Here is a 72,089-nt window from a genome sequence, read left to right as displayed (position 1 = left end):
TCTGTTCCTCTACTCATTCAATATCAAACTCGTGCCCTCTCAACCTTTTATGCTATAATCCAATACATATTTTAATAAATTTGCTAGGAGTTCATAATTAAACAAGACAGTCTTACATCATCATGGAGCATCCAACCTAATGAAAAGAAAACATATTAATGTTAAAAAATAAGTAATATATAGTATAATGATAAGTAAAATTAAAAAAATTAATAAAACGTGATGATTAGGGAGGGGGGGTGTTGGAGAGATTTAAAGAGATGTTCAGGAAGGATTTTCTGAGAGCTGAAACATGAATGATGACAGGGAATAACTATGCAAAATGTGGGTTAAAGAGAATGAGTAGAGACAGGAAACACAGGTGAGAACTGGTTTACCTTAGGGGTCACGAAGAAGCTAATGTGTTGTATTCAGAATGAGGAAAACAGATGGTGTTAAAGGCAGATTTTGCACTGTAGTGGGGGTTTCTGGATGGTCTGAGGCAGAAAGGATGAGTCGGTATCAACTTTTTTGCGTTATATAAAAATGGATCCTATCAGGTCAAATATGTTATCAAGGGGCAGTTCACACACATATTCATGATGAGGTAGCCTTTGACTGGAGTGACAGTTGTGGATATCAAGGGAAGTGATCCAATATAGGCCAGATTTTGGAAGTAGGAAAGAAAGAACTTTCTGTAAGTTTAAATACATCAAGTTAGGAAATAAAGAGCCACAAATTCAACCCCCTTCCTAGATACCTGGGTAGCTTCACCTCCGTCAGGTTCTATAAAGCGCTATGAAGATAGAGGTGCTGATACACAACGTTACTAAGTAGGTGGCTGATCTAATGTTTAGCTCTTGAGCAGTTGGCACCCAAGCTTAGAATGTCCCCATCATATATGGCAGGTCATTAGAATGCTAGCAAAATTCACCATAGTCACATATCTGTTATGAAAAATGTAGAATATCAATGCGACAGGAGGAAGGCTTTAGGGGAGAACAGTCTGACTGTGCCCATGTGGTAAGAACCTTCTTTGTGCTTCTGTCCTATTATTCCATTGGAGACCAGATAAAGGAATGAAATGAAAATGTTTCCTGCCTTGATACTGTCCAACTGTCCAAGTGGGTTGATGAACTGAGATGGGGACACTAGGGGGATCGTGATCTTTGTAGGAAGGATTCTATCATTAAGTTTACTTTTTAAAAATTATTTTAAAGCTTGAAATAACTCTACAGATTATCTAGTCACCTCACTCGTGATGAAAGTAAGAAATATGACTCAGAAACATGAAATGACAACTTGTCCAAGGTTGTGTGACAAGTTACGACTGCAGCGGAGACTAGGATGCAGAATAGCCATCCGTTCAGCTTCTTTCCACTGACAGCACAATGCATTTCAGTTTACCACTTATCTGCCAAGAAAATATATTAGTTAATAAGTGCTTAGAATCCAACTTCCTGGAAAATATCATGGTATGCCTTTCTTGTGTACACTTATGTTTAATTCAAATCGCAAAATGCCCTTGGAATGTAAATGAGTGTGTGCTTCTCGGGTTAAGTGGTAACATTGTGACAAAGAATAATTTAAAATGTAAGCAGTTTTATTAGTTATGCACAGTGTAGAACAGAGATACCATCTTGTGGGTATAAACGTTTTATCTTTTCTCTAAGTGGAAAAATGCCTTGGCATTCTAGGGATCAGCACAATGAAACATACCTAGAGTTTGGAGACAATTAATTATACCTTGGCTCAGCCTATGAAAACCCACACAATGCCTTCCACTCCACTGAGCCTCAGTTTCCTTTTTGTGAGTTACGAATAGGATAAAAGAGTGTTATTATAAAAATTAAACAAGATAGCTCCTAAGAGAATGTCTAGAGCATAATATGCATTGGTTAAATGTTAGATTTAACCAATATTAGAATATAAGGTGGCTTATCACTGTTTTCATTCAAAAACAGTTGCTCCTTGAAGGAATCTTAAAATGCTACCTGTCTCTTCCCAGGCATAACTACTCATATGGTCTCTCTTACAGATATCATTGCATGCCTTTTCAGAAATGTGATTATTCACATTTGAATCACTGGGAGGAACTATTAAAAAATGTAAGAGATGCTAGGGAATACTTTTAATGATTGTTCAGCAGAAGTTTTCCTTGGGGAAAGTGTAATCATTAAAACTCCCAGGTATTTTATTATCATCTCATGCAGTTCCCTGAATAACCATATCCCTTGTTAATCCACTAATTTATTCTGAGGCTTGTCCTACTGACTAATGTCCCCAGATGTCTTTTGACTGAGGAGAAATACTGTCAATTATGGAGTTTCTTTTGACCTTTGACCTTTCTATTTTCTACCTAGTGTTGATTATTAATATTGAGATGATATTTATTATGCAGAAGGTATTTTTATCTGAGTGAACCACTAGATAAAAATTAGTGTGGAAGAAATACTTTCCTACACTCAGTATGTGGTTTCATGAAGGAGTAGTAGTTCTGGACAAATCTAGAATATTATTTTATTATCTGGAGATCTAACTACAAACACAGAGCTTCCAACTTTATGTCCCCAAGATTCCTATAGAGTTGGCATGGGTAGTGCTCAGGACTAAATATTATTGAGAAATAGGAATTTCTGACAAAAGTTTTATTTTCCAAAATGCAAAGCCACTTCACACTGCATACAAATGTAATGAAAATGCTTATGTCTGAATATCATGTAGCAGTAAAACCTTGGATTGTGAGTAACTTGTTCTGTGAGTGTTCCTCAAGAGGAGCAAACATGTAATAAATTTTAACTTGATAAACGAGTGATGTCTTGCAATACAAGTAGCACGTGATGCTGAATGTCACATGATCACAACTAAGCCAATGCTGCTTCTCTCTCTCTCCCTGTGGGATTGTGGGTGATCATCTCCCATGCTCGGATGCTCAGTCTCAGGCTGCACTATTTAGCAGAAATCAGTGATTTTCAGAACGTTGGAAGGTGCCCACAACTGGCATCCAACTGTTGCATCATGAGCGACAGCAAGAGGTTATGGAAGAGATCTCATCTGCAGAGGAGGAGGAGAAAAAGGTGCGGAATCCCTCACTTCAAATGAGATTAGGGAGATGTGTAAAATGTTGGAAACAGCACAAAATTTTGCAGAAAAACACCACCCGGATAAGGCTGTAGCAGTGCGAGCAATGAATCTGTTAAACCACAATGCAATGTCACATCTCCATGAAATCCTCAAAAGGAGGCAAAAGCAAGTGTGATTGGATAAGTTCCTTGTTAATGTTGCATGAAAAGAAAGAGATTCCATTGATTAATAGAATGCAGTGATTCTGTTAGTGATCATGAAAGTTGTCCTGCACAGTAACCCTCCTCTCTCTTGTCTCCCTCACACCAGTCATGAAGTGTTTCAAAGTCAAGTGCAAGTTAGTTTGTTTTTCTTTATAGTTTGTATTTTCTTTATTATTTTATATTATATTACAAAGTTCTAATCATTTTTACATGAATATTTTCAGGTTGTGGAACAAATTATTTGAGTTTCCATTTCTTATGGGGAAATGTGCTTTGATATACAAGTGCTTTCGATTACAAGCATATTTCCAGAAAGAATTTTGCTTGCAAACTAACCAAGGTTTTACTGTCTATGTGAATTATAAGAAATTTAGTGACTACATGGACCTTATTTTATTTATCTGTCTCTTCATTTAATATATTTTACAAATATTTATGGACACCTTTCACCTTTCAGGTTATTTCTAGATACTGGGAAAAATGAAAGAAAAAAGAAAAGACAGTTGCTGATAAAACATAGCATAAGATCTAGTAAGGAATGTATATTAATCAAAGAATCACACAAATAAATAGAAAATTAAAAGTCATTTATAAAGTGCTAAATAGAAAGACCCTTGGTGTTATGAACTGCATTATGAAGCAAATTATAGTTAGGTCAGCAAAAGATCACCTAATGAAATAATGGAGGTGAGATTTAAGACAGAAGGGGTGCCTGGGTAGCTCAGTTGGCTAAGTGTCCAACTCTTCATTTTGGCTCAGGTCATGATCTCATGGTTCTTGAGCCCACATCAGGCTCTGGGCTGACAGTGTGCAACCTTCTTGGGATTCTCTCTTTCTCTCTTTCTCTGCCCCTCCCCCACTCGTGGATTCATTCTCTCTCAAAATAAATAAATAAAGTTTAAACAATAAAATAAAATTGACAAAACAGAAGTAACATGGTAAATGGAGGAATGAATGAGAAATTGCTAGTCTGAGAGACGAGTGTTTTGGAAAAGCCCTGTGCTAGAATGAACATGAAGTATACAAGGTAATAATAAAATCAATGTAGTATATCTGGGGCACCAAGGTCAAGATGGGAATATGTTTACATGAAGTTAGATAGGTAGGGAGGATTAGAATACCTAATCTTGTTTTCTATTTTAATACATTTTGCTTTTTATCTAAGGACAAAAAGATACTAAGATATTTTAAGCAGAGGGCAGTGTGACCAGACCTGAATTTTGATGAGTGGATTCTATTTGACAGAGGAAATAGCTTAGTTTGGGCCAACCTTGTATATACTGGGATAGACTGATTTATCCCACTACATAGGTGCAATATTTCATACCAAGATTTATGGTAGCTGGAAATTGCCAGATAGGAGAGGAAGAAAAGCTAATAGATTCAATGGATATAAATGACCAAGAAATGTTGATAGCTTGAATAAAAATGGAAGAGACAGGGAAATGTTGAATTTGGTTCCTGGGTTCTCAAGTTTAAATATTTATGATGATGCCATGTATCAAGATAGGGGACCCCCACAAGAGTACAAAAACATGGAAAGGGGAGTTAAAGAGTTTTATTTCAAACTTGTTAGTTTTAAGGTGAATTGAGACTTCAAAGGAAGGTGCCATAGAAAAATAGAGATACATAGGTATAAAGCTCAGATGACAGAGTTTGCTGGAAACATTAAAGTAAAATAAATCTGATAAAAGTGATAATTGAATTCACTGACATACTGTTGTTTATTGTGGAAAAAAATGACATAAGGAGAATCATGTTCTACACACAAGATTTGATGGAACCCAAAAAGGATAAGAAAAAAAAGAGGGCACTAGAGAGAGGTAGTCAGTGACGTAAGAAAAGAGAGTGAACTCAAAGAATCCAAGAAAGGTGAAGGTTTCAAGAACAGAGTGGCCAGGAGTACAAACCGCTGTAGGATTCACTGTCACATGAGTCACCATTGATCTGAGCAAAATATATTTTGGGGGAGTAGGAGGAGGCAGTCCCAATTATAGTGAAGTAATTAGTGAGTGATAAAAAATAGATACAACTTTCATCAAGGGTTTGAAGAACGTGGCTGCATAGTTGAATATAGGGACATATGATTGCTGCCTAAGATGGAAGTTTAAATTATGTTTGCTTGGGTTTTTTCCCCCCTTTGGAAAAAGAAAAATAAATCTTGAGCGTCTACTAAAATATACAAAGAGAAAAAGAAATACATTAATTTGGTTTGAGAAATAGAGGTACAAAAAAAAAAACAGCCAAAGTGCAGCCTTGCAACAAAAATAGAAGATGTTAACATTACATGAAAAACAAAATGCCCATCAAGAAAGAGTCCTAGTAAATGCAGGTAAACCGGGAGAGCTGTTGCAGTAAAATAATGGGTGTGGAAATGATTAGATTACAATAAGAAAATGATAAGAAATAGACATGGGTTTTTTTTTCTTTACTATATTTCCTTATTTTCTTTACTATATTTCAGCAAGTTTACAAATTAGAGAGTTACATATTCAGCCTGAAAAAGGGGAAGGGAGACTACTTGGAAGTCCATGCCGCATAGCCAGATTACTTTGTATTTTTCCTTATGTCAGCAAGTTAACCACCTCCAGGTCCTCTTCCCCATAAATACTTGAAGACAATTCAATTGACTTACTCTCCTCTTTCAAGCCCAATTCTCTCCTCCTGGAGGAGAAAAGGTTTTACTCATCTTATGGTAGTATTTTTAATTGTAATAAACAAGTCTCCCTTATGAAAGAAACACAATTTTAACCTTTAAAATTGTAAAAAAACCAAACCAAAACAAACAACAACAACAACAACAACAACAAACCTTTCAGATTCTCTGGAAGGTAAAGGTTCAGAAATTATGAATCTATCACTTCTTTACTTGATATAGAAAAGAACTTTCAAAGTATCACAATGTAATTTCATTCCACAAAGTAACTATTTTTTTCTTTAATTTTCTTTTCTTCTTATTCCGCATATTTTTTGCGTTTTCATTTTCCTAATCTCATTTCCCCTCTGCTCTAACCTGCTTTCTCAAATCATCTTATAGTTTATATAATACTGGTAAACTTTTAGGAACTACTTTTATGAGTTACTGATTATTATAAAAAATAATCATGGGGAGCCTGGGTGGCTTAGTTGGTTAAGCATTGGAGTTTTGATTTCGCCTCAGGTCTGATCTTACTGTTTGTGGGTTCGAGCCCTGCATTGGTTCTGCGCTGACAGTGCGGAGCCTGCTTGGGATCCTCTCTACCTGCCTTTCTCTCTGCCCCTCACCTACTCATGCTCTCTCACTCTCACTTTCTCAAAATAAATAAGTAAACTTAAAAAGATGTCCTCTTGCTATTAAAAAAACCCTAATTACTATTTTTAAAGTAATGCATGATTAGATGAGTTAAAATCAGGTACTACACAAGATATGAATTGAATATTAAAAAGACTACTTTTCTTCTGTTATGAGATTTAACAAGGTGCTCATTTTACTACTCATGTTCTAGAAAAGTACAATTTACACATACAAATATATATATATGTACATTCACATACATAAATATTTTTATATATAAATATATAAATAGTTTTTATATAAAGTGTTCAATTTACGGGCTTACAATTCACAAACAGTACTGTAGTGGATATTTTATTGAATGTTTTACTGAAGGATTACAGGTATTCTATTATATTTTATTCGTGATAACATTCTTGAAGTGTGCTCTGCCTGAAAGTAGCATAGGCACTGCTACTTCTTTTGATTATCATGAGTAGGGCATACTTTCTTCATGTATTTACTTTTAACCTTTATGTGTTTTTATATTTAAAGTAGGTTCCTTGTAGAAATACATAGAATTGGGTCATGTTTTCTGATTCATTTTGACAGTCTCTTTTAATTGATATATTAAGACATTGACGCTAAAAGTGAGTATTCATGTGAGTATTGATGGGTTTAATATCAACCACATTTGTTAGGGTTTAATATCAACCATATTTGTTACTGTTTTCTATTTGTTGCCATTATTCTTTCTTCCTAGTTTTTTATCTCACCTTTTTTCTATTTATTGTGCTTTAGAATGAGTGTTTTCATATGATGCTATATTCTTTCCTTTTTCACGATATCAGTTATATATTCTTAAACTTTTCTTTAATGGCTCCCCTAGAATTTTCAATATACATTTACAGCTAATCCAAGTGCACTTTTAAATTGCACTCTATTACTTCACACAGAGTGTACCTTATAATAACAAAACGTTCTAATTCCTTCCTCCCATCACTTTCATTACTTTTGTGATTCATTTCACTTATAAATAAGCATGTGTTTGTATATGTATGTATATATATGTACATACAAATATTTTGTTGGTATTATTTTTAACAATTTAAAATACATGCTGGAAAATATGCAATATATATCTCCAACCCAGATTTCTCTTTTGAGGGCCAAATGTTGCTATATTTTGAACAAACTGCTATTAGATCAATTCAGATAAAGAGTATGAAAAGTTTTTATTTTACCTGTACTTAAATTTTTTGATGCCCTTCTTTTCTTCATGTAGATCTTAGTTCCAAACTATTATTTTCCTTCTCTCTAAAGAACTTCTAACATTTTTTGTAAGGCAGGTCCACTGACAAGATTTCCTTCAATTTTTGTTTGTCTAATAGTCTTTTTCTTTACTTTAGATGGTAATTTTACACACTGCAGAATTCTGGGTTGGAGTTCTTTTTCTTTCAGCACATTAAATATTTCACTTCACTCTCTTCTTGCTTTCATGGTTTTGGGGAGAAATAGATACAACTCTTTTTCCTCTGTAAGTAAGGTGCTTTTTCCCCCCTCTAGTTTTCCTTCAGGATTTTTTTTTATCTTTGATATTTTGAAATTTGAAAATGATGCTCCTATGTGTAGTTTTTTTTTCTTTGTTTGTTTTGAATTTATCCTGTTTGGTATTCTCTGAGCTTGGTGGATCTGTGGTTTGGTGTGTGACATTAGTTTGGAGATATTCTCAGTCACTGTTTTTTTGAAAATACTTCTCTTCATTTTCTCTCTTTCTTCTGTTTTTGGTCTCCCCACTGTACAAATGCTACATTTGTTGTTGCCACACAATCCTTGGATACTGTGTTCAGTTTTTATTTTTCATTATGTTCTCTTTACTTTTTGGTACTGAAGGATTCTATTGATATATTCTCCAGGTCAGAGATTCTTTCCAGAGCTGTGTTCAGTCTAGTGAAGAAAAACCAACAAACAAAAAACAAAAAACAAAAAAACCTATCGAAGGCATTCTTTATTTCTGTTATAATGTTTTTGATCTCTAGCATATCTTTGTGCCTTTTTTTTTATTTTTAGCATTTCCATCACTCTGCTTACATTGTCCATCTGTTCTTTCAGTGCTGTCCCTTTTAGAGCCCTTAGCACATAAATCATAGCTGCTTTAAGTAGCCTGTCCGATAACCTAACATCCTGCCACGTTGGTTCTGATGCTTGCTCTGTGTCTTCAAGTTGAATTTTTTGCCTTTTAGTAATATTTGTATTTTTTTCTTGATAACCAGACCTGATGCACCATGTAAAAGGAACTGCTTTAAGTAAGCCTTTGGGAATTTGCAGTGAGGCATGGTGGGAGGGGAAGCATTCTGTAGTCCTGTGATTAGGGCTCACTTTTTCAGTGAGCCTGTGCCTCTGGACTGTGAACTTTATAAGTGTTTTTAATTTTTTTCCACCTTAGGTTATACATGATGGCTAGCATGGGCTGAAGTTAGGTGGTTCCCTTTTATGTGGAAGACCACAGGTGACTAGTCTCAATTATTTCCTTTCTCCAAGGTAAATTAGGCTCTGATAATACCCCAGCAGCTTAGAGTTCTGGTTAACTAGTTTCTCCTGAGAGCAGGCTTGTGTAAGAACAGAGTACTCTGATATACTTCAAAATCCTTAGTAATCAAGTGGCGACATTTCGCCGATATTTTCCCTGGGAATATGGTTGAGCCTTTGGAAATTAATCTCAGGAAAGTGTGTGACCACCTATGACTGGATCCTTCTGGAGTTCTTAACTCTCAGACTTGTCCACCCTGAATCTTTAGCAATTCATTAATTACAGTTAAGGTTTTCCTACTCTGGCACTGCTAAACATGAGTTTATACCACTGTCTGCAACTCTAAATCATCATCCACCACCTGGATCATTCTAGCATCTCTCCTTGCTTATCTGTAAATTCCCAGCATAACAGAAAGAAACTGAGCTCCTAATTATTCAGTTATCAGCATACATGTGTAGTAGTATCAGAAATATTAGCCCCTACTCCATGGGAAGCAACCAGAATGCCATATTGATGGGTAGTTTTTTTTGTCTTTAGTCCTCAAAACTCCATTCATTTCCAAAATTAGTTATATCAGCACCTTTTTCTTTTTCAGACATTTGTCATACAGGTAGATTCACTGGTCAAAGTCTATTTTTCCTCATATCTTTCAAGTTCCTAAATTATTTTTTTAGAAAATTCTTGTCCATTAAGTTTCTTTCTTTATGCTGTGTTTGACGTATCCGTAATGCCATATAGGCACCATTAAATAATAATAATAGTTCACCACCATCAAAATCCCCTGTGCTTTCTGTTGAGACCTTCCTTTTTAACCCTCAAACCACTGGCAGCCACTGAACTTTTTACTCTTGCACTAATTTTCCTTTTCCAAATGACATTTAATTGGAAACATACAGTATGTAGCCTTTTAAAACTGGCTTATTTTACTTAGAAGATTTTTCCAAGTCTTTCCATGAGTTGATAGCTCATTTCCTTTTACCATTAAAAATATCCTGCTGTATGGATATGCTGTATTTTTATTTATCCATTATATGTTGAAGGACATCTTAGTTGCTTTGAATGAATCTGCTAGAAACATTTATGTGCGTTGTTTTTGTAGAAATAAATTTGCAATTCACTTGGGTAAATACCTAGAAGCATAATTGCCGATTGCATTGTAAGACTATTTTCATAAGAAACTGCCGAGTTGTCTTCTAAAATGGCTAAAGATTCTGCAGTTTTGCATTCTCACAGTGTTCATGCCATTTGATATCTTTGCCAGCATTTGGTGGTGTCAGATTTACTGAGTTTTCTTTTTAGTATTGCAGATATTCTAATAGATATACAACAACATCTCGTTTTATTTTGCAATTCCCTACTGATAAATTACTTTGAGTACTGTTTTGTTTGTATATGTTCTTTGTTCGGATCTTTTGCCCATTTTTTTTTAATTAGACTTTTACTCTTTTCGCGGTGAGTTTAAAAGTCCTTACATGTTTTGGATACAAATCACTTATCAGATATATTTTTTTCAAATTTTCTCCTATGTGTGGTTTGCTTTTCATTCTGTTGATAGTGTTTTTCACAGAGTGAAAGATTTTAAATTACTAAAGTCCAGGTTTTTTTTTATTTTAAATAAATCATGATGATCAAAACTCACTGGGAAACCTAAGAGCAATTAGGTTTTCTCCTATGTTTTGTTCCAGAAGTTTGGTCAATTTTGCATTTTGCATTTAGGTCTGTGATCCATTTTGAGTTAATTTTTGTGAGATTTGTGAATTCCTTGTCAAGATTAACTGTTTTGCATTTGCATGTCCAGTTTTTTTCCTAACAGTTTGATGAATAGACTGTTTTTTTCCATTGAATTGTCTTTGTGCTTTGGCCAAAAACTGGTAGACTGTATCTGTATGAATTTATTTGTAGGCACTCTAGAAAATGGTTATTTTCCATTCATATAGCTGGTGTTTTGTTTTGTTTTGTTTTTGCCAATACCACAGCATCTTCGTTATTGTTGTTTTGCAGTAAATCTTGATATTAGATGGTGTCAGTCCTCCAAATTTGTTGTTTTTTTTTTTGTCATTGTCATGGTGACTGTTCAGTGTCTTTTGCCTTTCCATACAAACTTTAGAATAAGTTTCTATCATGAACCTCAAAACACTTTGAGACTCATTACCTGGTTCTAAATTCAAAAATTTTAAGTATTTTTTACAGCAGCACCTCACTCTCATTATCAAGATCTTTATTAATATTCTAGGTCTGCCATTAACAAAACACCACAATCTGAGTGATGTTAAACAGAAATTTATTTATTCTTTCATAGTTTAGTAACCTAGAAGTCCAAAATAAAGTTGTTGGAAGGTCCCATTCTCTCTCTGAAGGTTGTTATTCTTCCATGCATTTTTCTAGCTTCTTATTGTTACTAGAAACCATTGGCATTTTTTGGTTTGTAGATGCATCTCTCCAGTGTCTTCCTCCACTGTCACGTGGCATTATCTCCAAGTGTGTCTGTGTTCAACTTTTCCTCTTCTTGTAAAGATACCAAGCGTTGGATTAGGATTGACCCACCATAATCTAGTATGACCTCAGATTAACATAATTATACCCACAAAGACCCTATTTACAAAGGAGGTCATACTCAAGTACCACAGTTAGAAATTCAACATATCTTTTTAGCTATACAATTCAACTTATAACATTGCATAATAGGAACTGATGTAAATAAGTCTTTCATGTGAGATTTTATGTCATAGGGTTAACATTGGGCAGTTTTTAAGATTTACTGTAGCATTAAATGGAAGAGGCCTCATGATTCTCAGGTGTTCTTGTTTTTTGTCTTCTCAGGTGTCTCTTGTTTTCCCTAAGCCCACCTTCCCCCGCCCCCTATTTAAAGAGTATTTATTATGTTTTTAATTTTTATTTAAATTCCAGTTAGTTAACATACAGTAAACATTAGTTTCAGGTGTACTATATATACACGTGTGTGTGTGTGTGTGTGTGTGTGTGTGTGTGTGTGTGTGTGTGTGTGATCCTTCCTCTTAAAAAAAGGTTGAGCTTTGTTGCTCTTTCAGCTGTAATCCTCTGTTCGCATACTTGAGCCTTGGATGCAGGGGTAAAGAGTTGGAGAGAAAAATGATTTGGTTTCAGCATCTAAGTGAGCCTCTGTTTCTGGACTGCAACCTTTAAAAGTGTTTCCTTATTCTCTCTGTTCCCACAGGTTAAAAAGGAAGGCTAGAAGGAGCTGGAGTCAAGGAAATGCCCTTCCACCAAGTGAAATGTCTTTTTCACTGGAAGAAGGCATTTGCTAAGGAGAACACTCTCAGCATACTTCAGAATGGTTACTTTCCTCTCTTCCTGCCAGAGATATGAGGTGAGGTTTCTTTTTAATATACCTTTATTTTTGAGGAACTAGTGGGGTTCTTAGAGGTAAACCCCACAAAAATAATGGGGTTCTCCTAAGACCAAAAACTCTAGGAGATTCACACTCACTGTGTTTCACACACATTCTCCAGCAATTTGTCAAAATTACCTTTTATATGTTTCTACCAGCTTATGACCCCAGGAACTTCGACTCCAGGTAAGCTTTCTCTGTGATGTTGTGAATTTGCCAGTCTCTCCAGATTTCAAAGTGTCAGTTTGGTCTGTGATCTCTTTTCTCTGATGGATCCAAGAAAATTTATTGATTCTTAGTTTGGAAATCTTCCTTGTGGTAAGGATGGTATTGAAGACTTCCAAACTTTTTCATGTCAGTGTTGAAACTAGAATCCCGTTGCTTTCAATGTTTGAAAGATAGTTTCATCATTTTTAAGATTCTTGTTTGGTTCTTTACTCACTGTGACCCTGCCTTTTGACCACCATTGTTTCCACTGAGCAGTCAGATATTTGGGTTTCTTTTGTATGAGTAGCTTTACTGTGGCTTCTTTTAAAATTTGTTGTCTTTGGTTCTTCACCATCCTTACTATTAATGTATCTGGATGATATGTTGACTTAAGATTTTTCTGCTTCTATCACTGTTACATTGATTGAGTTTTAATATTGTTCTACATAGATATGTTTGGTATGAAAATAATTTGGCTTTGATTTATCTTTTTATATATTATTGGATTTGATTTTCATATATGTTTTACATGTGTGCATCTATGTTCAGGAAATAACATTCCCTTCTTGTATTGTCCTCATTAGGGTTTTGTACTGAGGTTGGTTACCCTGGCCTCGTGAAAGATCAGGAAATGTTTTCTCTATTCCTATTAAGAATTAATGTAAATTTGTTATTCATTAAATGTTTCACATGTTTTGCCAATGAAGCTATAAATTTGTGCAGGTTGTTTTGGGGTTGGGATGATCTTTAACAATAGATTAATTAGTGTGAATCAGACTAAATCTATAATCTTCAGTCTTATTTAGTTATGCTATTGAGGAATTTGTTTTTTATTTGATCCAATTTTATATGTATTAGGGTAAAGCTCTCCTTACATACCAAGTTATTTTTTAATGCATCTCTGTTCTCTAGAATATAGCATTTTATCCTGCTATGTGACTATATGATTTGTATTTTCTCACTTATTTCTTTATTAATCTTTCCTGGGATGTTATTAAAAAAACATTTTCCTTTGTTGATTTTCTCCATTGTAATGATACCAGTCCATTAATTTTGTGTTGCCTTTTATTATTTTGTTCCTAATACATTTTGTGTTAGTTTGATTTGGCTTTCCCATAAAGTCTCGATGTGAAGAATAAATCATATAACTTCTGACATCACTTTTCTTATATAGAGATTTAACTATCAACTTCCGTCTGAGCTTTTAGGTTCAGGTACATGTTTTGATTATTGTCTTTTTTTCTTACTTATTTTATGGATTTTCTTGACTCATGTATTATTAAGAATTCTGTGTTTTAGTTACAAGTGGTGTGGAGCAGGTATTTTCAGACTTGGCTCTTTCTAAAATAATGGCCAAAACTCCACAGGTCACAGAACCAGTGTGAGTGTTTTGCCTGCTGCTATTTCTATCTCAATTATGCAGTTCAGTGTGGGAAATAACCATCAGCTGTATGTATGAAATCACCATGTGCTGCACTTGAGCTGTAGTTTCATTATTTCTCCTAGCCTAATTACAGCTAGATTCCATTCAGATGCCACTGCTCCCACATATATCCATGTTCCATGTTGTCCCTCATGAGAAAATATCAATAATTCGCCTATAGTCCAAAGGTTTTATCACTGTACATACTAGCAACAATTGAGTCCTTATCGTCACTTAAAGAGGGAGAGAGAGAGAGAGAGAGAGAGAGAGAGAGAGAGAGAGAGAGAGAGAGAGAGAGGTCCTATTCTAAAATACCATTCTGAAGGTCTTTCTAGGGCCACCCTTGGTACCAGGTGCATTAGTTTTGATTTCTTCAACAACACAGAGCTTGACATAGAACTTGAGTGCATATATTTTAATGCAAAAAATTATCTGAGGAAGAAGACAAGTAAGCTGGGGAAGAGTAAGAAAATAGAGAAATAAAATAAACAAAAAAGCTATTGACCTCATTTCTTCTTTAGTTAACTGGGGCATGATTCTGCTGAGATCATTTGGGGAGTTGTATGAGAATACCTAAAAATTATTAACATTATAGATAGAGGGAAGCATATCTCTATTGGTTCATTTTCCTCATTGGTCAGGGGTCTTAGTATGGAGCACAATTTCCTTATAAAGTTGGATTTTTAAATGTTCAAGAACCCAGTGTGTTGCTATAAATTCAGATTCCACAGTGTTACAGAAGGTGTGGCATAGAAATCTAAAATCACATGATGGCATTGAAGCAAGGTTCTGCCAGTGTCTATCTGCAAGATTAGTTACCACAGCATAGTTAAGATCAAATGTGGGCTAAGAGAATTTCAGGTGATACACAAGACAGGTCTGATACAATAGTGTATTCTAACTCTTAAAGTTGTAAGTACCCAAAGAATGTTTCAAAAATAGAAGAAAGAGGTAAGTATGCCAAGTAGATAAATTCTCTTCTCTAGTTTATGTTTAATATTTATTACATTTTCTAGATAGAAATACTAAAATGTAATAGTTTTGGTCACCTTTTGTGTCAGTATAACTAAACTATAGTTTCCAGTTTTTCAATCAAACACAAATATGTGTTTGGTATTATAATGTGTTAAGGTAGTTTGTAGATGTGACTAAATCATATTAGCTGACTTTAAAGGAAACTTAATCCTTGATAATGTGGACCTGATTCAATCAGTTGAAAGCCCTTGTTAGCAGAGCTGAGACTTCTTTGAAGAGGCATAACTTCTGCCTCTTGATAGCAGCTTTAGTTCCAACCTAAGAATTCTAGCTAGCGTTTCTATATGCCTTGCCCTAGGGACTTCATACTTGTATAGCTAGGACACACAATTGTGTTAACCAGGTATTTATAAGATTCCCTTAATATATATCTTCCGCTGGTTCTCTTTCTCTGAACATTCTCTGTTACTGACTTTGTTACCAAAAGTGGTTCTAGAGAAAAGAATTTTAAGAATGTGACTTTTGGATTGGTTCTGTGTCTTCTAAAATTTGTTCTCTAGTCAGATTACATACAAAGCCACTAAAGACTTTATTTTCAAGAGTGAAGAGAGCACTGGTGTTTCACAACATGATATGGCAATATCCATGAGAAAAATACATCATATATTATTTTTTTAATGCTTATCTATTTATTTATTCTGAGAGACTGTGTACTCCTGTGCGCATGAGTGAGGGAAAGGGGCAGAGAGAAAAAGGGAGAAAGAGAATCCCAGTAGGCTCCATACTGTCAGCACTAAGCCTGACATAGGTCTTGATCTCATGGTCAAGACATGGGTGCTTAACCAACTTAGTCACCCAGTATCCCTCATTGTATGTTCTTTAAAAATATCCATATAGTTGTTGAGATTCTGTTCACTAAATAGAACATTCAAACTAATAGCTTATGGGATTTGCTAGTTGCTCATAACTGAGCTGTAAAAATAATGAGGAAAGGATGGGACAATCTCACAGCTTCAGATTACCAGTTTAAGTTCCACATAAATGATCTTAAGTCTTCTATATCTGCTCCCAAATAAAGTCTATGCCCTGGAGACTCAGGGCCAAACTTTCTGAAAGTCATTTTTTGTGAGTGGTTAAATTACAACTCAAATTGAGTTCCAAATTAGTAAAATTTCTGTTAAAGCTATGACATGTATGGGGAGGGTGTAAAAATGGCATCCTGAAAATGGGAATGGGAACATATAGATAGATGTTGATATATCTAGGGACTTTGACACTTAGATTCTACCAACTCTTCTTTGCCTGTAGAATTAACTCTTCTGGGGGCATCTGGGTGGTCAGTCGGTCAAGGGTCCAACTTCAGCTCAGGTCACAATCTCACAGTTCATGGGTTCCAGCACTGCGTGGGACTCTGCACTGACCGCTCAGAGCCTGGAGTCTGCTTCAGATTCTGTGTCTCTCCCTTTCTCTGCCGTCCGCCCACTTGTGCTCTCTGTCTCTCAAAAATAAATAAGCACTTAAAAAAAAAGAAATAGCTGACTATGAAGTTTAGCACTTCTTTGCCTAAATAAGTGGTCTCCACTGAATTAGTTGCCATGCATGGAACTGCTCATCCTCTTTAGGTCCTACCTCCATTACCTTTCTTGTTTCTAGACCAATAACATGCCCCATATGGCCACAAAGGGTAAAAAACAAAGCTTGACCCACAGAGAATTCTTCAGTACACCAACAGAATTACATATTTTTCCCTAATTTATCCTAAAAGAAATCTGAGGAATATGTATGGAAAATGATCAAAAGGGTTTCGGATCATAGTAGAAGGAATATAAACTTGGGTCAAGATGAACTTATTGATTTGTGCCCACTAAACAGATTCCAGATTCAATGTTCTAGCTTGAAGATTTAGGAAAGGCTGTAAGCCGTTTGCGTGGTTTCCTGAAACATGGACCCAAAATAAGTATATTGAAATACCAGAAATTTCCTAGCCTATAGAGAAAAATAGCAAAGCTTAGGGAGGTTGGATTATTAGAGTATAATTACCTTATAAGAATTTTTCATCTACCCCAGTGAGATCCAGAGGACATACCTTTCACCACACTGTGAGGGAAGCCCCACCATACTTGAGGAGCTCTGGGGTTTCACTCTTCTTTGTAGGTCAGAAGTTACAGTAAGAATTGCTACCCTTGAACTAGAATCCCTAAATTCACTGGATGTAATTGGATCCTGGAGCAAAAGGACAAACTGGTGACATTTAATCACCAAAGACAAGGAAGGTGGGTTTACCATAATGGACAACTGAGGCAATGCATTGACTAGTTAATCATAATATCCCCAGAAGAGAAATAGGACAGTCTATCAAATATTTATTTGATCTGTGTAAGCTAAGGAGTTCAAGATTGAATGAGCAGAATTCTTATTTTAATTGCCTAAACAGAGTCATGGCTCTTACATTAGTTCTCAAACTGGAGGCAATTTACAAGATATAGAACCCTTTGAAGGAAAAAGAGTCTGGGTCCCCTTGAACAAGAACCCTGCTAAACTCTCAATTAGTACTGCTAATGTATCTCTGACTTTTCCGTAGGCACTATACAAAGTTAGTGTGACTGTGCAATAGGGAGAGAGAAATAATCATAATCCTCTGAGATTGCTAGACATTGGCTGTGAACTGGTAATAATTCCTAGAAATCAAAACATCTGTTGGAGCCCATGAGTCCCTGTAATGATTTTTGGAAGTTAGGTGATCAATTTAACTTAAGTCTGTCTCACAGTGGGCCCAGTGGAACTCTGAACCCATTCTGTCTTTATTTTTCCAGTTCTAAAATGTATAATTGGGGAGAAAAACATGTTCAGCAACTATCAAAATATCCACATTGGTACCCTGACCTGTGGAGTGAGGACTTTTATATTACAAAAGACCAAATAGGAGCCACTACAACACCTCAACTGACAGAAATATTAAACCAAAGGCAAGGTGACATTCCTGGAGTGATTGCAGAGGTTAGAGGCACCACTGAGGACTTAGAAGATGCAGGGGTTGGGACTCCCTCCATATGCCATTCAGTTGCCTGTTTGGCTTGTGAAGAAAGTAGATGTGGACGATGACCATACTCCTAAAATTAATTGGTTGGTGACTCCAATTGCAACTGCTATTTCAGATGAAGTTTTATCACTTTATCACATCAGCAGATACCTTGGTACCTGGTATGCATCTATAATCAGTCAAATGTTTTTGTCAGTGTTACCATTGTTTGTTCATTTCTTTCACTTGGCACGGCCACTAATCCTCCTTCACTGTACTACCTCACAGGTATATCAACTCCATGGCTTCATGGCATAATTTAGTCTTCAGAGAACTTGATCATCTTTCCCTTCCATAGGATATCATATTGATTCATTACATTGATGAACTTATGCTGATTATACCTCAGGTGCAAGAATAACAACTATACTAGACATACCGATAGGAAATTTGCATGTCAGAGGTTAGATAATCTAAAAACAGAAGAGCCTTATACCTCAGGGGAATTTCTAATGCTCTAGTGGTATGAATATACTTTCTAAGGTAAAAGATAAATTGTCACATCTGTCTGCTTCTAAACAAAACAAGGTACAATGTCCAGTGGGATTATTTGAGTTTTAGAGGCAACATATTTCTCATTTTGGTGTTAATTTGGTCCAAGAAGCCCCCAAACTTCTATTTTTAAGTAGGACTCCAAACAAGAGAAGGCTTCACAACAGGTCTAGAATGTTGTATAAGATACTTTCCGACTTGAGCCTCATGATCCACCAGATCCAGTGCTATTTAAACTACCAATGAGAGATAGTCATACTGTTCGGAACCCTTGGAAGGTCCCTGTAGGTGAATCACTGTGCTGACTCTTAGGAGCGCTAAGAGTGCTTCTCCTTTTGAGAAACAGCTTGGGCTTGCTACTGGAACTTAGTAAGGGCTGAAGGCTTACCCATGGGCCATTACTCACCAAACTTTAGCTGCTCATTATCAACTGGGTGTCATTTGACTCGACCATAATGTTGAGTGTTCCCAGCAGCACTCCATTATCAAATAAAAGTGATATGAGATCAGCCTCTTGCTTTCATGGTCAGCTTAAGAATAAGATAGGGACACAAATTTTTATGGCCCTCACTCCTACATTACTTTCTCTCTCCTAATCTTTATCTGTGAACTCATGGGGATTCCATTATAACTAGTGGACTGAGAAAGGGAAAGCTTTAGCCTGGCTTATAAATGCTTCTGCAAAACATACAGGCACCACCCAAAGTAGACAACTGGAGCACCATGGCTCCTTTCTAGGATAGCTCTGAAGGACAGAGATAAAATCCTCTCAGTAAGCAAAACTTCAAATGGTAAATCTGGCTGTTCATTTAGCCTGGAAGTATAAGTAGTCAGAAGAAGTGGTCTGTATGGGTTGTGACCAGTGGTTTGGCTGGATGGCCAGGGACTGGGAAGACACATTAGTGGGAGATTGGTATCAAGAAGCTCTGGGGAGGGTGTATTTGGATAGTTCTTTATGAATAGAAATCAATGTGAAGATAAGTGTGTGCCATGTGAATTGTCACCAAAGTGTGACCCTAGCAAGGGAGGGTTTTAACAAGCAAGTGTGTAGGATGACTCATTCTGAACAAGTCCAACCTTGCACTAGCCACTGCTGAATTACTAATCTACCAGCACCAAAGAACAACATTAAGACTACAATATGACCTTCATTCCCAGTATGACCCTCATTCCCAGCTGGTGGTCAACCAGCTACCTGGTGGTTGGTTACTTACATTGTAGTGTTTTTATCATAGCAGGGGTACCCCTTTGTAGTTCCTGGAATAAGTTACTCTGGATATGTATTTTCCTTCCCTGAATGCAAAAACATACACTTGTAGATTTATACAGTGCCTAATCTGCCTTCATGGTATCCCACATAGCATTTCTCCTGATCAAATAAGTCATTTTGCAATAAATGAAGTATGACAGTGGGCTCATGCTCATGGAATTCACCTGTCTTATCATGTTTCCCATGATCCTGAAGCGCTTGACTAGATAGAAGAATAGAATGGCCCTTTGAAGACAGTCACAGCACCAGCTGGGTGGCAGTGCCTTGTAGGACTGGGAAGTGATTTCCAGGAAGCTGTCTATGCTCCACATCAGTCTCCGGGATATAGTGTTGTTATTCCCATTGCCAAGAATTGCAGATCCAGGAATCAGTATGTGGAAATGGAAGAAGCCCCACTTATGATCCACTGGCAAAATATTTACTTGTCATTCCTCCGTTAGGCTCTGTCGGTCTAGAAGTGTCAGAGGGAGAAATGCTTCTTACATGAGAGACAATAATGATTCCACTTAAGTTGAAATTTAACTATCACTCGGCCAATTGGATTTCTCATGCCTCTAACTCAACAGTCAATAAAAAATGTTATTGGGGCACCTGGGTGGCTCTGTTGGTTGGATGTCCGACCTCAGCCCAGGTTATGATCTCGCAGTTCATGAGTTCAAACCCTGCATAGGTCTCCCTGCTCTCAGCACAGAGGCCCCCTTGAGATCCTCTGTCCCTCTTTCTCTCAGCCCCTCCCCCTCCTACGCTCTCTCTGTCAAAAATATATGAAAATTAAAAAATAAGTTCAGACTTACAACCACACAGACCCAGCCTGTTCTTTAAAAAAAAAGGGGGGGGGGTGGCGCCAGGGTGGCTCAGTCAGTTAAGCGTCCAACTTTAGCTCAGGTCATGATCTCACAGTCCGTGAGTTCGAGCCCCGCGTCAGGCTCTGTGCTGACAGCTCAGAGCCTGGAGCCTGCTTTGGATTCTGTGTCTCCCTCTCTCTGCCCCTCCCCTGCTCATGCTGTGCTCTCTCTGTCTCAAAAATCAATAAAAAAATTCTTTTAAAAATTAAAAGTTATTGTACTAAATGGGATGATTTTTTTTCATTGATTATCGAAGGGAAATTGTGTCATTACCATAAAGTGGAGATGAAGAAAGTTATGCCTGGAATACAGAAGAGTCCTTAGGGATCTCTTACCATGTCCTGGGATTAAAGTCCATGACAAACTTCAGCAATCTAATTTATGCAGAACTGCTAAAGAGAAAAAAAATGTGCCTGTGGACTGCAGCTTTACCTGATGCCAGGGACTCCCAGTTTACCTTTCCTGACATTACCTACAATGTCAGACATCCACAGCCAGTTCTAACAATCACATAAGGCAATTTTTTCCTTTGCAATAAATCATAATATATATCGCCTAATGGTTTTGTTCCCCTGGATGATCTCTGAATGATACATATTTTGACACCTGAATTGATACAGTATCTGAGTAGTATGCAGAAGGAAAGTAATCCAGTTTATTGTTTTAGCACATAGGCTGATTAAAAACACAGACTGACAATTTTAGAGCAGGATTTCCCTTCACACACTGAAATTTAAAGCAACAGGTTAAGGGCTCCTGAGTGGCTCAGTTGGGTGAGAGGCTGACTTCGGCTCAGGTCATGATCTCTCTTGAGTTTGAGCCTCATGTCAGGCTCTGTGCTGACAGCTGGGAGCCTGGAGCCTGCTTCAGATTCTGTGTCTCCTTCTCTGCCCCTCCTCTGCTTGCGCTTTGTCTCACTGTCCCTCTGTCTCTCTGTCTCTCTCTCTCAGAAATAAATACACATTAAAAAAATTTTTTAAACAACGCATTATAGTAGCTTCCTTAAAGACATGACAGGGAACATAACCTACAATTTCTAATCAAAAGGAACAGAAAATAAAATATATTTGATTCTTTTTAATATATTTACTGTCATTAAATGATTCAAGCTGATATTTCTGTTTTCAAAGCAGCTGTTCCCTTTGATGGTCAGGTATGTGTTTAATCCCTTACATTACCAAAATCTTTATAATAATCAGTTTTCCCTGTATTTTCAGGTAGACTCCATTTTAAAGAAAGTCTTACCTGATTGCACATTAATATTTAAGTGATGTAAAATGCATGAAAGAAATTTAGAAGCAGGCTTTTAGCATGTTAGATATGTTGGGACTGATGGGAAATATTTATAATTAATACATTGTTATGCATTTATTCATCTCATTGTCTTAGTTATATTTAGTCATAGAATTGATAATGATAATGAACAGTAACCTCTGGTAAAAAATGTTTAAATGTTCAGTTATATGCTATGCTGTTTAATACATCTTTACTTGGCGGGGGAGGAGATTATTTTAATATATGTAATACAGATGTAATCTCCTCCCCCCCCAAGTAAAGAAATAAATTTACCAATGTTCTTTTGTAAAGTAAATTCAATGATTAAATATTTAATACAAATATACCTATACCTATATTCACTGTGGCCCTACTTCTAAAAATGAGCTGTTTATCTCTTCTGCTAAAAGATGTTGGGAGATAGGCTTATGTCATTCATTACTAAGGAACATTGTAAAAGGGTATATATGAAAGATAGTTTATAACCTGTCTCTATCACCGTATTTAGATGACCAGTGACATTTTCTGTGTCCCATCTTTTAGTTCATATTGAGACTCATCTTTTCTGTAGTGTAATGTGAACCACTCATTCCTTTGATTCACAGAGTAATAAACAAATGATAAACATTTTCTTTTTCCTTTTCCTCTTCCTTTTCCTTTTCATATTGGTTTACAGATTCTTTTCGGTCTGCTCTTTTATACTGTGTTCTCAAATAAATCTTAATGCCAACTCCATTTTGATTCCATTAGTTTGGTCCCAAATTTGCCTAGTAAATATGCTTTTTTTTTTAAAGAATGCATTTCATTAGAAAGTTGACACATTGACTTCCTAGAATGAAATTGCTCTTGACCATGCAGTTTAGAATCTTCGATATTCGATCAAGTGTCATCTTATCCCACTCAAACTTGTACACATGTTATAGAAGGATCCAGTGGCAAAGGTAAAACAACAGACTTTATCTGTTGATTGAACCTATTAAGTGAAACAAGTAGCTATTTAGTATGTATTACGATTTCCTCAAGATACATACTCATATATACAAATGTATATTAAATACAATTAGCTTTCCTGGAGATTACTTTTAAAACTTTTTTTTTACCTGACTGGGAATTTAAATTTATATTTTTATATCAATATGGAGGAAAATTATCTTAATTTTTGAATTACATAATTTTAAGACACTTTCTAGTCAATATCAAAAGTAAAACCTTTTTTAGTTTTATGTATTAGTTCTCTCCTAATCCTCTGCAATATTTATAAAAGTTATGCCAGGCTAACCTGACAAATAGAATGTGACAGATAATGGAGTTGAGGTTTAGAGAACATGTTTTACTTTCTTAAGGCCTCAAAGCTAATTAATGGTAGAAACATAATTTATATATACTTTTTTCTGACACCCTGGAACAAATTCTTATGTATTATTGGACTTTTCCTAAGTATAAACATAAAAAAAATAGTTTACAAACTGATATCTCAAACAACTATAAAAGGTAACTGATGACTGGGAATAAGTAAGGGAAGGAAGGAAGGAAAGAAAGGAAAGAGGGAATGGGTCCTATTCTCTCTGGCTTCCCCATGTCAGTGGTATTGGGAAAACTGAATATCCACATGAAAAATAATAGAGTTTGACCCTTACACCGCCCCCCCCACACACAAAATCAAAGACTTAAGTATAAGATCTAAACTCTTAGAAGAAAACATATAGGAAAATTCTGATGCCATTGGACTTGAAAGTGATTCCTTGAATATGACACCAAAAGCACAGGTAAGAAAAGAACAATAAATATATTGGATTATATGAAAATTAAAACTTTTGTGCCTCAAAGACACTATTAACAGAGTAAAAGGGGAACCCATTAAATGAGAGAGGTTTGCAAGTCTTATATCTGATGAGGGGTTAATATCTAGTACATGCAAAAATACCCCTATGCAACTTAGCAGCAAAAAGTAAAACCTAATTAGAAAAAATGTGCAAAAGACTTGAATAGACATTTTCCAAGGGTGATATGCAAATGGACAGTAGCATATAAAAAGATACTTAACATTAATTATTATACATGCAGATTTCTCCAAATGATAATGATCTGCCACCTCATACTCATTAGGGAAATTGAGGGGTGGGAGGGGGGATTGAATGAATAGTAAAATGGTATTTTCTATCTCCATAGTTTTTCCTTTTCCAGAACATCATTCAGTTGGAATCAGGCAGTATGTAGCCTTTTTAAACTGGGTTATTTTACTTAATAGCATGCATTTAAGATTCTCCCGTGTCTTTTCATGACTTGATTGTTCATTTCTTTTTAGCACTGAATACCACTTCATTGTCTGGATGTAAGACTGTTTATCCATTAACCTACTAAAGGGCATCTTGGTTTCTTCCAGGTTTGGGCAATTATGAATAAAAATGCTATAAATACCTGTGTTTAGGTTTTTTTGTGGACCTTAGTTTGCCGCACATTTTGGCAAATACCAAGGAGGACAATTGCTGGATTGGTATAGTAAGGGTGTGTCTAGTTTTGCAAGAAACTGATTTCTAAAGTGATTGTATCATTTTACATCCCCATTAATGAATGAAGGTTCCAGTTGCTTTATATGAGCCATAACCAACATTCAGTTATCTCATTGTTTTATAGCATTGTCTTGAAGAATTGAGGTTATATGTAGAAGCATCAAATTGGTGGCCAAGCTTAGCTCATACTCCCTTCTTTGCATTTTCTAGGGGCAGTGAAAGGGAGTATCTTGTTCCTTCATCTTCTGTATTAATCCATGAAACACTTTCTTAAGAAATGCAAAAAACGGAAAGAATGTTAGGATATTATTCAGATAAAAGTAAATGAATAGAAACATAAATAAATATAAATAAAGCACTGAACATTATAAGATCAGAGTAGTAGATGATCTATTTCTCTCTCTCTCTTCTTAACTTTAAAAATGGTGACATTATTATTAGTGCCTCTGCAAAGGGGTATTGTAAGAATACCTGACCAGTGGCCCAATGACCATTTTTCTGTGGTATAAATGTCACAGTTATTATACTCTGTTTTTAAATGTAAATTTAATTTTGCAAGATAGATATAATTAGTTCTGTTCATAGATAAAGAATCTGAGGCTTCAAAAGTCAGGGTTTTCCTGAGGTTTCATTACTAGAAAATACCAGAAATTTATTTTTTCCCTGGAGTAAGAAGAGGTATTAAATCATTTTGTGAATTTTCAGAAGTGTTAAAATTTAGGTCTTTATAATACTCTAATATAAAGCTATATTGTTAGATATTAATTGTTAACATACTTGTCCTCTACCCCACTAAATTTTGAGCACCTACAGGTTTAAAACAAGACATACTTCAATTACTCTTTAAATCCTAGAGTCCTTAGCATGGAGCTCAATTTATAGTGTTCAATATATATGGGTCCTATTGATGGACTGATTGATTGTTTGAGTCCATGAAGGGGCTTATAAATTCCAATTATTACGGAATAGTACAAAAGGTGATATGTTAACTGAATATTATGCATCTAACTTGTTCCATTGGAGAATATCAGTATATATATTGTCATGATGAACTACATATGTAAATGAACATGTTTTATATGTACATGTATATCATATACCACACGTGTGTATATATAACATATATATGCACATTGTATATGTGATAAATACTTCAATATAAAATGTAGAATGAATATTGTTTTACAGAGACAAGAAAGAAATGTTTGTAGCAATTGTGTCTGTTATAGAGCTTATATCTCACAATCCTGCTGAGTCCCTAGTTCTAAAAGAATGTCTTTCCTGCTGAGAGCAGTGCTTGGTACATGCATGGCTGGGCTTTTTGAATAGTATTGCATCCTGTAGCAGTGAGTCATGGAGGTGCTGAGAGGCCTCGATTCTCATTGATTTGAGTGGCCACATGGGAAAATAGCTTCAATTTATTATTTTATCATTATTTATCCAGTCCCAGATTATTTTATGAGTTCATATCACTAAAAACAAATAAAATTTTCTATTATTTTGCCATTAAAAGTAAAAACATTTTACATATACTGTAGCTGATAGTTTGTGATTATTCTTAAAAGAAAGAAGCTAACGGTGCTTTTTCTTGTTTTTTTTTAGCCTTTTGCAGATGTTGAGACTCAAGGCAATTCTCATGTGCTTTTTGAGAATCAAGGCAATCCTCATATGTTTTATTTTTCCTTGCAGAAATTTTTACGTTGATTTACAGTAAGATAAATCCATTGCTTAGATTTTTTTTCTTGGAGAAAGAAAAATATGAAGGTGATGATAGATTGATGTTGGGTTTTAGAAGTATTTTTTTTTATGATTGATTTCTCCTTAAGAGAATTGTTACGAGTTTGTCATGTATTTATTGGTTCTTAATAGAGAAGATATTTTTTACTGACAAAAATTATGAACAGAATTTCAGTTGATTTCTAGGAAAGGTCATTTAGAAATAAATATTGACTTATTTTTCTTTGTTAATATCAATAATTTTGGTAATAAGAATTTAATTATAGAACGATGAATGGTGTGATCATTTACCAAATGTAATTCCATGTCTGCTTTTCCCAACTGCCACACTAAGAATTAGTGACTAATAAGATGTATCTGAAAGATTTAGTGGGCATTTGGAGTCCACTTAGTTCCTCCATAGTGAATGTCTTTAAAGCTCCAGTGTGCTCTTTTCTTAACACTTGGTAACCTGGCGTCTGTTTTTAACTTATCCTACAGTATCACCTGTACTTAATTCCTCAGTTTTCATCCCCTTTAACTTTTCTTCAATATTTGATGCTCAGTTTTTATCCCAGCTAATACTATGCCATCTTCTGTGTTAATGTATTCTTTAGTTTTTCTAAATCTCACTGTCACACTCTGTGTTTCCTTTAGTTGTATCTTTATTTTGCATTTATTGAGACATGAGACATTTCTCTCTTGCATCAAAGTGCTTATGTTTCTTGAATCTTTATTTTAAATTTGACTCCACATTTCTAGCTAATATAACTCATGCCTTCTTGGATGCCACCCAACTATCTCAAATGCAATGTATATAAAATTAAATTATTTCACCCCTCCCATCTCTACAACAAGAATAGGTCCTTTTTTATATTTTACCTCTTCTGAAAATCCACAGAATAATTCTCTTTGCTCTGTTTTTCTAGAAAAAAAGGGACTGTGTTTGTGTGTTTTCCTTTCTTTGTGCCTTCTAAATGGGATATATATTAATTTACAATGTATGAAATAATTTCACATATACTTTTTTCAGCTGATATTCCTACCAAAAGCAACCTGTATTTTATAGCAACATTAAATGGCTTTACTAAAAAAGTCTGTATATGTATAAATAAGGATCTCATTACCTTTTTATTTAAATCTTTACTTTGTGAAAAGACAAAGTACAATTGGATTTAGTTTGGATAAAAAAAAATAGTTTGGATTACCAAATATTCCCCACCCATAGAGAAAGTTTAGATAAGTTAAATGATTATATTTTGTTTGCTTGAGCTAGAGAGATCAGGAAACTACAAAGCAGAGTTGAGGAGAAAGAAGAAGGGCAGAATGCCTATAAGCTTCAGTGCAGGCAAATAAAAGAGAGGATTGAAAGATAGTTCTCTTCCTTTTTGTCTTGCATTTAGGTAGAAGGGGGCCAGTGTTTCTTCCTTCATCTGGGGAAACTGATGTAAAGACCCCAACAAGTCCAGTAGAATGCTCTCCTTGTGAGAACTCTTTCTTGGCAGTTTTTGGAAATGTATGTTTTTCTCTGAATCTTATAGTCTGAGGAAAATTGTTTAGGAACATGGGAAATGTAATTCTCTTATGATAATTAGATTTTTGACAATCAACAGAGATATTACTGATTCACAGGTATCCACCGATACCAAATCAAAATCAGGACCCTTGATCATTTCTGAGACTCAGAGCAAGACCAGACGGGAAAGAAGTGGTCATGGTCTAATCAATGAGTCCCGCTTGTAGTTGTCGCTATGTTATGAGTGTTTGTTTGTGGACCCAGCTATTGTACAAAGGTGAATCACTTTTCAAAGAAAATATGTATATTAATATGTCTATATAAACGGTATACATTATACAAATCTTACGAGTGATGTTCCAAAGTATAACCTGTTTTGGGAGCAGTTGTGCTCTAACTTCAGCAGTTTACAAGGTAATTTGAAGGTCATGTTTATTTGAATACTACCCAATAATATTTGCTGGCATTTCTCAGTGCATCAGTGCTCATTATGGGCTCGTTATGGGCTGCAGTCCATTGAATATAATAATAAACTTAATATTTCTTATGCTTTAAGTAATGCAGTAGATATCTGTAATTATGTATTTATGTAATTATGTAATTATGTAGATATGTAATTATGAGTAACAAGTATCAAACATATTAGATATAGTTCAAGAATGATTCCTGGTTCTAGAATTTTATTGAATTCCAGAGAATTCTGTTTTCTCAATTCTGAATCCTGAAGATTAATATCTGTTGGTAAATGAGAAATATTCTGAGTAGGTTATAATGTTTGGAGTTCGACATGGAGATTGACTCTGTAAATATGGATTATATTTCTGTAGTTTAGAAAACCTCAACAAAATCTGGAATCAAGCACAGAAAGTTTAATAATTCCAGTCCTAATTCCAGAATTTCTATTTTTCTTTAATGTAGCTATATTATTCTACCCATTCTTCTTTTCAGGTGCTTTAGAATTTTTCCCTTTTACATCTGATGAAGACTTCATCATGCTACCACATAGTAACCTGCCTCATCTTTGCAAGTCTCTACTTTCTCTAGTCAGTGCTAGGCTGTCTTCCTAAATGAACGTTTTCTCTATATCCCTCCACCTTTTAAATGATAATCTTAGTCTTCTGGTATTAAAAAAATGGAGAGAACCCCCATGGCCTTTGAAAAATGACTATTTCCCTTTTGTCTTTCAAATCTCATAAGATATCTCTTATGGCCCACGATAATTTGAAACAATGCAAAGAAGAGAATGCCAGGAAATGGAGTTCTGGCTTAATTAGGTTGATGCTATTCAAAAACTACCACAATCAAACACTATCAACTTGGTATCTGTGCATACTACTTTCAATCAGATTTAATATGTATTGCAAATAAATATATTCGCAAAATCATTCTTCCCCCTAACAAAATATCTGTTCATAGAGCTAAGAACACAGCAACCTTCTCTCCAAATAGGATGGAGAGCACTTTTTTTACCCATCTTCAGTGAGTTCCGCCCCCCCCCCCTGCACTTCTAGTTGAGTAGAATTTCTTCTTCAATTAGAATTAGAATGTGACAGGAAAGGAGAGAATTAAGATTAATATATAGACAAATTATTTACTTCATAACAAGTAGGAAATACTCATGCCTATTACATTATTGAATTTTAAATTCAGTCACATAATTGTAGCTAGTTGTAAATCTCTATTGAGTGAGCTCATATTAATAAACTCAATGTGATCCAGTATGGGGAAGAATTCCCTGAGCTTGCACCAATGGGTTAAGGCTTAGGGCTTAGGGCAGAAAGCCACCACAGGGTGAAAAAGCCCAGCATAGAACAAAGCATAGAAGAGAAAGCTGCTTCCACAGGACAAAATTGTCTGAGAACAGGTAGATGAACAGGTAGAGGCAGAAAGCTGCCACAGCACGGTGAAAGTGCCCACAGCTAATTAGTGCTAAAAATGCCTTGTTAACCCTGAAGTAACCCCTAGAAAAATTAAGATAAACAGACACAGTGCCTGGTGTCTGCAGTAAACGGCTTTCTGCTCCGCACTGGGACTTTGATTTTTGACCCTAACTGCTAACATTGCATAGCTTTGAAAATCCCTTTCTCTCACATGCACGAGTTAATGATCACTGTTTTATTTTCTCTTTCTGCACGTTCATCACATCTGTAAGCCTTCTGATCCTAATAAATACAGAGCGAGACCCTTACTCAGGGCTCTTGTCGCTTTCCTGGACATTAGCCTCTCTCGTATTCAATTCTGCATCTATTCTCTTGCTGGACAAGAGAGAACTTCAGACTCAAAATCTGCGACAGTCCAGCTTATTTTCTTTCCTATATCATGATCCCCCAATCTTAAAATACATCCCCACACATGTTCCCTAGGTTTCTTTTGATACCATGTGGCAAAATCATGCAATTATATCTTTGATATACCTCATCTCCTAATGAGGTTATACTTTGTCATTCATTCTGAAAGTTCTTTTTAACTCAAGTCTGATGATAAATATGGGATCAATGAGAACTGAAGTAGTATAATAAGCCAAATCACTACCCGAGGGTGTTCATGACCTAATCTCCAGAATCTGTGAATGTGCTATCTGATATGGCAGAAGGGACTTTAAAATGATTAAGTTAAGGGAATTAAGATGGAATTGTATCCTGGATTATGTGGATGGGCCTAACAGGAAAATAGAAAGGCTAAAACTAGATAAGGAGATGTGATGATGAAAACAGAATCTGAGACTGAAAGATACCACACTGCTGTCTCTGAAAATGGAGAAAAGGGCCCTGAGCCAAGGAATATGAGCAACCTCTAGAAGGTGGAAAAGATGAACAGATTCTCCCTTAAAGCTTCCGGAAGGAAATGTAGACTTGTCAATGTTTGTTGTAATTTGTGCACAGAAACAATCGAAAAGTAATATAAAGTTACGTCTTGGAGAGGATCATCAGTATTTTGAAAAGCAGTTATTTCAGAGGAAGTTGTCATATATTTTTTCCAGGCAAGGGAAGATTAATCTCATTGAGGGTATAATGAGATGTTTCCACAAGTGAAGGAGGATTAGAAAAATGTAGAATTTAAGTTCCTTGGTTTTATTGAAATTTATCTATAGGTGCATTCTGATTTTCGAAGTCCTGTTCCTACAAAAAGTGACACTCGAAATTCTGGAATTTCTTTTGTCTTATAATTCAGTCATAAGCAGGATTAGATCTGGGGCTTTGTTTTCAGAATTCTTAACCTTGCAGCTACGAGTTTCTTTTAGAGCATTTATAAGCAAGACCTCAGTAGTTAAAGTCATGAGCTCATCTTTTTACTCTGAGTTCTCTTGTATATTTGGAAGCAGTTGTCTAACTCAATTATATTCTTTATTTCCACTATATTATTTATGGTAGCAAATAATTTATCACCTAATAATCTTCATAGACACTTGATTATAGGTATCTACAAGTGACACGTCATTGTTTTGGCACTTTCCATGTTTTTTCATATATCGTGAACTAGTAGCACTGTCTTTATCACTGGAAATACTGTCATTAATGCCTTGAAATATAGTCCTATAAGAGAAATCATTGCAGATGAAGTGTACCAAATGATCTCTTTCTAAGGTTTTGTTCTACTGGAAACACTCCCTGTACAAAATTGTGTATTAGAAAGTTAGAGAAGAACTCACCAGAGAGTATGGATAAAAGCATTTATTATAGACAGCAGAGGGGATAGTTAAAAAGATTGAGATGGCTGCTCCCATATCTGGAACTGGATTCTAAAGTTTGTAGGGCCTTCAGTAAGGAAGGATAAACAGGAAGTAGGAAAAGCAAGGAAAGGGGTAAACCAGGTGGGTATGCTCGTACACACAAGACCTGGAACCGTCCTCAGTCTCTAAATACCTGGATGTCTTCACCTTCAATGACAGGGTTCCACAGGAGAGGATAATGCTATTTATCATGAAGCAAATCGTACATCTGATGATTGTCCAGGAGTTGGACACCTGTAAGGAAGAAATCTATCAGGAACTAGGGATGTTTTGGGTCTTCTTGCTGTCTCATATCAACAGTGATTGCCCAATTATGCAATAAATAATTTCTGCACTAACTCTTTGACTATAAAAAGAATGAGTCTGCTGCTTCACGTCCATCTTCAATATCACAAAGAAAATATCTGCGTTTCACAATAACGGCATACTAAGCAGGAAAGAGAAATCTGGGAAATTTAGTCCCAACCTAGCTGAGTTGTCCCAATACAAATCCACAATACCACACAAAATATTTAAAACCAGTGTACTAGTGTTGGGTATTCACTGTAGATAAAAATCATAGTGTTGAAATAGTGTCCCAGATACTACCTGTTTTTATCTGGATTTGAGCCTTTAATTATGGGGAGTTTGGGGCCCTGAGGCATGGAAGAACACTCATGGGAGGGTTGGGACAGTGGCTATTAAATAACCTGTGAATGAGTATTTCAGATTTTAATCACTTTTATCAATGTACTGTTGTAACAGTTCAACAAATACTTGAAGGATGAATGAACATTCATATGGTCTTGATGTTTAGTAGAAGTGTCCTTGTGTCTTCCAACTTCCTTCCTCTTTTTAAACTCTTAGTTTAATGGACTGTTTCTAATAACACTTAACGTTTATTTAAATAAATTTACGTCTGGTTATGGTGAATATATATTTCAAAGATTCTCTAGGTTACAGATTTAATGAGAATTATTTGAACATATTTTTTAGTTTACTTAATATATTTCAAATACAGGCATAGATTTGACCTATCAGGAAGATGATCCAAGGATCTGAAAATATAAAGTGTCTTAATTTCTGTGTGTGTGCATATGGAATAAGCTAATATGTTAAAATTTTTGTTTTTCATTTTATGCCAATTACCATTTGCATAGTTATTTTGTGAAAGCTTAAAAAAATCAGTATTCCTTGTTACATGTCAGAATAAATTCTACATTTCCAAATTTTATATGAAGATTAAAATTGTAATTTCATCACTTATATATGAATAATTTTACATTTATAATCTCACAAAATAATTATATAAACTCAATTATTTCCCTTATTCAAAAATATTCTAATCCAATGTTCCTTTTAATTTAATTTTTTATAATAGTAGCTTAAAAATATTGTTTTTTCTAAATTCTAAGTTTTATATTTACACTGTATGAAATTGAAAGATATAAAACTTTCTCAAGAGGAAACTAAAGACTATTTGACCCTTAAATCTCATTTTCTTCCTAAAACTCTAGAGAACCCAGTTCATTATTTCTTCAATTCTAATACTAATAGTATTTTTCTGAGTGTATAAAATCTCCATTAATACGTAAACTTGATTTCCATTTTTATAATATATTTTGGCTTTAGCCCATCTGCTTTTAATATATGCAGTAAACCTAAATGACAGGAAAAAACTTTAAATGTGATCCATTACATTAGTTATAATTAGTATTCTCTGATATTATAGTATATTTTAAATAATTCAATATTAAAAAAATAAAATTGATTTATTTGTAAATACTTTTAGGCAATACAAAAAGGTGTGTGTGTGTTGGGTGAGGGCTGTGTATGGGAAGCCATCTAAGAACCCAATCACTCTGTCACTTGAAGTGAGAAAAATTGGGGTTAATATGTTTGTTTTTTTTCCTAATATATGTTGCCTTTCCATGTTCACTGATAATGTTGATGTAACAGAAGTAATAGAGTACTTAATATTTCCCAATTTCTATGGATTTTACATACTTGCATACTTATTAATTTTTATTTTAGGTGTTTTGTACTTTCATGACAGTATGTCATCTGTTCATTCATTGAATACTGGCTGCATGGTGGTGAATAATCTTCCAGGCAAGATAGCTGTTATTTAGAGTTATTTATTCTTGAAAAGGGAGAAATTCTGCAGTTACGTGCCATCAGCATCCAGTACTTGCAACAGTTCTCAGACAGGTGCCTCAGCCTTGTAAAGGGATCTGGACACGACCACTCAGGCATTTACCCTTGGTGTTGCTCATATTCATTTACTCTTCACATTAATTACTCCATTTGGGCAGAGCTTCACCCAGGTTATTTTAAGTCACCACTTGCAGAAGAAACTTATGAGAGATGAGTTAGGGAGACAATCTGGTATGCTCTGCCACAGTGGAATTTGGGATCAAAATTATATATTACTTCTGTATCATTCATTCAAGTTCACCCCACCTGTCCCCTCAGGTATATTTCTCTGGTTGAAGAGGCTTTCTTGGAGGGGTGATCCAGGACTTTCTCCTGATGGTCTTATGGCTATTTATTTTAAATACTGTAAATAGAAGTACCAAGAGATACACAAGTATATCCAGTGGAATCCCAAATCTATTTATGACTGTCTCTATTAATTTACAACCACTCCCCTTTCTCATGATAATCAGATTCAGTTACTCTTGCTAATAGGGGAATGCTTTTCTTTGCCTTTGCTGGACTCACATTAGAAATCAACTTGACAAGGCAAAGCAACACCATTAAATTTAGTTAAACTCTTAAAATGTATCTTGGTGGAAATAAGCCTTTCTGGAACCCAGGCTCTTGTAAGAAATCTACATTTGTAGGAATTGAGAATCAGACATTTTCAAATGTGTCATTGGCAGTAATGGAGAATAGGGCTTGCTTTCACCCCTCAGTTCCTAGAGTCATGTATTTAACCTACCAAAGCCAGAACATATACTGACTCTTGGTTAAAAGTATATTCTCCATTGTGACGTATGTTATGTCAGTGGTGTCAACATCAAAATGTCACCTAATTTTATCTCAAGACTTTCAGTGCTCTAATAGGCCAGAAGTTTCTGCAGAGGGAGTGAGTGTTACAATCCCTGCATCTTCTGATTGTGTTTATTGCTATATTATTGTAAGAGGTGGGTCTGTTACAAGGTACGCTACCTGAGATTAGATACTCTATGATCCCTTGGGAAGTACCACTGGCTGAAGTATTCTCTGCAGAAAAGGCAAACCAATATCTGTAATATGGGTCTCTTCTGATCAGAATGAAGCATTGACTGACGTTATCACCTTACAAGTGGCTGTCTTCTCAAGGGATGATCCTATTCTTGTATCTCTAAAATTATTTGACCTACCATTTTTTTTTTCTGAAAGATGGTTTGGTTTTTTGATTTATTACTTTGGTGGAGAGGAACTGGTTTTCAGTTCTTCAATTTGGACTTTCCTACTATGATAAATATTTACAGATCAAAGAATCAGTGTAATGTTTCTGCCAACTTCTAAGCATGTTCATTTCATTTATAGATTTAGATATTGAGAGAATAATTGAGCTGAGGAACGTCACCCAAACCAAGGAATTGCCCACTTCCCAGGTCAGCTCACATGTGGTGATGGAATGATACAGGGTTAAAACAGTTGTTAGGGACAGAATTATGTACCCTCAAATTTCATGTTAAAGCCCTAATCCCCAATGTAACTATTTGGAGATAAAGCTTATAAAAGGGTAACGAAGGTTAAATGAGATCATTAGGATGGGGCCCTAATCCAACAGAACTGGTGTTTTTATGAGAGCAATATCAGGGATGTGCATGCACGGAGAAAGGGCCATGTGAGGATACATGTGGGGCCCTCTGCAACAAAGAGAGGCCTCAAGAAAAACCAAACCTTCCAACATCTTGATTTAAGTTAAGCCTCCAGAAATTTGAGGAAACAAATCTGTGTTGTTAAACTGTTCAGTCTGTGTTTTTTTTTATGGCAGCCCTCACTGACAAATACAGCTTCTCAGTACTCTTTTATATCTATCTATCTATCTATCTATCTATCTATCTATCTATCTATCTATCATCTATCATCTAGATCTAGATATAGATAGATATAGATATAGACAGATAGATATCTAGATATAGATATATATCTAGATATAGATATCTGTCTATATCTATATCTATATCTATATCCATATCTAGATCTAGATCTAGATCTAGATCTATCTATATCTAGATCTAGATATATCTATCTAGATATATCTATAGATAGATATATCTATCTATATATATATTTAATGTTTATTGTTGAGAGAGAGAGACATAACATGAATGGGGGAGGGAAAGAGAGAGAAGGGGAGACACAGAATCCAAAGCAGGCTCCAGGCTCTGAGCTATCAGCACAGAAGCAGATTCAGGGCTCAAACTCATGAGCCCTGAGATCATGACCTGAGCAGAAGCCAGACGCTTAACCGACTATGCCCCCCAGGTGCCCCGGAGCTCAGTACTCTTGCTCCAACTTTGGGTCACTATGAAGGGTCAGCTCAGCTTCAGAGATCCCCACAGGATCAGTTGAGGCCTGTGACTGTATTATTGTTTACATCCTTCCGTGCTAGGTAAATAGCTAGTAGGGCAATTGCTAGATGGTAAGGTAGTTCTGTTTTAAACTTTTTTGAACATAAGGAACATAAATTCTGTATTTTGGATACTAACCTTTATATCAGATATGTCATCTGCAAATAATCTTCTCCTATTCCATAGGTTGCCTTTTAGTTTTGTTAATTATTTCCTTCACTGTACAGAGATTTTTATTTTGATGGGAAGCCCCAATAGTTTATTTTTGCTTTTGTTTCCCTTGCCTCAGGAGACTCATCTAGAAAGAAGTTGCTATGTCCGGTGTCAAAGAGGTTACTGCCTGTGTTCTCCTCCGGGATTTTAATGGTTACCTGTCTTGCATTTGGGTCTTCCCTTCAGTTTGGATTTCTTTTTGTTTATGGTATAAGAAAATGGTCCAGTTTCATTCTTCCGCATGTTGCTGTCCAGTTTTCCCAACTTTCTTGCTTTGTCTCAGATTAGTGTACCATACAGTTGTGGGTTCGTTTCTGGATTTTCTGTTCTATTCTATTGATCTATATGTCTGTGTTTGTGCCAGTATATACTGTCTTGATTACTGCAGTTTTGTAGTATAACTTGAAGTCTAGAATTGGGATGCCTCCAGCTTTGCTTTTCTTATTGAAATTTGTTTTGGCTATTCAGGGTCTTTTGTTGTTCCATACAAATTTTAGGATTGTATGTTCTAGATCTGTGAAAAATGCTGGTGGTATTTTGATAGGGATTGCATTAAATGTATAGATTGCTTTGGGTAGTATAGACAAACAATGTTCTTCCAATCCATGAATATGGGATGCTTTCCCTTTTCTTTATGTGCTCTTCAATTTCTTTCATAAGTGTTCTACAGTTTTCAGAGTACAGATCTTTCACCTCTTTGGTTAGGTTCATTCCTCAGTATCTTATGTTTTTTGGTACAATTGTAAATGGGATTTATTCCTTGATTTCTCTTTCCATAACTTCATTATTGGTGTATAAAAATGCAACAGATTTCTGTATGTTGATTTTGTATACTGTGACTTTCCTGAATTTGTGTATCAGTTCTAGCAATGTTTTTTGGTGGAGTCTACACCTACAAATAGTGAAAGTTTGAGTTCTTCCTTGTTGATTTGGATACTTTTTATATCTTTTTGTTGTCCGATTGCTGTGGCTCAGACTTCCAATTCTATGGTGAGAGTGGACATCCCTGTCTTGTTCTTGGCTATAGAGCTAAAGCTCTGTTTTTCTCCATTGAGGATGATATTAGCTGTGGGTTTAATGTATATGGCCTTTAATTATGTTGAAGTATGTTCCCTCTAACCCTGCTTTGTTGAGTGACCATAAATGGATGTTCTACTTTGTCAGATGCTTTTTCTGCATCTATTGAATTGATCATAATTAATTCTTATTTTTATTAATGTGGTATATCATGTTGATTAATTTGTGAATATTGAGCTACCCTGGCAACCCAGGAATAAATCCCACTTGATCATGGTGAATAATTCTTTTAATGTATTGTTGGATTCGGTTTCTTCGTATTTTGTTGAGGAGTTTTGCATCCATGTTCATTGGGGATGTTGCCCCATAGCTTTCTTTTTTAGTGTAGTATTTATCTGGTTTAAGTATCAGTGTAATGCTGGATTCATAGAATTAATTTAGAATTTTTCCCTCCTTTTCTGTTTTTTGAATAGTTTGAAAAGCATTGACTCTTCTTTAAATATTTGGTAGAATTCCCCTTGGAAGCCATGAGTCCTGGACTTAATTTTTGATTACTATTTTAGTTTCTTTGCTGGTTGTCAGTCTGTTCAAAATTTCTATCTCTTCCTGTTTCAGGTTTGGTGGTTTATATGTTTTTCAGAATTTATCCATTTCTTCCAGGTTGTCCCATTTGTTGGTATATGGTTTTTCATAATATTCTCTCGATCGCTTGTATTTCTGTGGTGTTGGTTGTTATTTCTGCTCTCTCATTTGTGATTTTATTTGGGTCCTTTCTCTTTTCTTTTGGTAAATCTGACTGTTTATCAATTTCATTAATTTTTTTCAAAGAATCAGCTCCTGGTTCATTGATCTGTTCTATTATTTTTTGTATTTTAGTTTCTATATCATTTGTGTGTTCTAATCACTATTATTTCCTTCCTTCAGCTGGCTTTAGGCTTCATTTTTTCTTCTAGCTCCCTTAGGTATAAGGTTAGATTTTTTATTTGAGATTTTTCTTGCTTCTTGAGGTTGACTTATATTGCTATATACTTCCCTGTTACAACTGCTTTTGCTGTATTCCAAAGGTTTTAGACTATTATGTTTTCATTTTCATGTTTCTTTCTATTTATTTATTTATTTATTTATTTATTTATTTATTTATTTATTTATTTATTTTAGTTTCTTCTTTGATTTCATAGTTGACCCATTCATTGCCTAGTAGCATTTAATCTCCATGTATTTGTGATCTTTCCAATTTTTTTCTTGTGCTTGACTTCAAGTTTCATAGTGTTGTGGTCAGATGAGTGGTATGATCTCAATCTTTTTGTAATTGTTGAGGCCTGATTTGTTTCCTAGTGTGTGATATACTCTGGAGAATATACCGTGAGCACAGAAATAATTCTTAATTAAAAAAAATAAATGATTTTGTGCTATTTGCTACATTATTCACTGGGTGTACACACACACGCGCACACTCACACACACACACACACACACACACACACACACACACTCAAGAAATCTTCCTCTTTACAGTAAGCAGTGTCAAATGCCCATCTGAGCACCCAAAATTTATGACACCTTTTTGCCTGACAGTTTTTTCCAGGGTGATCTTGACACCCTAACTTCTCTTCCATTTCTCCTTTACTGTGACCAGGAGGTCAAACTCCCTAAAGATATTTTCATTTTCTAACTGTATATAATGTTCATTAAATGTTGTCTTTAAGATTATATGCTTGGATCCCTTCGCTCAGGCTCTCTGACTGCAAGAGAGAATATATTTCTCTCCCATATGTGGTCTCATAGAACTCTAAACATAAGTCTGTTGCAGCCCTTACTCTTTTTTAAAAGTTTTTTTAAAGGTTTTATTTATTTTTAAGAAAGAGAGAGAGGGAGAGTGGAGGGGCAGAGAGAAGAGAGAGAGAGAATTACAAGCAGGCTCCATACTGTCAGCGCAGAGCCTAATGCAGGATTCAGTCACACAGAACCATGAGATCATGACCTGAGCTGAAATCAAGAGTCAGATGCTTAAAAAATTGAGCCACCCAGGCACCCCACTACTTTTATCATAATGATTTCTATGTCCTTTCTTACTCCTAGGCATATCACTTACTGTATCACTACCTGAAGTATCTCCCTGTTTGCTTCTTCTCATCCCAGTCCTTCGTTTTCAGTATCACACCATAGAGAGTAACTGGAATCACTGAATGTCTTGACAGATGTGAGTGGAATATGAATTTAGCAGGTATGTAAATGTGAGACTCAACATAAAGCTCGGATGCAGGAACTCTGTATTCATATCCTAGAACCCATGGTACGACAGAAATGATGATGGAGGGGGTTTCCTAAAATTCTCTGATACAAAGTGGTCCTATTTACCTTTAAATTATCTCCAGATTCTCATATCCAAAAGGTTGCCACTACCGCAGAGTGGAGAGTGGCACAGGTTATAAAATACATCATGTTTATTTATTTATTTATTTTTATTTCCAGAATTGTACAGTCTATCTTTTTGAAGTTATACCTATCTTTATTATTTAGGCTATACTGGGGTTAGAATGAACTGTGTGAAACTATTTAGAAGTTTCAACTTAAAGTAACATCTCCTTATCTATAGTGTGATGAATGCTGTAGCACATTCTAAATTTTTTTTCAAATTGATATAAATCTGTATAACTGGATTTCTTAGTGTAAAATATGTACCATCTTTGTCTCCTCTCTACATTAACTATTCCTAGTTAAGAGGACATATAAGCTTTTTATTTCTTAGCAACAAAGAGTCCTATTAATATAATTAAAATGATAATTTAATGTTGTAAATCTTGACTAAGCCAATTTAATGACCTATTTTACAGTTTCTAAAGGAAATCAGTCCCTTTGACTAATCAAATGTTAGCAGATCCAAGTGTTTGTTGTATCAACTATGTGTAACCAGTTACCTAAAACTGCTAAGTAAGCACTTTCAAGAATATCCAAGTACATCATCTCAAGAAACTCCTATATCCAACCCTTTCACAAATGACAGCACACAAGTCCTGTACTGTATGCTAATTCCAAAAGATGCAGATGAAAGGAAAGAGTCACTATACTAACGAACTATTCATTCTTTCATAGCCCCATTGTGGCAATCTCTCCTCTTACTTTATTGGATGCATTATATTCTTCAAAAGAAATATTGATAACATCTACTCAGTGGTAACTCAGACCATGAATCCTAGGGAATTTTCCACATCAAGCAGCATAAAAATTAAGATCTTCTGAAGTTACCTATGTAGTTTTATCAAAAGAAAAGGTGAACTTTATAGGTACATACTAGATGCTATGGACACACTAATTTGAGGGGTAATTACTTCTTTAGGACACAGTTGTGAACTTATTTTCTGTTGGGAATATTTAGAAGTAGATGTAGAAAATTTACTCTTAAATAATATAAAAATTTAAAATCTGTTCAGGAGTTAAGTATTCACCTGTTTTTTTTTCCCCAATAGCTATGCTATATTGTATTTATATATTAACACAGTACAATATTATATATTAAACTGTAGGGATGCACTAAAATGTGAGCCAAAAAAACCAAAACAGCAACAACAACAAAAAAAACAGTACTACTGCAGGCATCTTGAATCATTTGAAGCCATGTTTTTAGAAGTTGGAGTTCTGAGAAATTATCTAATGGTAAGATTCTTCCCTAGTTATTCTTTTCACAAAATATTTGAGAACATTAGGAAAAGAACATAAAAATCGTATCATTGATGTAGATTTTTTAATAGAAATTTTTCAAGTGTGCAAAGTAAATGTGTTCACACAAAGACATGGTGATGATATAGTTTACCAAGATCAGAAATAAAGGTGCTATAAATACTTTATCATTATTTGTGGGTACATGGAAAACCCAAAAATGGAGATGAGTCCAATGATGAATAATGAAGGTAGGTATGTTAAGAAGGGAAATATTAGGCCATCAATTTTATTCTTTTAAATAATGTCAGTTTTCTAAAATACATGTTTGCCCTTATTTATTAATATCAATTTTAGGAAATGATTTTATTTTTATAACTGCATTTATTTCTTGTATCTTTTTGACAAACAGAAATTGTAACTTAGAACCAAGTGCCTCAGCTAAACTCCCAAGGAGAGTAGATTACAGGTTGCCACCCTCTTTGATATTCATATTCTAAGACGCTCAAGAAAGATAAGCCCTGGAATGTAAAACTGGCAAGAACCTCATTTATATATATTTAAAAAAATAAACACATCTCTCAAAGATATAGAGAAATGATTTGCAAACACAAGTGTTTTCTTTTTCTGTGCTTTTCTTTCTCTTTGCTTTTTTTTTTTTTTTTGGAGTGGGGAGGCTAAAAGAAAAGATAGGTTGTCTTTCTCTTTTGGGATTGGGGGAGTCTGAAATTTATTATTTTTAGATTAGTATTTACCTTTCTGATGTGTCTGCCATTTGTTTCTATTTGATAGTAACACTACAATTCTTGTCATTATCATCATTACTAGTTCTTGTTTTCTCTGGGTAATTAAAGAAAAATCTGACTATATAAATAGCTAGTAAGTCTCCAATAGAGTGCAAAGCAAAACAATTATTGGAATTACAACAGGATGAGTTTTAATGTATTTTTTTTAAATTTTGTAATGTTTATTTTATTTTTGAGACAGAGACTGAGCATGAGCAGGGAAGGGGCAGGGAGAGAGGGAGACACAGAATCTGAAGCAGGTTCCAGGCTCTGAGCTGTCAACACAGAACCCGATGTGGGGCTTGAACTCACGAACCACAAGATCATGACCTGAGCTGAAGTCGGACGCTCAACCGACTGAGTCACCCAGTCGCCCCCAAAATTTTTAAAATTAAGTACAGGGCATCTGGGTAGCTCAGTCAGTTAAGTATCTGACTGCTAGTTTTGGCTCAGGTCATGATCTCACAGTTCCCCATGTTGGGCTCTGCACTGATAGCGTGGAACCTGCTGGGGATTCTCTGTCTCCCCTTCTCTCTGCCCCTCCCATGCTCATGCCATCTCTGTCTCTCTCAAAATAAATAAATAAACTTAAAAAATGAAAAATAAAAATTAAGTACAATATTTGCCTTGGGGGAATTACCCTTAAATATATTGATAATGAATGGTTAAAGCAGATTGTTGATTAGCAGTGCAATAAAATTTTTCTTTATCATACATTAATTACACAAACTGTCATGATGTCTTTATGCTTGACCCTGGAGCTTGATAATCTAAATTTTTATCTAACTGTTTTTCTTATAAAGCTCACTGCATTTCTCTTGAGTTTTTGTTAATCACATAAGTTACTTTATATTTACACACTAATCTAGGTGCGTCAGTAAGTACTCAGTTTTCCCCAAATAATTTTTCTCAGATGTGAAACACAATGACACTCATTGCCATTATTCAGTTTCAAAGTCTTATTATGAGGCACTCACCGAATATCGATTGTAATTCCAGTGTTTAATTTACATAGCTTTAATTGTTTTAAGTCATTAAGACAAATACAACATATGGGCCAATTTTCACATTGGTCAAAATGTATAGCTATATTGATGTCAGTTAGGTCTCTGTGAATAATAGACATCTACCTTTGTTTATCTACTTGTACTCTTCCTGGAGAGAACCTCCTCATTGTTAACTGACAATGGATCTGTCCTTTGCAGCTTCTGTCCATAAATGCTAAACTGTTTGTCTTCTAATGAGAAATTTTTCTTTTCTTCAACATCTTTCTGTATTTCTTGATGTGGTTGTAGGCTCAGTACTCTAGTTGTTCCCTTTTATATGCATAGGAATCATTACTGGGACTATGGGGGAAAATAGTGCAATAGGTTTAATGTTTATCTTCTAGTAAAAAATCCTTAAAGTAATTGAAGAAGCCATCACTGAAGTAGGAAAGCAAAGTAAAATATGAGAATACTAGCAAGTTCTCTGGAATACCTCCTTTCGTTTGAGTTAAATACCAGTATCAGTTACTGGGGAAGACTTAGTTTTCAAGTGCTTGTGGAGGCCACAGTTCAGTCCTCCTTCTATGCTGGCGTCTCATGGGATGCATTATTCTTGCTGGATATTCATGTCACTTTATAGCTTTCTGACTGGTCAGCAGCACCTGAAAGGCTCCCTCTCAGCATGGGGAGAGCCCATCTTTCCTCTGGAATACTGTTATGTAGATGAAATCCCCTGATAGATAAAGGTGACAGATTTCTTCATGTGGGTCCATCCAGGTCCTTTTGACTTTGCCTCTGGTTTCTTAGGAAGAGAGATACAGTGTTTAAATATGAAAATGATTATAAGAAGATTCAATTAAATTTAGCACAGGACAGATTCTCAGACCCAAATTTATAGGCCTGTCAAACATAAGCCCAAAAGAAGAGGCACCATCCCTGCAAGCAGGATTACTGTAGTTCTTAATAAAACTAATAGTAAATCTCTAGGCCATTTTGTTAAATTGGGTTTTTTGTACTTGTAGTTGTTGTTTTTGAGTTTGGTTCATCCATTCCATTTGTCCAAAGAACTGAAGATCAGGAAATATGAAAATAACTAATAGGAATCTGTAAAACTTTTGTAAATTTCTAGATTACAGTAGGAATAATCCTCCAATTTGATTCAGTATGCTCTGATACCCCAAAGTAGGAGTTTTATGTATTCCATAATTAAGCCACATTTCTTCCTTTGTACAGGCAGTGATTCTGTGAAATGCAGCTACCACCAGGTAACTTCTAAAGTTGATGGGCAACTTCCTGAAAATACCTTAGGAGTGGACTATAAAAAATTCTGACATATAGAATGTTTCTTAATATGTTTTGAATACTTTTATCTTTTTGGTAGGTACACTAAGAGCCTAGGTACTCAGATGCTTGTATAGGCAACACAACAATTTTAACCAAGCAAATAAAGGCTGTGGTGTAGAAATTATTTCATCAGATAATTCCTATTACTCATTGAATTATTTTTATCCTCTTTCTGTAAGTCCATTTGTTCATTTCCTTTTGTGAATTTTTTTTTACATAAATGAAAATTTTTATTGTGTTAAAAGCGGGGCTTCTAAGTTTGGAGTCTGCCATATTTTGAAGTTTTTCTGTTTTTTAAGTTTGTCAGCAAAATTATTGCCTTTAGAAATGTTTTTCTGCCCTATGTGAGCTCTACACTGCATTACTGATATCTAAGCAGGCAGTTAGTTATAAAGCCTCTCACAAATCAGTGATGAATTTTCTGTGCGACATTTTAGTTCTCATCAAAGTCAAGAATCCCCTATTTTTTCTAAATGTTCCCTGTTGCATGACAGACACCAAACACTCCCAAACACACACGAACTCACTGTGTATGTCTGTATAATAATCTTTAAATCGTAAACCAACAATTTTAGTTCCTATAACTGCCATAAATTCAGCTACTTGTACCTACTTAATTTCAGACAAAATACAAGCTTTCAGTATTTCAAGGGAAATAACCACAGCATTGGATAACTTAAGTTGGCAATTGTTGTCCCAAGGATGTGACTCATAAGTAAATACTGCCATATTCCTGTTCCAAATACAGATATATCAGATAGATCCAGTGAGGGACTAGTGCCTTCTATTAGCATGGTACAGTCATGATCCTCTATTTGATCAGTATCTGGTTAAAACACCAAACAAAACAACAATGAAAAATGCAGCAAGCTTTAGGGAACTGTGTCTCCTAAGTAGATATCAGTATTAGAAAATAATGCTCGGGGCAAATGGGTGTCTTATTCGGTGAAGCAACTGACTTTTGATCTTGGCTCAGGTCATGATCTCACATTTCATGAAATGGAGCCCCATGTTGGCATCAGACTCTGCGCTGACAGCACAGAGCCTGCTTGGGATTCTCTCCTCTTTTCTCCCTCCCATACATGCACACGTGCTCTCTCAGTCTCTCTCTCTCAAAAATAAACATTAAAAAAGAAGAGAAAATAATGCTCATTCATAGCTAGTCTGATAGTGCACTGACAAATGCTGGGTCCTGTGCACTTGTAAGGTAGCAGCTTTCCAGTAACCCATGGGTAGGGCTAGAGCTCTTTACAGCAAGTGTGGCTTGTTGGACTGCTTGGGGCATCCAGGCATTCCCAGTGTCACCTCTTTCAGAAGAAGGAAGAAATATACCATTGATCTCTAGTCCACATCCAAATTTCAGTTAAAATTTCACTAGCAGCACCTTTATTTTCATGACAAAAAAAAAAAAAAGGTTTTTCAGAATCTTGAATTTCTAAGCTAAGAGAAAGACAATAGCAAGTTTAAGTTGTTCAAAATCTCTGCAGTTCCTAGGAACTATCCTAGGATCTTGAGAATTACCTTGCAGTTACTGTGTCAGTGGTTTTGCTGCTTCTGCAAAAGCTGGGATCCACTGTCTATGATATCCTACTAGTCCCCAAATTGTCTATTAGGGTTTTTGTTTAATTGCTTTTTTTTAAATTAGGCTATCCCATTTGCAAGCTCGTAGATTATAACATTGACTGTGTTAATTAGCTGACTCCTGGATTGTAATATTTGCTGCCTTTAACAGATGTCGTAAATATTTTACTTCACTTTGGTAATATTGTAATGTCTAGTGAGGCCTTATGACCCTGTGAAGCAAGAAATTGTAGCCAAATTTGAAGTATATGTTTTGCATTATTATTTCATTTCTCAGGGTATCAGCAGATCATCTACATAGTAAATAAGTCATGGATCCCTCTTGTGGGACAAATTTCTATAAGTCTCCTTATAAAGGACTAGATAAAATAAGAAGAGTACTGAAATCTTGTGGCATACTGTGCCATAAATACTGAACTCCTTCCTAAACAAAAGCCAGTAAGACTTTGAATCATCCACACACTGGACCAGATGGATTTGTTAAATACTTGCAGAACATTTCATCCTAAAGCAGCAGAATACACATTTTTCTCAAGTGCACACGGAACATTGTCCAGAATAGATCACATACTGGTTCAAAAATCAGACCTGAATATTTGTTCTTGCCATTTCTGCATTTGCCAGAGTCTCTTTCTACTATCCATCTTCCAGTGTCCTGGCCTCTTGCAATAATGATATACAGTGTTTGTTTCTTCTTTTTCTGCCTTCAGAGGATATCGGACTAAGGATTATATTGAATAAATAGTTGTAACTCAGCAGTTAATGCTGTGTTTTTGTTTTTATTTCTACTTGTCTCTGTTGTCCTTAAACTGAGTAGCTGCTGCTAATATTTGAGTAATAGTCTGTCTTTGCTACCCTACCACCTTTTCACTAACTTGAGTGTGAATAGTTGTCATGAGAGCACAGGGGAAGAAGAAAAAAAAAAACTTTAGTAATATTATCAGGTGAATAAAGCAGGTGAATTACCTAGGAGGCCTGGGGAGCCTCTCAATGGCATCAGCTCCATTGGCAATTGGAATAGGAAGGGCTGATTTCATTCCTATTAAGGTGAAAACAATGTAGAATTTATAGTGTTGAGTTTTTCTCGGTGTTAGTATTTTTCTACTTAATAGTTCTGTTTACCTTTTCCCAAGTGTCTAGTGTAACTACTGTCCAACTGATCGCCTTCATGTAGGGGCACAGTATTTTATCCAAGTTCTCAATTATTCTCTGATCACATCTCTTTTATTTCTGCTTCATCGATATGTGATGCATTGATGTCGCAAAGGATTTTTGTAGATGAAATTGGGCTAATATATGAAATGAACTCAGAGCTAGGGCATGAGATTCATAAATTTATGTCCCCAACTAAGCAAGTAATTCATTACCAGGTAAAGATATTGTGCACCCATCCCCCTTTGCAGGGAGCTCCAGAAATGAAAAAAACAAAAACAAAAACAAAACAGAACAGAACAAAAACAAAAAACAAAAAAACAAGAACACATTCATCTAAAAGGTCATTCTTCCTTCTTCTTAGAAGTTGATCTGAGGAATGTACAGAAGTAACAGATACAGCAGGATGAAAGAGAGTGGGGACAGTAGGAAAAGGAGGAGAGTTATATAAAGAAAAAAAATAATTTTAATTCTCACCTTTCTATTTTTCTCAAGATTTTCTCCTGGCTATCTAATTTTTAACTTTGCTTTTGGAATGATATACATCACACAGATACCTGCAGTCTATTTATTTTAGACAAATTCCATCGAAGGACTCCCATAAATACCTTATTTCATCCAAATCAGAGGCACCATCCTCAGGTTGCTGCAAAACTAGATTCATGTATGTTTACCTATTCCAAATGTGACAGAAATATATTCCCATTTTTGAGAAAGAGGCATTTCTGGCTTAATATGTTTTTCTACCATCAAAACTAATGGCGGTCTTGACTGGTTTTAAGAACCTATATTACCAATACTTACTTGACCATAAAATCTTGATTTTGGAGAGTGTGTTTTGTCTGGTTCCTATTTCAAAAAGCACAGAGCCAAAAGGGAGACTTTTTATAATTTGAGGTCTCTTACCTGATTTGTTATAATGCCAAAAGACCCTCAGCGGGCCCGCCCAAGTTGGGAAACTGTCAGACCAGTTCCATCCTCATTGTCAAATTGTTGAAGAAATATAATTAAAAATAAAATACCCTGCCAACCCAGTAAACCTACCCCAAAATAAAAGAACAAAATAATCTTTATCACTGAATAAGCATTAAGCCAGACTGTAATGTGCAGCACAGGTAATTTGCTGAAGAGATTATGAAGACCAAAAGAAATCTCACCCTATTAGATAGCCAGACAGACACAATCAATTACATACATGCCATTTTTTATTCAAAGGAACTATAATACTTCATATGTCTTTGCAACAAGCAGAAGTTACTACTTGGAATCAAGTGCCTAGGCTAACCTTCCATTGGAGTGCCACTCTACTTGATGTTCACATTTAGAATAGACTTCTCGAAGATCCCCAAGAAAGACACCCGTAGAATTCATAAGTGGCAAAAGACTCGGCTTTTAAAAATATTTAAATATATCTCAGAGATACAGTTTAAAAATACTGTTTCTCTAAGAAAATGCTGAAAGAAAAGTATACGGAGGCTATCTTTCTCTTTGGGCACTAGGAAAAAATTGAAGATTTTTGGTTTGTGTTTAACACTGCAATATACATATTTGACATAGCTACAGCTAGTGAAACTTTTTTTGCACAAATATGTGCAATATATGGTTAGGTTAGTGATTTCAGTAATGGAAAAAAAATTATCTGATTTCTGATGATTTTATGGCTATGTTCTTGTAAGTTTAACTAAAACAGTATATCATCTTAATTAAGTTTATTATATAAAAATTAAAATAGTGGTTAATAAAACTACTTGTCAAATTCTGATACATATTTATTATTTCATTTACTCCTACATTAGTCCTATCATCTTCTAAAGTTTATAGATAAGGAAATTGGGATTGCTTAAATTAAATAGTGAATACCTTAAAACATTCTTTCAGGGGTAGATAATTGATATTACAGGTAAGAGTGACAAATATGCAATTATAATTCCTTAATGTCCACAGATATCCTCCACTCCCTAGTCTTTACTGTCATGATTTATTACTGAGAGTAGTTGGATTGTTTAAAAAAAAAGAACTGAGTCACTATCATTTTGTGGTTAATCTTGAATAGATAGATGGTAAATCAGTTCCAATTATTTTCCTGGCTCTCCTATGCTATTACTTTAGAAAATTTATTTAAATTACCTTAGATTGACTAATTTTGGCTACAAATAGGTTAAACAATGTCTGCATCTCAGAATACACTTGATATATATTAAAATATGTTAATGTTCCTGAAACATTTTAAGTGCTCAATAAATGTCAGTTTCCTCCCACTTAATATTTAATCAATACCACCTACCCCCATACCTGACCAGTCTCATTTCAAGGTAGTCATCAGATTAGATTTTCAAGTCAGGTAACCTTCTATTCATAAGGTTATCTTTCTTTTATTCAACAAAATTTAAGTTTATTTATTTATTCTGAGGCAGAGAGAGAAAGAAGGTGGGGAAGGGGCAGTGAAAGAGGGAGAGAGAGTGAATCCCAAGCAGGCTCCACACTGACAGTGCAGAGCCCAATGCAGGGCCCAAACTCACGAACTATTAGATCATGACCTAAGCTGAAATCAAGAAAGAGTCAGGTGCTTAACCGACTGAGCCACCCAGGCACCCCCTCTTCTATTCAAAATATAGCAGTAATACTACCTATTTGGGGGCCTGCAGGTGTTTTTTTCATATAAGAAGGCAGGTCAAATAACATATTCTCATTTGATTCGTCCAGAAGCACAAAATCTTTGATATTTTTGTAAAGTATAAAGAATACACATTTAAGGTTTTTTTTTTTTTCTTTACTCTTTCAGGGCAGAGTTATCTAAGTTATTTTCTGTGTTATTATAGTTGAACAATCCTATATGAACGAATAAACTAGGAATTTCTTTAGTTGAGGAAAAAGCTGAATTAACCATGGCCCCTCTTTTTCCTGCAACACCTTTTTGTTGATCAGTTCATCACTGACGTGATGCTTTATGTTTCATGATATTCTCATGGTCCTCATGGTGAAGGAATCAAACTTCTTCCACTAAATGCTTCACCATGGATGTATAGACTCTCAACTTTACGGTACAACATGAAAGTTAAAATTTAATTTCAGCCATTTCTTCTTTTTGGCAAAAAAAAAATGTTGGAAGGGACAAAGACGTGTCAAAGGGCACAAGCTGGTTATCTATAAGGAGGTTTTCTGGCATCAGCTGCATGCCACTTCTAGTTACACATATATTTGGTACAAATTTAGACACATATGCATACCTTAGGAAAAAAGGAAATGAGGTGTAAATCTTACTCAGAGAAAAAATATACCATAAGGAGTTTTGTGAAGACAGACAGAACTGATATCTGGCGACAAGTTGGCATATCTGCCTCAAAAATGATATTAATTTGTTCTTGAAATGACGTTGTATCCAGTACTTTATATGACCACTTCTTTATTATTCATCTTAGTATACTTATGGCTTTGTTAGGGAACTCTCCATGTCAAACCATTTACCTTATCATTCACCTCTTTTTTTTTTTTTTTTTAAGTTTATTCACTTATTTTGAGACAGAGAGAGCAAGCAAATAGGAGCAGAGAGAAAGGGAGAGAGAGAATCCCAAGGAGGCTCCCGCTTCTCAGGGCAGAGCCTGATGTGGGGCTCCATCTTACCAACCCTGAGATCATGACCTGAGCTGCAGTTGAGTCAAAGCTCCACCGACTGAACCACCCAGGTGCCCCTGTCATTCATCTCTTACCCTATCTTAATTATTTGCAGAATATGAATAACAGACTCATATTTTCCAAATGGTTATTCAATGATTCATTCATTTTGTTTGCTTTTTTGTCCCTTCTCAAAAGAATGCAGGCTTTCTGGGGAGAGAATACTGTCTGTCTTGTTCAGAGATGCATTTCAAGATCTTCAAATAGTGCTTGGCATATAATAGGCATCAAATAAACACAAGTAGTTGGGATACATGCGTATAAAGTCAATTATTTCTAAGTATTTTTAAACACCTCAGACTCCATAAAAACAAACTCCTACCTATTTTATCCCTTAACCACCTCAAGTATTTTGGGAATACATTCCATTAGAAATTATAAATATATTTCTATTATATGATGAGAAATTTAATGGTTTTGCACACTCCTACCTTTGAAAATAGTGGAAACAATACAGACAAAAGAAACCATGAAAAATTATATAATTGCTATGAAAACAATTTTATTGTCAGAATATTAATTCACACACAAGAGAAAATGATACTTTGAGGATACGTAATGCGTTTTTTCATCAAGCTCAGAAACTGCTCCATTTCAGCATAAAGACAACATAAGCTTAAATTTAGTTGTAGCTAATAGAGCATTTTGCACAACATTAAGGCTGCAAATGCTTTTAAGAATTTTGATGCTGTAGTACTTTTAAGCAACTGTGATGCAATTAATTTCTACTCGGCATGGGCAATAGGCACCATTCAGGCACTTACACAGAAAATATAGAAATTGTTAACAAAGTAAATTAGAATTGAAAGAAACCTGTAGTAAAGGAAAGCCATTTTGGTTTGCATGATTCCACAGCACAACTTCTCTTGATTCATTTCCAAACTGATAAAAGTAGAGAGAAAACCTTACACAAGACCTACAAACCAGGTTTTTTTGATCAAATTCCAATGGTTGTAACTAACCCAGCATCCTATCTGTAGACATTATTTTCTTGAAATTTGGTGATTTCATGATTCTGTGGCTAACTTTAGAGATTATTATACTGTGTAAATTACCTCCTTGATGTAAACTATTTTCTTTCTTTAAGCCTGCATTTTTCTTATTTTAGTTGGTGTACATCATTTTTTTTTAGATTCAAGATGAGAGGGATAACATCCCTGCCCCTGTTTCTTCAACTTTGGTAATTCCTTTATAGATTATTGACATACTACCCAATTTCCATCAGTGTCTCACTTGTCTTTTAAAGTGATGCTATCCTCTGGTCCGTATAGCCTATTTTTTAACTTTTGAATCTTCATATGAAATACGTGTTGCCATACTGTTTGATTTTTATTTTTCCTAATTAGAGTTGGAGGTCTTGAAACATTCAAGGGTATATTTAAAATATTTCAGAATAAACTGCTTCAGGTTTTAAAGGGTTCAGTACTTGAGAAAATGTGAATTTACTAGTTCAGTTGTCAGCACCTTTTTCCATTACATAATTTTTAAAAATATGATATATAATAGTAACTCTGTCCGAATTAGGGATTCTTTGTGCCATTTTAAAGTGGGTGGTTTCTTAAAAATGACAAAGCCTAGTGGGAAACATTTCAAACTATGGAAAGCAGCTTCTCTGGTATGTTTTGTTACAGGGCACTTCGGATCATTTGCCTGGCTCTATCTCTTTGGTCACTTCCTCTAAACAAATTGGATTTCCTCGAGGAGCTTGGCCTGTGTGCAGCTGATAAGTAGTGCGGCCGGCTGTACTCGTATTGGTATTCCTCCTAGAACTTTGACTTGTTTCTTTTCATCCAATTTTCTGGTTGTTATAGTTTGCACTGATGTTTTTCCTCTTCTGCCTCTCCTTTCCCTTTCACTCAAATACAATTTCTTGTCCTTTTCTGTGCTTAAATAATAAGTTGCTTTGTCAAGCAGTACTAATATGCTGTCTCTAGTCACATTCCTTGGAGTGACTCATCCTGTACAAAGGCATTTTGTGTTGCTTGCCTCCAAAAATATAGGTAAATAACTATAAAATCTGCAGGAACGTGGATTAGAGTTTAACATAAGATGCAAAAAAAAAAAAAAAAGCCACATTAACTCCATAAGATTTTTTTGCATTTCTGCATTCAGTAAATTAAACTTGTATTTGAGGTTACAAAAATCATAAGAGATTAATGTTCCCCAGTTCTTGGATCTATAAATTAGGAGGAACCGTGTGTGATTGTAATAAACAACAACCAAAAAGCTCTCCAAAGAAAAGTGCATAAAAATGAGCATGCTGGCAAATCTTATCTATGGCTTGTCCTTTATATTAATGAAGTCCCTAGGATGAAGAAGGTAGAATGTTTGGAATTGGCAATTCTGGTTATTATTTGACGTATTTATTTGAATTAATAAGCGTAGAAACAATTTCCGTCAAAGGATTTAAAATAGTAATTATAAACATTGCGTTATTCAGCATAATGCTGGGATTGATGAGGGTAAGTAAAGGTTACATGTAAACCTTTCATAATGTTTAGAATCAACTCCATAGGTCAAATAAATTTGCATTAAAATGTGTAATAAATAATTTAATACCAAAATACAGTCAAAACAGTAAAAAGGCCAAAGCTTATCCTTTGTATATGTGAATCAATCTACTGCAAGAGTGTGATAGTGACTGATTCAGTTCTATGCAAAGTACTTTCAATCCAGAATAGAATTAGCTTAAAAACCACAATATTGTGCATTTCAAATAATGAAAATATACACAGCAATGAATCACAGGATAAAAATATATTTTGTTTGTTTTATGTGCTTATTTTAGATTATCTAAAGACAAGCCACATATACTAGCAGAGATTGTTTAAATAGTTTAATCAACCAGAACCAAAATATCTTACTTTTAAACTAGGCAATTTTCCAAAGACTATAATGCCAGTGAAATATTGGTGTGTCAACTCTACTTTTTCCTACAGGGTAACGTTTTCGTAAGCCTGATAAATTGTATCATTAAAGAAATTGACCTAGATAATTATTTTCTGGCTCTTTTTTATGCTACTTTCTCTGCTATGGTACATAGATGGCAAAATTTAAAATTTAGTTAACCTCATAATATTTAAAAAGCAAATACAGATTTAATTCAATTTGTTCCTTCTAAGCAATTTTCATTACATACTCACTGTAATTCTTTGCACTAATATTAGAAAGAGCAATCTAGAATAAAACATACTGATGCTTGTCCAAATGCTTTTCAGGCTTTGAGAATTGTAGTTTATCATTTTGAGTGTTAAAATGCTAAGAGATTATAAAAAGGAAAAATAAAAGCAAAAGACTAAACAAATAAGCAACAATAAAGGAAACCCTGATTTTTTAAAAAATGAGATATATTGGGGCACGTGGGTTGGTCAGTTGGTTAAGTGTCTGACATCGGCTCAGGTCCTCATCTCACAGTTCGTGGTTTCGAGCCCCATGTTGGACTCTGTGGTGACAGCTCATAGCCTGGCGCCTGCTTTGGATTCTGTCTCTCCTCTCTCTGCCCCTCCCACTCAGGCTCTGTCTCGATCAAAAATAAATCAACATTAAAAAATATTTAAAAATTGAGATATAATTGACACATACCATTATATAAATTTAAGGTATATGTCATGTTGATTTTTTTAAAAAGCTTTTTTGAGAGACAGAGCATGTGCACACATATGCACAGGGGGTGGAGGAATGGGGCAGAGAGACAGCGTAAGAGAGAATTCCAAGCAGACTCTGTATTGTCATCAGGGATCCCAGTGTGGGGCTCAATGCCAGGAATCCCGAGATCATGACCTGAGCCAAAATCAAGAGTCAGAGGCTTAAGTGACTGAGCCACCCAGGTGCCCCCATGTTGATTTCTGTGGTGGGAACAATTAAGATCTAGTCTGTTAGCAACTTTGAAATTTATAATATAGTATTATTATCTATAATCACTATGCTTTGCATTAGATCCTCAGGACTTCATTATCTATTGTTTGCAAGTTCGTATCCTTAAACGACAGCCTCCCAATTCCTCCACTGCCCAGCCCCTAATAACCACCATTCTACCCTGTTTCTATGAGTTCTGCTCTGCTTGAGTTAGATTCCACGTATCAGTGAGAACATACAGTAATTGTCTTTCTCTGTCTCACTTATCTCACTTAACATAATGCCCCCGGTCCATCCACATTGTCACAAATGGCAAGATTCTTTTTTTTTTTTTCCCTCATGGATGAATAATATTGCATTGTGTGTGTGTGTGTGTGTGTGTGTGTGTGTGTGTGTGTGTACAGCACATCTTTATCCACTAACCCACTGATGGATACTTGAAGTTGTTTCTATATCTTGGCAATTGTGAATAATACTACATTAAACACAGGAGTGCATGGGTCTTTCGATACCATGAGAGAACTCTGATTTTTAAACAAGTTCTTTTATTTTTTTAAAAGGTGTGTTTATTTGGGGTAGGAGGGGGAGAGAGAGAAGAAGAGAAAATCCCGGGCAGGCTCTGCACTTTTAGCACAGAGCCCAACGTGGGGCTCAAACTCACACACAAACTGTGAGATCATGACCTGAGCCAAAATCCAGATTTGGAGCCTCAACTAACTGAGCCACCCAGGTGTCCCTAAACAAGTTCTTTCAAATGATTAGGTAGTTGGAAAATGCCGTATTCTTAAGGGAGCAAATAAACTAAATGTCTGCTTATACTACATCAAAGATTAAACTATTTGTGTACAATCTGCCTATATAAATGTTGTATTAGCTTTTACTTTTTGAGCCTACCAATTTAAATTTTTACCCCAAATCTATAACACAACTATATATAACAGATCACTGAGACTACTTGAAATTTATTTTCAGTCACCAAAATGTATTAAGTACCTACTTTATGTCACATGATATGCCAGCCTTTAGTGATAAAGCAGTGTGTAAGATTTTTTTTCCCTAACTCATTTAATTTTCTGTTCAGTGCTGGGGACACAATATTTCTGTTTTCCAAAAATGAAGTTAAAACTACAGTAAATAAAATGATAACCTATGGAAGCACCAAAAAAGTGGAACTAGGCTCATTTGAAATAACAAATGATACTAAATCTGAGGCTGTGAGGTGCAGGAAAAGGATTGAATGATCATTCACAATATAGAGAGAGGATGTGCAAAGTCCCTGCAGCAACAAAGACCATCAGAAAAAGGGATCAAAGAAAGCAGCTAGAGATTAATGAATGAGGCAGAGTTCCATGAAATTAAGTTGAGATGAAGCAAGAGACTTTCTGCTAGGCATGTTGAAATTCATTCTACATTTAATAGGAATAGAGTGGTATTAAGCGAGAGAGCAACAAGAATAAATTTGCTTTTTAAAAATATCACTCTTGGGGCGCCTGGGTGGCGCAGTCGGTTAAGTGTCTGACTTCAGCCAGGTCATGATCTCGCCGTGAGTTCGAGCCCCGCGTCAGGCTCTGGGCTGATGGCTCAGAGCCTGGAGCCTGTTTCCGATTCTGTGTCTCCCTCTCTCTCTGCCCCTCCCCCGTTCATGCTCTGTCTCTCTCTGTCCCAAAAATAAATAAATGTTGAAAAAAAATTTAAAAATATCACTCTTGCTGTCATTTGGAGAAGGGAGCAGAGGTGACAAGTTTAATGGCAATGAGGAGATCATTTAGGAGTGTATTTAAAGGGTCCAGATGAGAGATGATGGTATTGTGTTAGAAAGCAGAAAATACCTGCCCAGATGGGCAGCTTAAATATTGTTATATTGTAAAATTTATGCAATCCACATATTACACTTTAATCATGTCTTTTTTAAAACAGTATATACTATTGTTTTCTATTATACTAAAAATAAATATACTTTGCAGAAATAGATTGTTATGGCAATCTTTAATGTAAACATATTTTGAAAATTGAATTATATTTTATGTAAGCCAGAAGATCTAGTATATGAAGAATATATATTTAAGGCTATATGTGTGTGTGTGTATATATGCACATATATATACATATATACTTAAAATGTACATATTAGTCTTAGTCTATCAGTGTAAGTCTTACATATATATTCTCTTTTATATATATTTTACATAATTTATGTAACATGCATTTTAATAAGTTTTTTAAATTTTTAAAAAAAAATTTTTTTTTTTTGAGAGAGAGAGAGTGTGAGCAGGGGAGGGGCAGAGAGAGAGACACACACACAGCATTCGATGCAGGCTCCAGGCTTAAACATATTATTATATTTATAAAGATGTAATGGAATTACATAAAGTTAAATTAATGATAGATATGATTCATACAGTAAATTCCAGATTTTAATTTCTTAATTTTACCTTTTCCATACAAGTATTATGTATAAGAACTTACAATATTAAAGTATTTGATTATTCATCTGTCAATGTTTAAAACAAATTTGGCCATTTATCTTTTTACCTGGTGTTAGAGTCTCCTTTTTCAATGATATAGTTCAATTTTTTAACTTCAGAAAATTTTGTTTTGAATCAAGTTTTGATTCTTTGTTTTCTCCAAATGTTTCTGTGTGGGCAGATGTTTTTGGGATAGGAAATATTAAATTTTCTTTCCTTTCACAGAAAGTTTGAATTCTTCATAGATGCTTAAGCCTAAAGTTTTATGGCAGGTGAAAATTTAAATATAGTTCAGGTTTAATAATGTCACATAACCTCCTTCCTCTTCTCTAATACTGAATCACTATGAAAGGGCTCTAATTTGACCAAGTCATCACGAAATCTCCAGGAAGGACAATAGTGTGGCATTTGGGGGTTTTGATTATACTTCATTAATTTTACCCAGTTATTACCATATGGTAGTAAGAGGATCTTTTCAGTGCAGTAATACAAAATGTGGTGCTAAGAGGTCTATAACACAAATAAAGAATATTCTATTTTCTAAGTAGTTCACTCTCAAAAATTTAAGAATTTACTGTGGAATTTCCATGATTGGATGCTGCTTTACTGCCATCTGGCTTCATATACAATTAGCAGTGGAAAATTTGAAGGAGCAACCATACCTTTTTGAGTATGCATTGGACCATTTTGAATAATGCAAGCCAAATTTCCTCTGTAAGACCCTCTAAATATTTGAAGAAGGGTATCGATGTTTTTAACTTTCATGTGCCTTCACTGAGTCATTGAATATGAATATTGTTAGTTTCTCTCCAAGAAATATTTTATATTCCTTTATATTTAGTATTCATTTGTAATTTAAGCTTATCCTTTTTAAAATATGATATATAAAATTGTCTACAACACTCCAGAATCAATCAGCATACGACACAATATAGCGTGTTCATTAATATTTATCTTCGGAACTCTACTGAGCAATCTAAAACTTGTTAATAATTGTATCACTTACATTTAAAAATTGGCTTATAATTAGTATGGAAAAATAAGTAAAATTATTCTTCTTTAAAATGTATTTAAATATTAATGTTTTTACATAATACGTATAATCATTTTAAAAATTTGTTTCTCAAAGCTCACTCTCTCTTCTCTTTGTTTCTTTCTCTTCCTGTGTGTGTCACTCTCCCTCTCTGTCCCTGTACACACACTCAAATACATGAATTTTTAATTACCAAAAGGATTGTCTTACAGTAGTATAACCGAATTATCAAGAACTGAGTCTTGACAACACATTATCAGTCAATAAACCTAACTTTTCTTGATAATGAATTGGAATTCTTTTATTTAAAAAAATGGTTTAAATTATATTTTTATTTGGCACTATTTAAATGATGCAAATATAAGCTTGTTCACAATTAAATTTCCCCTTGGTAAATATAAACATGGGGATTTAAGTGAGTAGAACTGTAAGGAATATGAAAATTAATTAATCCTGAAAAAAGGAACAAAACTTTGCTATTCTGTATGTTCATGAGCAGAATAGGTGTAATTCTTACTTTATATTATCAACTAAATTTTTACCTTAAAAATAAGTTGAAGTACCACAACCTTATATAAAGTGCATTTTTCCCCCAAGACAATATGATTAATATGACAAATATTGTATATGACTTGTCTTATTTTTCATTCTTCTTCTTTCTTTGGTTAGCTCTACTGTAGCTGTCTTTCTCAACATGCCAGTGAAAGAGTTCTTACTAAGGGCACCAGCACTGAAATCTTATACAATATTAATCCCATGTTTTCATCCTAATTTGCCGCTTAGCAGGATTTGACTGCATTCCATCCTCAATTCCTTGAAAAACTTCCAATCCCAGACATCAATGACAATAGAATATCTTGATTATTGGCTTTATTCCCCAACTACAGCTGAGGCTTTCCTTCTAGGCCTCAAAATACTAGACTGCTTTAGGGCGTCAGCTGGGCTTTTTTTTTTTTTTTCTATAATGCCATCCATCCTTAAGGCTTTGAAATATCCTATATTCTGGTGATTTGCAGATTGAGAGCAACAATCTTGATATCTCCTAGGAGTTACATACTTATATGTCCATATTTCCAGGTTACCTAGAATCTTCTTTTGGAAATGTAATAGTTACCTGTATTTTACATGCATGAAGTAGGATACTTGAACTTCTCTCTTCCGCTTCCTTTCTGATGAAATGGATCTGTTGATCCATTTTCGTGTTATAGAATCAGCATTCTGTTACAGCATAAAAATTACCCTGGATGTATCTGTTTATGTACTGCCTTCAGAAAATTCATTTTCTTGGTTCTATCTCCAAAATATTTCCCAAATGAGCTTAGTCCCCTCTGTCTCCACTAATCCTATTTATTATACATCCATTTTCTCCTACTTAGATTAATACAAGAGCCTAACAATTAGTTGGATTTGGATTGCTGTTTTAAATAGATTCAATCATGTCAGCCACCTGATTAAAATTACCCAAAGGCTTTCTACTGGAATTTGAACAAATCCAACCTTCCTGTCATGGTTTAAAAATCTGATACCTGCCTCCTCCTGCAGTAACATCTCTGTAACCTTCCTTACCGTGTTGTAGCTACATTAGCATTCTTCTTCCTTCTGGTTATGTCTGCTTTCTTCCCATCTCTCAGTCTTTGTTTCTGCTGTTTCCTCTGAATGGGAATGTATTTCCCTAGGATGTGTATGTGACTGGTTCTTTCTCATCATTAAGCCCTAAGTTCAGATGTTACCTCATTACCCTGATCATTCTATTTAAGGTAACTTCCCAGTCACCAGTTTTCTCATGCTAATTTATCACCATATTGATCACTCTCTGAAGTATCACATTTATTTTGTGTGTAATTCATTTTCTGTATCCCTGACTTTCAGACTCATACTAGAAAAAGAAGCTCCATGGTAGGCAAAGCCTTCTTTGTCTTGCTCAGTTATATATCTCCAGTGCTTACTACGTTGATTGACACAATCGAAAATTATGGGTAAATATTTCCCCCAGTAAATATTGGTGAAATGTCAGCCAGTTAGGCTGAATAACAGATGAACAACTTAATTTCTCAGAAATAAGAATAAATTGCAACTTTATAAAATGGTATTATATTACTTAAACTTTTTAAAAATTATGTACTTATTGGGGCACCTGGGTGGCTCAGTTGGTTAGGCGTCCAGCTTCGGCTCAGGTCATGATCTCAGGGCTTGTGAGTTCAAGCCTGGTGATGGGCTCTGTGCTGACAGCTCAGAGCCTGGAGCCTGCTACAGATTCTGTGTCTCCCTCTCTCTCTGCCCCTTCCTTACTCATGCTCTGTCTCTCTGTCTCTCTCTCTCAAAAATAAACATTAATTTTTTTTTTAAATGTGCTTATTAGCTTAATGACTTTCTTGTGCCAGACATTAGTGACACGGTTTACCTCAGTTGACCCCATGACATTGACTTTGTGAGGAAGATGATACTGTCTTTATTTAATGTCTCAAGGAGTAGTTACAGAGAATTTAACTCATTTGTGGATATACTCCTATTAAGTTATGCATCAGTTATGGACTGAACTTTGTCCTTTGATATAGAATGTTCACTAATAGAAAAACTCACAAGGCTTTCAAAATGCTATTTTGTGTCAATGTCATCATTAACTATAGTCACCATTTAATTTTTGGGGAAGTCTTATGTGGTGGCAGGCTTATGGCTTTTCCACATTGCAAAAATATGACACATTATAAGGAAAACAAAATACATTTTTAAAATAATGAAATGTGAAATAGCCTTCATCTGTGTCTTTATTTTTATAACAGTCACTATTCAAGAAGCTATTATAGATGTTATCAAGCTCATACTTCATTTTGACATGTTAACATTATAAGTATTGATATAGAAATAAATATGTCATGAAAACAATAAGCCACATTCTAAAGAACTATACATTGAACCTATTTTCCTAAAAACAGAAGAAACTTATCATAAAATAGCCAGTTACTATTCAGGTTGAGAAGGGATCATATCCCTTACAAAATCGTTACCATTAAAACTTAAAAAAATACATTTTGAGCATTGATATTAACATTATTAACAGCAAAAATATCTAATTCTGTTAATTATTCAATTTTAAGTTAATTACTTAACAAATCTAAGTTAAACAATTTAAGAATTTTAAAATATAAATATAACTTTGTTTTGAGTCTAAAATTTTTATGATATCCATCATATTCTAGAAAAAATACTCTGCTCACCATTACACTTTGCATTATGCAGCATTTCAAGTTCTTACTCTTCAAAGCCTCCTTCCTGCGTGGGGCCATGGCAGCTGCGATGCTGACCTGGACCCAAGGTTCCTTCAGTGGCTGCTGTCCCCTGTATGGCACGGTCACCCTGAATGGCTCCTCCCTGGCCTTATCGTAATCCTCGGCCCCATCCCTCTGCTACTTTGCGGCTGGGGTCTCTGGCCTCCTGGCCCCCCTACTGTCTCCTGCTTCTGATCTTCTTGGTCTACAGCAACTGCATCGAAGACTTCCTCAGAGGCCCCTTAGGACTCCGCATTGCACTGGCCATCCTAGCTATAGCCATCTTCCTGGCCTTAGTGCCTGTATCCTTCCATTTGGCACTCATTCTCTGCAAATCTGTCATGTCCCTGAACATTACGATTAGCTACTCTGAAGCCCAGAAATCCACGGACGTCCCCTGAAACTGCTCTGCAGTTTTGCTCCAATCCACACAATGTTGATACCTCTTCTTAGGTGAATCTTGTATTGTGGTGCATGGTTTTGGTGCTGCAGGTGGTGCACTGGAAGTCTGAAGCCACCCCTTACCAGCCTGTAGAGCGGGGACCCTGAATGGAGCTCTGAGGCAGATGCTTTCCTTGGGCTACTTCTTTCCCGTTCTTGAGAGTAACCAAAGAATGCTTCCTGCAGCCAAAGACTCTGCCCAAGTGCCTGCAATCCTCTTGCCCCTTCATGGCCCTGTTTATTCTAGGCACCGTTTTCCCCTCCATGAGGGAAACATGATGGTAGTCCCCTTCCACCTCTTCCTGTAGCTGTTTTTGTAAAAAATACTACATTACTTTCTTCAACAAACAAACATCCCCCAAAACATATTTGAGATTAAAATTACAAATAAATAATTATAAGAGAAATAAATGCAAAACATAAGCAGGCATGATGTTCTAAGGAAATAAATTTGCATGCAAACTTGTGCCCGTGAACATGACGATAGAAATGTACATTTAAAATATTTATTTAAGGAATTTAAATATTGTTATAACACTGTGGTTCCCAAATGCATTAAAGTTACTTTTTACCAGCCCCCCCCCCAAGCCTCAGTGAACTTAAAAGGTGCCCAGGGTATTCTAAATTTTCAAAGGAAATAGAGACATATGTCAAACATCTAAGCTAATATATTAAGTCTTTCAGGTTTAACTGCTTATTAAATTAAATAAACCACGTCCTTATTACAAAACAGAGCATGTTAAGTTTTGTATTTCTTTTAATACTAAAGATAGTCTGAAAATCTTACCCACTAAAAGGCATGAACTTAAAATATTTAAGAAACTCTAACTTGCTTGTCATTAGAGAATAGTTTTCAAAATCTGTTAATATAGCATAAAATTATATAAGTAATAATATAGTCTCATTTTCAGGAATTCAAATAATATCGAAACATAAAAGAAGTAAAGCATGCCACCACGCTTTCCTTCACATTTCCCAACACATTCCTTTACAGAAAGTTAAGTACTGTGTATATATTAGCCCATGACTCATTAACCAGCAACAAGTATTTATCTAAGGCTTAACAAGGCACTGTTGCTAGAAAAGAAAGCATATAAAATAGATACAGCAGCAGCTATTATGAAGCCTGTATTTTGGTTCATCAGGTGGAATTTTGATGTTTATCTTCCCATTCTTTTTCTTTAAATTTTTTAGAAATTTTTATTTATCTTTGAGAGAGAGAGAGCGAGCGAGTGAGAGAGAGTAGGGAAGGAGCAGAGAGAGAGGGAGACACAGAATCTGAAACAGGCTCCAGGCTCCGAGCTGTCAGGACAGAGTCCGATGTGAGGCACGAACTCACAAACTCTGAGATCATGACCTGGGCCAAAGTTGGACGACCAACCAACTGAGCCACCCAGGCACCCCTCTTTTTCTTTTTAAAACATTTGTGTAAGTGTATAGCTACAGGCATTTTTTTCCCATATAAATAGGATTTTTTTTCTCTTTAAGTGTCTCCTCTTTTCTTTCTTTCTTTCTTTCTTTCTTTCTTTCTTTCTTTCTTTCTTTCTTTCTTTCTTTCTTTCTTTCTTTCTTTCTTTTCTTTCCTTCCTTCCTTCCTTCCTTCCTCCCTCCCTCCCTCCCTCCCTCCCTCCCTTCCTTCCTTCTTCCTTCTTTTCTTTTCTTTTCTTTTCTTTTCTTTTCTTTTCTTTTCTTTTCTTTCTTCTTCCCCTCCCCTCCCCCCCCCCCCCCGAGATAATCTCTTAATGTGAATAACACAGGCTGGGAGCGGGCTGCCTTGATTGGTTTTCAGGTTAACCGTTCACTAGTTCTGCAACCTTAAGCAAGACCTGGAAAGATGTCTCAGTGACTTAGTTTTCTCATCTGTAAAAGAAGGGTTATAATTTTATCTACACTGCATAGTCATTGTGATGATGTAAGTGTAATACACTTGGGGTGGATATAATAATACTCCATATGGAGAAAGAACCCAATAAAATTAGCTGTGATAGTATTGTTACCAAGTACTTAGCCCTATGCCTTTGTGAGACTTCCTTGCCAGGGATATTTCCACATAAAGTTACTTTATATGCAACTTTCTTTAACAACTTGGTAGTATTTCATAAAATAATGACTCATTATTTTATTCTTTTTTAAAGTTGTTTGTGACTGCTGGGGTGGAATAATCTTATCCCCTCAAAGGTCCTTGTAGCTGGACTAAGAATCAAATTGACATGAGGCAGTTGAACAGCAGAGAATCACATCCCATAGCATATTCACTGGGGAATCCACACAGACTTAGAAATTCCAAAGACAGGCAAAATGAGATATATATGTCTTCCTCAACTAAGGAGAAGGGGACAGGAGTCTGGGACTGCAGGGAAAGGAATGCAACTTCACAGGGAGATGAGAAGAGCAGGTGTTTGGCAGTTAGATGTTTGTCCTGCCATTACAGATGGGTCATTCAGATAATATCTATCTCTGTTAATAACTCTTATTCTGGGACGCCCCCCCTTCCCAAATTCTGTACTTCTGTGTGGTTATGGGAGGGACAAAAATTTGTCTTGAGCACCCAGAATCCTTAAGCATCTTCAGATCAAAATAACTCACATGTCACAGTGGCATATTCTGGGGAGAGGGAGTGCTGTCCTGAACCCCTTCATGACATTTGATAGAAAATCAATGATGGGGCGCCTGGGTGGCTCACTTGGTTAAGCATCCGACTTCACTCAGGTCATGATCTCACAGTCCATGAGTTCAAGCCCCGCATCGGGCTCTGTGCAACAGCTCAGAGTCTGGAGCCTACTTCAGATTCTGTGTCTCCCTCTCTCTCTGCCCCTCCCCTGCTCATGTTCTGTCTCTCGCTGTCTCAAAAATAAATAAAAACATTAAAAAAATCAATGCAATGTTGAACATCTTCACAAATTTTTCTACAAATGTGCATGAGTTATCAGGACTAGTGCAATATGCCATGTAGGAATTTTGATAACCATGATGTAATTACTTCCAAATGAACATTTTAACAATTTCTATTCCTAGTGGCAAAATGTGAATGTTTGCTTGCTTTTCCTGCATCATTTTATTATTAAAGTTCCAGAGGTGTAGTATGGTTACAAATTTTTAATTTGTAAAGGCTGTTTTAGAGACTTTCTATATCAATGTATTCTTCCACCCTTTTTCATCTCCATTTCTGCTGCTTATCTGGCCTACTGCCCATCCATAAGGGTTTAGCTGATTTATTTAACACAAACATGTATTTCACAATTTGAAGAGCTCATATTGGCTTCAATTCTTATCTTTACTGGAGGCAGTTGTAATTTATTATTGGATACAATTTGTACATTTATTTGTAAATTTGTAAAATTTCAATTTTATTCATGGTAAATTGAGTGGAAAATGATTTATAATCCTATTTTTCATTACAGAAAGTTGAGTGTTGTGGGGGTTAAGTAGAATTTTTGGGAAGATTGCTTTTAGTTCTCTTTCAGGAGAACCTCCTCAATCACAGAACAGATAATTTCTTAAATTTCTGCCACAGGGATCTTGAGAAAATCATCTGGAATATTATGTGAAAGGGTTAATATCTATTATGAAATCAGCTTAGTTAAGCACTTACTATTAGCCAAATCAGGATACAGACATGTAAATACAAAGTATAATTATGCATATTTGAAGCACTTTATCATATTTCAAATCATTTTACCTTTTAGCGTAGGAACATCTATATTATAAATTGTGACTTCTTTTTTATTTCCCCCTTTTCTTTTTGGGCTGTACAAATTATTGCAGTGAGAGTACTCACCAAATATTCTTTTTTTTTCACTACATTTTTTTGTCTTCCTTGTACTTTGGCAAAGTCATATTTCTTATATTGGCCAGTGAGCTCTGAATGATAATGATGTAGGTCACTTGAAGAGGACATAGGGAAAAGGAAACATTTGGTTCTCCCTTTGTCTTTCCCTGTTGCAGCAAGTGAGGCATCCCACGTGGTCCAAATGTTGTTATGACAAGGTGGTAGAATCCTTGTCAGCCTGGATCCCAGGGTGCTTTGAGAACAGAGCCCCTGCTATAGACATCTTTACATTGCCTGTCACTATAGCATATCCTTTTCTACCCTGATACATAGTCCACACTTTTAAAACATGAAACCTTAACTTTTTAGAGACAGGTTAAATTGTAAGGGTGGTTCTTCTTCGGAAAAGGTCAATTCCATTGTTAAATTATTCAGCATCCACATAGAATATTGGCTGTAGTGAGTGCTACCCGAGGAATTATGAATAACTTAATACAATACACATGTTTTGTTGTAAGATAATAACACATTGTATTTATGTAATTATATGATGAAACTCAAAAGTACCAAGTTTGGTTATCATCAAAAAATTTGTGGCTTTAAATTTAAGTACTAATGTCTGCTGATTAGTGCATGCAGAAATTTATACTTGCCAAATCTGTAAATTGTAGCTTTATGTAAATAAGGGCTTGGACAATCTGCAGAATAAAAGATATTCCCTTAAAAGCTGACTCTCGTCATTTTAAAGTGTAATAAAATCTTAATCAGAATCTCTGGATATAGTGTTCTAGTTGAATTAAATGCTTTCTTTCCTCAGAAAGCATAGTATATACAATGACATTTGATGTCTCTTTGTGGTTTTTTAACCATGGGAAAAGGAAGATTAGTTTAAGTCTATTTTGTTTATTCAGATCAACCACAATTATTCAGTTATAGGTGCAAGGATAGGGTCAAGGAAAGGATTGGTAAAACAATCACAATAAAATTGAGGTTGCGATCTAAATTGAGGTTCCATCTAAATTGATGGAATTTAAGCACAATTATAATCTATGCTACTATAAGAAATTAAGGAATACTAAAGTTGTATGTTAGGCCTCTACAGAGAGACGATTCTATGAAATATCATAGTGTCAAAGGTAAGTTGTGAGCCTAAAAGACAGAATTTGTAGGAATATATTGAAAACTTGTCATAGAATGTAAGTTTATTATGAAATGATTTTAATTTTTTTTTGTTTTTACTATTTTGTTTTTTAATAAAGCCCTAAGGACAGGCCTTGTGGTAATGCTCCTTTGCACTACTGGTCTTAGAATATGCATAGGAAATGCTCCTGGAATGGCAATTATGTATTTTTATGTATGTATTTTATTATGTATTTATCAGGTATTTATCATGTATTTTAATTATAGTATTATATAAACTCATATCCAAAGACATACTGTCTATTAGAACAACTGCATACCTGTTATATTTGCTTACATTATTTTATTGGCAATGTAGGTGATTTATACTTTCATATAAATGTTATTATTGGTAATAGATTATTAATCTAGTTCATTGAAAAGTTTGAACTGAGTAAATGTTTACAAGGTTTATAAAATAAAAATAAATAAATAGCCTGTTAAGTTGACTCTTCTTGTTACAATGCCAGAATTAGATTCAATTATTGTAACCCTGTACAAGAGCACATAATCAAGCTGAGGTAAAGACACATTTTCTTTTTTTGTATTTATAAAGCTAGAAAACCTTAGGGATTTTTGGTTAACTTTTAATTTTTTTAAATTTGCATGCAAATTAGTTAGCATGTAGTGCAACAATGATTTTGGGAGTAGATTCCTTAATAGCCTTATCCATTTAGCCCATCCCCCCTCCCACAACCCCTCCAGTAACTCGGTTTGTTCTCCATATTTATGAGTTTCTTATGTTTTGTCCCCCTCCCTGTTTTTATATTATTTTTGTTTCCCTTCCCTTATGTTCATCTGTTTTGTCTCTGGAAGTCCTCATATGAGTGAAGTCATATGATTTTTGTCTTTCTCTGACTAATTTCACTTAGCACAATACCCTCTAGTTCCATTCACGTGGTTGCAAATGGCAAGATTTCATTCTTTTTGATTGCTGAGTAATCCTCCATTGTGTGTGCCGAGAAATCCTCCATTGTGTGTGTACACACACACACACACACACACACACACATACACACACCACATCTTCTTTATCCATTCATCCATCGATGGACATTTGGGCTTTTTCCATACTTTGGCTATTGTTGATAGTGCTGCTATAAACATGGGAGTGCATGTGTCCCTTCAAAACAGCATACCTGTATCCCTTGGATAAATACCTAGTAGTGCGATTGCTGAGTTGTAGTGTAGTTCTATTTTTAGTTTTTTGAGGAAACTCCATTCTGGAAAACTTTAGGTTTTTTTAGTATATCATTTGAGATTTCTAGAAATTTAAAAATACCTATACATTGCATTTTATTGATAGAAAAAACAAACTCTTTTATTAGTTGTTTGGAACACTGAATTTTCCTTTTCTTATATACTAATTTATTCATCAATTTATATATATATTTGAGGAATATTTATTGGTCCTTTGGCAAAATATAGAACAGAAGTAACAGAAAATAATCTGTGTTTTTCTTTTATTTCTTTTCTATGGAGAATATTTTAAGAATACTATGGTTGATAAACTTTATATGGATTATGTTAATCATAATTCCAGTTCATAAAATATACATCAAAGTCACCTTCAAGGTGGGTCTGTTATAGTATTGATGGAAAAATGGCATCCGATATAATTAAAATATAAGTAGGCATCCATTATGAAAGAGGATATAGAAGCATATTTGTATGTATTGAGCTACATGTAGCAGAAGATAGAATAAAATGCTCCCAGATGGAGATAGAACTTTCTTAGTCCCCCACATTCCCCATGAATGATAATCACCATCAATACCATAGGTGTGCAGTGGGGAAAAATTTATATCTTCCCTTTATCAGGTATCTCTGTAGCCTCCTGGCTGTCGGGGATATTCTGGCTTTGGGTCCACCTGTTCCCCAGGTAAAAGTAACTTGAACAAGACAATCCAGCACTCTTTTCATAAGATTGAATGACTCACAGGTCAATTTCCTTTTCTTTAATTCTCTCAGAGCTGAAACTTTAGTCCTATTCTAAACAACTTACTAGTGTAAAATAAAATAAAATACCAAATATATAATTTATATCAGTAATATGGTTATAATGTAATTTTATTAGAAGGCATTATTTGTGAGATTTGGCATATTGCTACCTTTCTTATCTGTGTGTGTGTTTGTACACACACAAACATGAATTCTGTCAGAGGTTTCTGAACATCCATGCATGTTAATTGCACATATATACTTGTGTTTCATTTAAATAGGATACTGTCCATATATAGAATAATTCACTTTTTCACTACTATCAAAACATGAAATCACTTTCACAAATTTCAGATTACTAAATTTTGATTTAAAATAATTGTATAATATCATATGCATAGTTTAAATACTATACATAATATTTTACAGTTATAATGTTGAGAAGTGAAAACAATTGTGTCCTATTTGAAATTGAAGAAAAATCATCATTCACCCTCTTTTTATAGTTACTTTAACAGTACCAAATCCAAAATGATATCTTGCAAATCAATCAGAAAATGACATAGAATTTGACCTTATAGAAAATGATGTAGAATTCAAAAGGAGTAAGATCATGAAAATCTAGAATATTTTTCCTATTATTATTATAGAAATTGCCCATTTTCTTCCATCACATCATATATTTTGACTGGATTTGTATTGGAAAACCCTTATATTTTGACATTAAAAATTTAACCACAAGTATAATTTTTGTTAGATATTAAAATAACATAGAGCACCTGTCCAGTTATTTTTTTCATACGGTTGTGTAATATACTTACCAGTAGATAGCATAAAGAAAATTATTCTGTAGAAACTAAACCAAAATTAGGTTATTAAAGTTTTGTTTTCTGAAGAACAGCTCCACCAGATAAACATTATAGAGAATACAAAGGCTTTATTTTCTTTCCTTATTTTAAGGTAGGTGTTACTTTATAGTTTTTCACTGATAATAGAATGTGATAGGTTTTGGATATAGTGCTTGAAATACCAATACATGTCTAAAGAAATAAGGATAAAAGCATTATTATCATAGTCTTTCAAAAATAACAAAATTCACTGAACATTTTAAAGCTTCCTTAAACAAACATATGACATAACTGTACCTACCTGTCCATCAGTAGGGACCATGACCTGCTGCAATTTATCCAATTAGATACATTCCAGAGGTAATGGTATTCTTGAATCATTTCATTAGCTTTCAAGCAGTACTCATGAGAAGAATATTATGGAATCAAGAAGAGCTGAAAAATGTCTCTTTTCTTCTTTCACCGTTCATCTCTGTGGGCAGGCATCAATATCTATTACATTATCAGTGTGAATGCTTGCTACAGATACAGTAGGATGCCTGATTTCCATTTTTCCTCAACTTACCTCAGTTCCAAAGTTCCTCATCTCCAGGGAAGTACGGTTACTTCCCACTGAGTACTCTTTCAGGCCCTCATCCGACTTGAATTTCTGCCATAAAAGCGTAGTCATTATTCAGTGAATTAAGGCATGCCTGTGAGCAACCCATTCTCATTCTGGCCAGTAGATTTTCGTCTTAAGGGGAAGACAAGCAATGCCTTTTGATTCTCACTCCATGAAATTTCTTCTCACCATGGGTGACTATGATTGAGTGGCCATTATACATCTCTGATCACATTTGTATTCATCTTAGGTTATTTTGTCTTCTATAAAAAATAATCCAAATATAAGAGTATCTTTGAAATTCCTACTTAAAATCAATTCAAATTATGTTCATTAAAGAGCTGTAACATCATTGAAGCAAACCATATATTGTGGATATAGTAGTTGGCTATACTTCCTTCAATATGGTGAAAACCTCTGAACAAAATAATTGTGGAGGTAAAAGTTACTTTCCTCGATATTGAATTGTCAGAATAGTATATCACAGGTTTTAACGAAAATAGCAACAATTGCACAATTTTCTCAAATTTGGTAATTTGCTTTCTAAATTATTTGTGATAATAAAATATTGTCAAATAATACAGTCATAATTGGCTCTTGCCAAATTACAAAAATTAAGGATAAGACTAATGACCTGGATTATTTTATTTTCTCTTTTTCTTGCACTGGTTACAATAAAACGAGATTGTTTTCAAAGAATTCTAATCCATCTTCTATTGTTCAACTGAAAATTTAAGATCACTCTAAAACTACTAGAAAATATCTGTTTCATGACTCTCCAAGTATTTAAAAAGGAACATATGTTGGATTCATTATTTTTTTAAATTTATAGTCATTCTATAAATGTTTTACTTATCTTTTAGGTAAACAAAAGAACAAGCTAAATATGCATAAGCATACTAATTAGGTCAAATAACCGACACCTGATAAGTGAAGTTCTGCCTATATTGAAAACAAGTAAATGGTCCAGGCACATGATAGGTGATTACTACATAATTAGTACGTTTGAATTATTCGTATTGTACTTATTTCACACAAAGGACAACCATTAGATATATAACAATACTGTAAAGCCATGGCTGATTTTTTTATGCACGAACAGACTTTTGCATCCATATTTCTACTGGGAATTTATAAATTCCCAACTTGAATCCTTTTTTTTTTTTTAGTATCCCTAATGAAAGGCTAATTATTTTTTATCTTTCTCTAAAGCAACATTGGCATTCTATCAGAGAATAAGATCAGAGAACTTGTTGAAGAGTGAATACTGGGTTCAGTGATAAAGGTAAGAGACCCCCCCCCCCCAGTCTTGCTATTTATAAGCATGGACAAGTGCATACTGCCATCTCTTAGAAACTACAGACAACACTACAAACATAACACATTTTGGAGGTATGCAAACATATGTGAAGATATTGCAGAGTTTGAGTGATTTTATTTCATGCTCTATACATTGGAGGGCCCTTCTTCTAGGTCTTTTCTCCCAGTGGTTTAGACTCTTACTGGCTCTATTCAATTCTGTTTTTCATTTTCTAGTCATAGCTTATTTGAATCTTCTCTGTCCAGATAAATCTTGATTGGATTCTAACTCTATCATGGGACTTAATCCACAGACCATTCAGTGCCCTTTACCATTCTACCTCTGAAGTCTGACTACGTATACTATTTGTAGATCTGGGAGTGTTGCCTGGAAGACTCAAGTTGAGTCTCACCAGGAAGCTGAAGTAACATCTATATTCTGAATCTAGAATACTTTCGAGAGTGTAATCTCTAATGACTGAACATGTATTTCTTTATACTCTCAGTAAACCTTCCAGTTCTTTTAGCTTTCTTATGCCTTTCATTCATTTAACTTTTATTTATTCATTAAAAAAAATAGTTGCTAAACCCTCCATTGTGTCATGGAAATGTCTATAACACTATGCGTACATTAATATAGTTTGGTGTCAATCTCCATGTTTTTTATAATTTGGAGTGGCACACAGATAACAGACACTAAGCATGAGTATCATGGCTTTTAGAAAATACATGCTCTCAGGGTGCCTTGGTGGCTCAGTCAGTTAAGCATCTGATTCTTGATTTTGGGTCAGGTCACGATCTCATGGTTCCTGAGATCAAGCCTTGTATTGGACTTTGCACTGATAGTGAGGACTTTGCACTGCTTGGGATTCTCTCTCCCTCTCTCTCTGTCTCTCAAAATAAATAAGCAAAGACAAACAAGAAGACGTATGTTCTAATTTTCAAGTTTCCTTTACTATTTGGGTCAAAAAGAAAATG

General features: G+C 35.0%; 1 pseudogene; it reads left to right on the top strand.

The window, feature by feature from the left end:
- The first annotated feature begins 18,049 nt into the window (after positions 1-18,049).
- LOC128315948 (transmembrane protein 179B-like) lies at positions 18,050-61,779 on the top strand (annotated as a pseudogene).
- Positions 61,780-72,089: the final 10,310 nt, after the last annotated feature.

This window comes from Acinonyx jubatus, chromosome A1 (genome assembly GCF_027475565.1).
Source record: "Acinonyx jubatus isolate Ajub_Pintada_27869175 chromosome A1, VMU_Ajub_asm_v1.0, whole genome shotgun sequence".
In the NCBI taxonomy this organism is placed as follows: domain Eukaryota; kingdom Metazoa; phylum Chordata; class Mammalia; order Carnivora; family Felidae; genus Acinonyx; species Acinonyx jubatus.
Note: the sequence above shows the minus strand (reverse complement) of the source record. Positions and strands in the feature narration are given on the sequence as shown.